Source organism: Zingiber officinale, chromosome 1B, assembly GCF_018446385.1.
Source record: "Zingiber officinale cultivar Zhangliang chromosome 1B, Zo_v1.1, whole genome shotgun sequence".
NCBI lineage: Eukaryota > Viridiplantae > Streptophyta > Magnoliopsida > Zingiberales > Zingiberaceae > Zingiber > Zingiber officinale.
In genome coordinates, this window is record NC_055986.1 from 145,046,541 (window position 1) to 145,118,417 (window position 71,877).

Below are 71,877 nucleotides of genomic sequence, written 5' to 3' on the forward strand. Positions count from 1 at the left end.
ATAAGCACCAGTAAAGAATAATTCCATTCTGAAACCAAACTAACTCAGTAGAGCAGTAAATGACAGGTTTTGATGTTGAAATTTTGATGGTGCGTTTACAGAAACTATAGCCTATGCTACACTTGTTCACACAAGGATCATAGGTTATTTATAACTCAGGACAGCTTTGTGTGGCACTTTTTCGCTCTCAAAAAGGTTCAGCTATTAATGTGGTTGCCACTACATGTGAAGGGTCAATACTAACACTAAGTTGGCATAGCAATGTCATGCTTGAGGATCACAATTGTGTTCTATGCTTTTTCTCATGCGGTAGAAATGGTAAGGCATATATTTAGTAGCAACTCAAGAAAAAACATGGGTTGGAATCTTATTTTAAGAAGGTTTACGTGGAAGGCCCTCCAATTCTTATTTTCTAACTGGTGGTCTTGGTGCACACTGGAGAACGGGAGGGTAGCTAGGGTGTGGAACCTACTAATTCATGGATGGATACATAGAGTGTGACTGGCAAGATGTAAAGTGATCCTCAAGAACTATTCCAGTCAGTGTATGTTGTATTTGCGTTCTGAATAACTACCATTTGGATTTTTAAAAACTGGTAGCTCTCTGAACCTCACTTTACATAACAATTGCAGGATAAATCCCTTAGAAGATTCCTAATTGCAGGATACATCATTAAAAATAAGACAAGGTTAATGTTTCGTGTCACTCATAATTCATTTTGTTCTCTGCCCTCTGATTTATTCTCAAAGTCAGATACAAGCGAATGGCACGTGATAAGGAACCCAAAGAAAACATTTCACTAGTTTCAAAAACAAGTCCGCTTACGGATGTGAGGAAGATGACTCGGACAGCACAAGGAATTCCATGAGCACCACTCAAGGAATATCTGTTAGGTTTGTGATGCCTAAATGGTCACTATTTTTTTTTTAAAATCATTTTCTGATTCCCTTTTTTTTTTACAGTAAGTTGTCTTGATTTATCATTAAAAATGGAAACAGAAATGGGGAAAAAATTTGTTGAGCCTGACTAATTGATAGTGATCCATTAAGAGTGGAGTAAGTAGCTGATAGAATATGTGTAATTTTTTATCCCAGTTTCAGCTTTAAAAATAATTATTTTATTTTATTTTATTTCATTTCATCTTGTTTATTTGGATCGAGTTGAAATAAATATAATAATGTCTTTTTATTATAGATCGAACCAAACTCTGTCCCCTCTCCTTTGTGTTCCCCTTCAAATAAAAAAACACAATATTAGTGAAAAAAAATAGAAATATTAGGACTTAAATTGATAAAAAAAAAATGAAAAAGTATTATCAAGGATAAGCATGTTGCTGTTGCATTCTCTCTTCATTTTGGGTAAAAGGAGGAGAAAAAAAGAAGAGAAGTTGATTTTGAGTTCTAAATCCAAATGTTGTTTTTAGATGCTATAAAGATCTTGATTGGTGCACGCGAAATCTAATCAGAATCCAGCAGGAAGAAGAAGAAGAAGAAGAGGAGGAGGAAGAAGAAGTTCTTCAATCTTCCTCTTCTATTTGTGCAGCTAAATTTTATTAAGTCAACGCCTGAGAGCAGAAAATCTAGTTGCTCTGCACCGCCGGCGGCGATGTCGGTGGCCGGTGGGTTGGAGTGGGTGGTGTGCCTCGGCTGCTCCCGGTGGGCGTGGAAGCGGCTCACCTATATAGGCGCCTACGACAGCGAGTCGTGGCCGCCGGCGACGGCGGCCGAGCTGGAGCCCGCCCCGCGCGCCGTTCGAGCCGTCCTCGCCGTCTACGCGCCCGACGGCGACGTGGCTGACCCCCGCTTCCGCATCGACCCCGCCGGCGTCGTCAAGCGCGTCGCCTACGACGAGATCCCCGACGGCCGGTGCCCGACGTACCTGATCTACGCCGATCGCCAGTACCGGGAGGTGGTCCTCGCCGTCCGCGGCCTCAACCTCTTCCGAGAGACCGACTACCAGGTGCTCCTCGACAACCACCTCGGCCAGCAGATGTTCGACGGCGGCTTCGTCCACCACGGTCTCCTCGACGCCGCCAAATGGCTCCTGAACCGGGAGGCCGACACGCTCCGACAGCTTCTCGCCGAGCTCGGCCCCGACTCCAAGCTCGTGTTCTCCGGCCACTCGCTCGGCTCCGGCATCGCGTCGCTGATGACGGTGATCGCCGTCAACCACCGGGAGCAGTTCGGGGGCATTGCCAGGAGCCAAATCCGATGCTACGCCATCGCCCCCGCCCGGTGCATGTCCCTCAACCTCGCCGTCAAGTACGCCGACGTCATCAACTCCATCATTTTGCAGGTTGCATCTAATAATTCAATGCATTTCGATCTGAATACACACGATAAATCCTTTTTCTTAATATTTTTAAGGATGATTTTCTACCAAGAACACCGACGCCATTGGAATATATCTTTGGATCTATCTTTTGGTGAGTCATCCAGCTAGTGATTTTAGTGTCTGTTTCCTTGAATAGTTAAATCAAAAGGATGGAAATCAACAACCCTAATAAGCAACTGCAGATCAATTAGAGACTAGTCGATTTTAGTGTCTGTTTCCTTTTGAACAGTTTGCCATGCTTCTTAGTTTTGGTGTGCATGAGAGATACATTTGTTCCAGAGAAGAGAAAGCTCAATGATCCAAGGAGGCTTTATGCTCCTGGTCGAATTTACCATATCGTCGAGAGGAAATTTTGCAGGTGCTGCGTGATTACTTTACTTTTAATCATCCTCTGCGACTTCCTTCAATAATATGTTCTTCCTCAAACTTATATGTGATGCAGATGTGGAAGGTATCCTCCTCAGGTCAGGACTGCCATTCCTGTCGATGGAAGATTCGAACACATTGTTCTATCGTGTAGCACCACTGCGGACCACGCGATCGTGTGGATCGAACGGGAATTACAGAAGGCAGTAGATGTGAGGCCTTCGAAAACAAACACTATTTTCGATATGTTTCCGAGAGACTGACTAGTTTAACTTGTGTGGTGAGGGTGTATTTTGCAGTTACTGAAGGATTCGGATCCAACAAGGCCTCCACTGCAACAAGCAATGAGCAGGAAGCTGAGTCTTGAACAAGAGCACAAGCATGCCTTAGAAAGAGCAGTGACCTTGAACATTCCGCACGCCGTGGCCTCGACTGGGGAAGAGTCCAGTGAAGCCACCGGCAGTGGCCGTGAGAGTCACCGAGGCGTGGCTCCAGGCGATGGCTCGAGATCGAGTGGCAGAGCTAAGTGGGATGAGTTGGCAGCAAGCCTATTTGCGAGGAATGAGTCAGGGGGGCTTGTTTTGAAGAATGACTTGGAGGCGGAGAGCTAGGAGGCCTTCTTCCTTTCATCATTTCGGCATTTGTTTGTTCATAATCGTGCATCATTTATTGGGGTTTTGTCGAATGTAAAATGAGAGGGATCATATGGCCCGTCGTTGATAGATTTGTTTGATGAGAAATTTTATAACGTACAGTGTTTCTTGCTCTTTTTATTTGATAGATATGCTTCCATAGTTCCATTTCATAAGACCTACGAAACAATAGCAATAAAGGTATTCAAGTCTTCTATAATAGTTTCAGTCTTCTATAATAAGTCGTATGATCTCATAGAATATTAATTTGATCATTTTTCTTAAAATTTTTAAATTGTAGTAGTGATTAAAAACCATACCAATTGATGTTGATCAATTCAAGTTTATTAGTCTGATTTCTTCTTATTTATTATTGTAAATATGGTTACAGAACAAAGGAATACCGTTGGCCTAAAGATCTTCTCCGAAGGTTTTTTTTTTTAAATATTAATATACTACTGCGGTTCTTTTTTGTGCCAAAAACAAAAAATCCATCTAATTTGATTTTGCTATGAACATTCATTGCATAACATTTGAGCAAATCTACTTTCTTCGATGGAATACGCCAACAGAGTGATAAATATCAGTAATTCAAAGAGCAAAAATCACCATTTTAATTTATTAATCAATAGACAAAATAGTCATCCCACTTGAGATGTAAAATAAAAAAAAAAAGATACATTACGATAACAATTTTCTTCAAATAATGATCTTCGAATTACGTAGTTGATCACTAGTATTCCTACATTGTACTTTTATTTGTATGATAAATGAAGTATTTTTCTTCCCCCCGAGAAGTAAAAATCTTGACTTATAATTTTGCCATCGTCTTGGAAAATTGAGGATCAACACACACAACCACCTGAAACAATGAAAATTCAGCTCAGTACATCAATCACCATTAATACCTTTTAGGAGTATTTCACAGTTTGGAATACCTTGCCAAAGCTTTTGCCAGAATGTAAATGTTCGACTGCATCTGCTACAGAGTCAAGACCGTTGAATCTTTTAGGATCAACAGCAACCTGATATATGTAATTCAGAGTTACATGGGAATAACTTAAAATTTTAAATCTTCAGTTCCTTTAATGGATAAATGAGTTAAAGTCTTCAAGTTTGATGCTCAACTGTTAGCCAAATCCAGTTAACAATTTGACATTGTTGGTCCATGAAGTTTTTTAGTTCAAAATACTATGTAACTTAAGAGAATTATTCTAGCCTACATCCGTGGATTATTTAATCAATCAGCTAAACAAAACTACAGAGATGACTATAGTTGAACTTAAATTTATACTAGTGCATCCTTTTGGCTATGGTAGCTAGTTGAAAAAGACTGGAAAGTATAGCAAGTAGATAAGAGGAGCATAGAAGAATACCACATTTAGATAAATTCATTCAATTATCAACTAAATGAGTATCATATTTAACCGATCAATATTGGTGTGGGAGAAACAGAATTATGCATATGCAAATAATTTGAATTTATCTTGTTGCACTCTCCATTCATTATCATTTGTGGCTCATACATAGTGCGAAACCAAAGGATGTGCAAGTAAGATGGAATGAACCTTAAGCTTTCCTGTAGAGTATAGATCAAAAAGCTTGTCCAGGTGTTCTTGCCACAAGTGAGCATAATGAATCAGAAAAAAACCAGCCTGACACAAAAGAATAGCTCAGAATTTGATGAGGTTTTAGTTGAAGAAAGTAGTACAAGTAAATAAGAAAAACAGATTAACATACTCAGCTCAATCCTTGTTATAGTATGTCTATCATGCTAGCTCATTTTAAGAGCACCATAAAAATTACATTTTTCACAAATATGTATAGACTCTCCTGCCATATCAGTGTATATTCAGCCATGCCAACGGCACAATGATAGGCCTTGAATTGAGCATGTATTAGCAGTAAAGTCAGTGCTTTATCCATTAAATAGCAAAATAGTATGGATGGAATATGTTGGTGTTTTATACATAACAAAAATTATAGATTCATATCTTACATGCTAATAATTATAATTCATTACAATGATAATTGAAATGAAACAAGCAATAGAAAATTTGATCATCAAATACTTTTGATATAAAAATTCATTATTGATTTAAGGAGAAAGAGGCAGCCGATGAGCATGCAACATGAAAAGAAAAATAGATGTGACTTTGACATAAGATGATTTCTAAGTCAACTATTTCCCTCATCATTTTTGGATGTTACAAGTCTTGTTCTTCTTAATAACTATTAAGCTGAGTCCACTTTGAGTCTTGGAAAATCATCGACATTGTTTCTATCTGACAAGACTTTCTTCATCTGAGTCATCATTTGCTTTTGAGATTCCATTGTCAACTACCTTTATACATCATCTTATAATATAAAAGTCATCCTCTGTTTCTTCTTTTATAATGATTTAGTTTAATCAAGATTAATTTAATTACTCAATAAGTTTACAGTTACTTTTAGTGGGTAAGATTTAACTTTTAATGGATTTTTTTTAATATTTAGAATCATATAAAATATAAATCATACTGAATTAAACCAGGGTTCTTTTAAATTCCAGTTTATATGTAAAAAACAGATTCTTTTAAATAGTATGATTGTGACAACAATGTTGATGATGGACATATATATTTGTTATAGCTATAACATCATCAGCTTACAAACTTTTCAGAATCGTAGTTTTTACCAACCAGGATACTAGGAAATTTTGAGTTTTATTAATCGGTGAGATCCACCTATCCATTCATTCATGGTAACTAATTCTGTTCATGAGATAATTAAGTGCACACTTATCAATCAAAGCAAGGAAGTCATAGTTGAAGATAGAAGACAAGTTGAATAAATCAAACTCTACATAATTACATTTACACGTACCACAGTTTGACTTTTGGCAAGTAGTTTCTCACAAAGTCCAGGATACTTCAAAGGTTGCCACCCATTATTCCCTTGGTACTGAAACATATGACGAAGAGAACATCTTAGAAAGAAGTGGATGTAAAATGTAACATAGATGATAATGGCACGTTAATGCATTATCTTATCTTACTATAATTTATTCTGGAAGAAGAACAATAATGGCACGTTTACTAAAGGCAATCCAACAGTTCATACAAGCACAGAAGGAATAAATGAGGTAAGGCAACATCAATATGTGCACTTTTAGATAATCTATTTTGGGGCAAGACGACAGTTTTATACAAAATGTGATAAGAAAACTAAAAGGTTATTATCATACTATATTACAAACTATATCTGCACAACATAATAAGAATGTCTAATTTAGCCATTGTTGAATGTTGGAGCCAAGGTTCGTGGATCATACTGCACACTATTGATGGAACACACCTTGTATCACATGAAGCAACCAAAATTGACACAAAAACAGAGTCAAAGAACAAAGAATAATAAAAAATGCTCCTTATTCTACTAAATGCACAATATTATATTGATTTGTTGATTGTAAACTCATAACTAAACATATCTAAAAAATCTTCCCTCGGTTGCTGACTTCGTGAACACAATAACATTGCTAGCATGAAGAGTTTAAGAATCTTCTCATAAAAATTTTGTTTACAACAGGCCACAAATAGTGGGGAAGCCAGGCTTCCTGTAAGTAAAACAACCCATATAGCATAGGGGTGAACAAGAAGTTTAGAATCCATATAGCATACCGCCAAATAGTGCAGAAGCCAGGCTTCTTGCTGTATTTTTTACTAGTAAATATATAATTCTTTGTAAATACATTGTCCATTAAAACAACCCCATACCTCACAAAAATTCTGATGCATGATAATAAATATAATAATACATAAACTGTGAAATTAAAAATGTTAATAATTTCTTTATCTACTTTATATGGATTTTTGACACTAGTAAAAAGATCATAAGGTAATGAATCTAATGCACCCACTATAAAAATTTTCCTTCTGTCATTGAAGATCAGAAGCATGACCAAGATGCTCCTGTCTAACGTAGCCTGAGAACTCTGTCTGAATGTCATCCTGAAGATGACTGCTCACGCCCTTCGGCCCATTGAATTCATCCATTAGGCTTTCCATATTGAGATCTTCACAAACAAATACCCTTTGTCATGGTTACAACCATGTGCTAACAGTTCCCACTGACATACTTGTCTTTCAGCCAAGTTTCAGGGCTGAATCACAGGCAGAATGGTTTGGGTTGAGACTTGAGAGAAAATGAAATTTGTAACTATTATGATTCATGAACACAAATCTTAGTGTGCATGAAAATTGGAAACAACTTAATGTTTTCATTCAGAGCACCACTTGATAAGTGCTCCTTGCTGCTTGAAATGAATAACCCTAAGCAGAAAACCAAACCTACATTCAACGCTTGGTTCTTCCATCAGATTGTTCTTTGAAATATTAGAGATAAAAAAAATTGACAATTATTTCATCAAAATAATCTCATCTAAACATATCGGAACTGAGAGTACTAAGCTGATATGCAGTGCAAGTTGTGAACACAAGCAAGTTGAAATCAAGTTTAATTCTGTCATGCATGTGATAAAACTGAGAGTGCATACCTGCGAGATCATTCCAATGACAATAAATCTCCCATAAACTGCTAAAGCATTTAGACATATGTTGAACATTTCTCCACCAACAGATTCATAGATTATATCAATGCCTTTAGGGTATTCCTTCTTAAGTACCTGAGATAAGTTTAAGCAAAAATTGTGGAGATAGACCAAAGAATAATCAATCAAACGGTCAAGGTATCTAAATTCTTTAGTTGGGTTGCATCAATTGTCATCAGGTCAGCAATATAACAGAATAATATATTTCTCTCTTTAGCTCCAACTATCCTTGACCAATAACAAAGAGGATGATAGAGAAAACTAGGATAACTATTCAATTGTATAATCATTGTCTTCCATATACATTCAACAAAAGCATAACAATTTTAATCTCTGATATCATACTTCTGTTGAGAAAAATAATGCTTCCTTGAAGTTGAACTAGAGCATGTTGTTCTCAGGTGTTGACAATATGGCAATATGACAATATGGTTTAAGTTAGGTATTTACTAAGTGAATGTAAGCTTTGATTTTTTGCTTTTGGACAACATCATATAATGATATATATGTTTGCTAGGTAAGGAAAGCATTGTTGTAAAGCCTTCAACTAGGAGATGGTTATCCTAAATCGTGTTTTATTGGCTAACTCAATTCTGAGACTTTGCATAGTCTTACAATGGTTGTAAGCCAAGTGAAGTTGGGACCATCCAAGTTTGGGTTGGCTGGGGCATGTCAATCAACTGGTCAGTCAACAAAATGCAGGTTCTAGATGAATAGGGAGTTTCTATTTGAGCAACAATCAAGTGGGTAGAAATCCAATTAACTTGAGGTGAAATCGAGTCAACTGGTGATATAACTATTGGTTTCCAATGGTCACATTTGGCCATCTATTCTACTGGAGAAAGCTGGAATGTATTTGTTAGAGTTATTATATAAACTCTTGAAGAACTTTTGGGCACTAGGTTGCACTTCTAAGATTATTGTGTTTCTTGTATGAGAGAATTTGGATTTAGGCTCACTGTTACTGGACCATCTTTGTATCCTAACCTCTGCTATAAGAGCAGAGACAACTACTAAACATATTTGGACCTAAAAGTTAAATCAGTTGGCGTGTTCCGTATAGAAGACCTAATTTTCTTACTATAAATGATACCTAAGATTCCTTGTAGTATTCATACTTTCCACATAATTAGCTATACCAGTTAATTGGGGCTACAACCAACTACATGGAACTTTTATGCTATTGCATTGGAAAATCCTATAAAAGTAAACAATGCAACATAGAGCAATAATTAGATGAGTTGTATTACAGTATGTTATAATGGTTCATTTTAAAAACAACAACAACAATAATCAAGTCTTATCCCACTAGGTGGGATCGGCTTGGTCCAATTTAAAAAATGGGGAAAAAAATGAACAGAATGTTGTAGACACATACATCCTTTATGTTCTCCTTCTTATAATCAATAACACGATCAGCTCCCAGTGACCTCAATAGCGAAGCTTTCTCTGCACCTCCACATGTTGCAACCACTTTATTGCCAGCCAGTTTTGCCAACTATTAGGAGAAACTATGGTTTAAGAAGTTGCATAATAGATGATATTAAAACACAATGGTAAGATCTGCATGTCAAAATTTGTGCCGAACCATTCTCCTATGAAAATAGTAGAGAAATTGCTAACATCCTACTTATATTATAGGCTACTCATTCTGTGTGTGAAAGACAAAACTCATGCATATGGTTTCACAGGAGTGAGGAAATTCTAAAAGATAAGGACACTAGCACATATTAAATAGACGAAGCAAAGAGAAAGAATAAGATAAGAAACTTCATCGTCATCTATATTGCCAGGCCATGATAGTCACGACAATATGGGGCCGACTTCCATCATTTAAGTCTATAAGGGTATTTCGCTAATATTATTCAAATATCTACAATCACATTTAATTAACAGAGTTTTTCAGTCTCCCTTTAACTCTAATAACCTCGACTCTAATAATTCATCATGCCTAACTATAAAATTTCTTGTGCATCTTTGAAAATATTTTTACCGACAAAACCTAATTGTCCCATCTTATAACATAGGAGCTACACCTAATTGCTCACAGGTAGTAGTAATTATGAGCTAATAATCTCACACATCAATTTTAGCGTTCTCATTTCTAATCTATTAATTGCATTATACATGTTAACTAACTGTTAAACACTGATTTATAGGAGAGGACTGATATTAATAAATCCTCAAGATAGAACACTTGTAAATGCTAATAATGGGATCCACTAAAGATGTACAGGTAATTGCATTAGCAGCATGCTACTAGTGGGTCCACAAGAAGTCAAATTTAGCAGATTTATCCCTTGGTGCTGATACTGGGATTTCTAAAATAAGTTGAGAAACAATAATGTTTTATTGGTTTCAGCGTGTAACAATATTATCATCCCAACTTTACATCTTGAACAAGAACCAACACTAATCTGGGCAGTGCAGTATCATTATGCCACAGTACCAGAAGGGGATTTGTACTACTGAATTGTCACATCAGCCATACAGTCAGTAGCGCCTCAGTAAAGGGCTCAGAACTACTCACTGCCGTGCTGGATACTACGAAAGGATTTCTGGATCATTGGGATAATCCACAAGTATAGATATTAAGCCTCTGTGGCAATGTTCATATAGTTCTTTTCACACAAACTTGGTGATGCTCCAATGTACCAAGGACGGGATATGGTCATAAGTAGGACAAGAATGGACACAGCTTGATAATAGAAAGAAAGATAAAGGAAAGTATATGATTTACTGTCAGCAATCAAACATATGCTCAGAAGACTGACTTAAGCAAATGTACAACAAAGGAGAAATGGCAAAGGACCCTTTCTCTAGGAAAAAGGAAAAGAAAGGACATTTCAATGACAGACCTGAACTGCAAACTGTCCTGTTCCTCCAGCTGCCGCTGTGACTAGCACAGCCTTTCCATATTCCATTTGTCCAGCCTAGAATTGATCCATGTAATGTTAAGAATGAGTTGCAACATGTAACCTAGCAATAAATAAAATTAAGAAAACATTGCATCAAGGCAATGTGTGTGCACTTTTGTGTTCAATTAAATCTTGTAGTAAGGAACGACACCTAATGCATTTGAATAAAAAGGATGTCTATACATGAGCAAGGATCCACACATATTATAATTAAATCATACCTTTTCTAAAGCAATTGAGGCAGTTAAACCTGATGTTAGCATGGCAACAACTTCAGCATCTGGTCTTGGCACAGGAAGTAAATGTTTTGCAGGTATCTACATAAGAAAACATAGTAACTGAGGAAAAATTGCAAGAGGAAATGTTTTTTTAATACAAATGCTAACAGAGCAGCTTCGCCAAAAATAAGGAATGATGAGAACACAAACCACTGAGAATTCAGCATAGCCTCCAAAGGTCATGAATGCCACAGGAGTGCCCACTTTCCGGTGGACTGAATCACCAACAGCAGCAATTATGCCAACTGCCTAGAGATGAAACTTAAGTAAGGAATACCACTCATCTAGTTGCAAAGTGAAGATCCATACTTACAGAAATAAAAAATGAATATGATAAATGCAACTTCTTCAGTGGAACAGAAGGCAGGCTTACTTAGTGTATTGCACTCAATGTCTTCTGCACATTATTAAGCAAAGCAAAGATGCTGATGTAAGAAAAGTCAATACTTCCACATGCATAGATGCTCGGATGGAGAAAGATTACATGAATTGATAGGTCTTCAAAATCCAGAAGAGTTTAATTAAACACCTATAATATTTACAATACATATAATTACTCATATTGGGAGTTCTATGTTCATATTCAAGAAGAAATGGTTAGCTTAGATTTCAGACAGTTAATTCAGTTTTGTGAAACATCAACTGGTAAAAATGGGATATAATCAAACTTAGTTTATTCCCTTCTTTGTTTCCTTTTCCTTTCGCTCCAAGTAAAAAATAAGCATTCTTTGTTCGTTGCACTGTACATAATCTGATTGGTTTGAATGTCTGATAATTACGAAGCCATCCTAGCATTAGTTAGCTTGCTATTCATGCTAAATCAAAACTCTTTCTAGTGACTAAATGAATATGGAAATTCCAGTGTTGGTTGCCAGAAGCATTTGGTACACTACATTCTTATAACTCAACCTGCAAGTCAGTGTGACCAAACACAGAATCTATTTACTTAGTACGAATAGTAAAGATTGTCCTTTAAACAAACAAAAAAAACAAGTAGAATATGTAACATAGAGAAGAGAGAAAGATTCACAAACTCCGAGAGGGCATTACAATATTAAAATATGAAGAAAATTAGGGAATGATATAATAAAATGATGGTTGACAATCTGGATTAGGTAGAAAGCACCAGATCAAACAAGAGTCTCTGAACTTAATTAAAAAAGAATAAATTCACACCTAAAAAAATCAAGAAAATTCTATCCAATTTGGTTTGGTCTACATTCCTGCTGTTTGGTGGATTGCAGATTATGTCAGCATTGCCAATTATTTTTGTTTTATATATTTAAACCACAGAAAGAGGAATGAAATGAAAAATTCAGCATCCAAGATAACAAGGGAAATTTACACCATAATAACCACTCCGCGCACTATAAAAGAAACTTGGGAAAAATGCCTTGAGCACAGCTAATACATCGCAAAGATATATAACAAAACTTAGGCATTAGAATGGACAAGTAATAAAATATAAAAAGGGCAGGAGTTGTAATGTGTACTCTGAAAAGAGAATTGAAAAAGTTGTTTGGAACATCTGTTCCCAACCAACACAGCACATAGTTTCCTAGTAAACAATAGACCACAGACTTAAAACAATAATTTTACAACTTGAACTAAGTAGGAGGTACAGGAAGGCAAAATAACTATTTTTTGAAAAACAGTTTATAGATAACAAATTACTAGATAAATTTACAGTAATTTGGAAAGATAGAGCTAGTTATTTGAAAAGGATATCTTTTTTAGTATAAAAACATTTCCTGCAAAGATCTTAAAGTACGGCATACCTCAAAACCAGCATCAAATGGGAGGCGTGCAGTAGTTTCATTATTGTTTCCTCCAAAATATCGTCCAGAGCTAAAATTCACCTGCAGATTTCCATAAAAATCATATAAATTGGAAATTTGAAATGACACATGAAAGAAGATAGGATGTTAGCAAATATTGAGAATCATACATCACTGGCATTCACCCCAGCAAAAATGATTTTGACAAGAGCATTCTCTGGTTTTATAGGCAACTTCAAATGTGTTTGGACAACTCTAGTAGCAGATCGAAAATTGTGATCAAGAGTATGGACAATTCTACAATCACAAAAGACAATGATTAGACATAAACAGATGCCAAACAACAAATATAACAGAATCAAACAAAAGAACAAGGTTGTCAAGTAATAAAAATATACAACTGTAGCACAGTCATAGATACAGGAGACCAAATAGCTAACACCTGAACAATAAATTTGCTAAGAAGTACTATTGTACTAGTTTGCTAAGATTTACCACACAGCGCAACCAATATAACAGGTAGAGTAAACATCAAAACAGGGGGGCACTTAATTTTAGCTGGCTTATTCATATCAAGTATCAAAACTAGGAAACAGACAGTGCTGATGGCAACAACACCCACAATTGAGATGAAATTGTTTGCCTGCCTTCCTATAAGTTTTGTGCAAAAATAGTATTACAAAATAGTTGTAGGTTCAAATAATAACTAGTTGCCAAGATCAAAATTCAAAATAGTTATAGGTTGTTTTTCCAAGGAGGAAGAGGAAATGTGAGAGAAAGGAAGAGAGTCAAGGAAAGAAGGAAATATCCAAAAATTTTGTCTCCTCCCTTTTCATATTTATCTAATGGATGTGCAACTCTCGTCACAATCAACAAGAGACATGATGAATTAGCAAACGAGATTATATTACCAATAGATGAAACTTTATAAAGAAGAAGAACGGTTATTAAAATCACCATTTGATGTTTTATGTTCTCAATCTACAACAAAGAACAATAGCAATTCCCTTAAGTACTACTAGGTAGAGACAATGTGAGGGATACAAATGTAGTAAGAAAAAAAGTTATAGGAAAGGGGGGAGGAAAGATTTTCTAATTTGTGTTTCCATGGAAGGAAGAAATTAGTAGGGAAGTCTTTACGACCATTTCCTTGGAGAGAGATAGAGAGGAAAATTTAAGTTTCTAAAATTGATTTGATAAGAACATTAAAAAAATCAACAATAAATAGAAATTAAAAAAGACCGTTCTTTTGGCAGGACTTAACTAGCATTTGATGTGAATACTGTTTTTTTTTACCACCAAATCAAGTGGAAGCAATTTTGGTGAGAATTGGAGAAACTCTTCCCCAGCCTTTTCTTCCCTCCCACCATCTCCATCTAAGGAAATGGAGGGACTAGGCGACTGGAGATTTGTTACCCTGCCAGTATTTCAGGATTTCCTTTCTCAGGTGATTTCATCATAGGAAACATGCCCTTAGAGTAGCTTATTAGACTCTAGGTTGAAATATCTTTCATAAAAATTAACAGGTCAATAACAGAAGATCTATATATATATATGGCTTACATTTTCTTAAAATTATCTGGTACAATGATGTCAGAAGTTGTATATTGTGATCTTCGAGATTTGTACTGATTTAATAAGTACTTTCTTTCCTCTGATTTTGATGGCCAATACTCCATGCCTCTACGTTTTGTGATCCATAGACAAGCACCAGCTTTGCTCTCATCTTTAATAAGCTCAAGTGCCCCTAGTTAATTGGAATAGAGAAATCAAACAATTATAGAAGACATCACGAAAATCAGTGAAAGGAACAAGATTCCACTATCATATCCACCAATGAATTATTCCAGTATTCCCTAAACTTCAGTTCTTTCTATATTTTTGAAAAATATCATTGCTTTAAATGAAAGTCTGGACCAATGAATGATTCCTTTTCACGTTAAAATTTTTAAAAGATAAAACCTTGCTAGTTTCAAACTAGAGACTATATAGAAAATACCATTAACAACTTCTTCCATTGACAAAAAGCCACCAACAGAATCAATTACTTTGCGGTTGATCATCATTGCCATCTCACTTTGAACAAACTACACCAAATCAAACAGCAGGACAAGTAAAATATCAGTCACTTTTACTAGATAATGAATGAGAAGTTGATTTAACTCTGTTGATGACAACCTTAGATATTTACATTAATCTCACAAATTCTGTCAGCTTCACAAGGTAAATGCTGTTCAAAGTGATAGCAGCATCTTTTCTTCATTCTTAACAACCTCACACATGAATCTCAACACCCGCACCTAGTTTCAGCTAACAAAATTTTGCATGTTGTTTCTTAGCTGCTCATTATCATAGTATGACCAACTTATTACATTTTTCTTTACTCAATGCATGATTGATAATACAACTCTCTGTATTACTCTCAACATAAATTGCTTGCTTTATCAATCTCTCTCAGTTTAGTAAGATTTAAGATAGCTAAAAACTTTAGTTATAAACCATTCCTGTCCCCCCGTCTTTTACTAATGTCTAAACTTTTCATATTGGTACAAGTTAAAACTATATTTTGCAGATCCAGTCTAAGTCTTGAGTATCCTTTAATTTATTCAGCGAATGTAATCTGCAATTCAAGGTTTTATACATTGCATGATAAGGCTTTCCCAAGTAAACAGACTATGTGCATTTTTTTCTTCATATACTTTATTAGTTTTAGTATTATGGTTCAATCTCTATACCAAACCAAATTAAATTCTCAGAGATGTTTATTTCACCTTGGATTGTCCCTTCAAGTATCCTTTCTGATGTTTTCATAATGTGTCTCATATATTAAACCTATTTTGTTATAACTAGTACTAAAAAAACTTCTCTTGAAATCATTTATAACTATAAAGATCTCAAATTTTTGTTAAATAAGATATCTCAAGCGTTCCAACCTCGATATGGATCAAGGAGTAGAATCTCTTTATATGCCACCCAAAATGAGCAACACTTTTCTGAATCTAGTTGCACAAAACATAAGCGAACTCTTCTTGATTGGTGCTTGTCAACACCAACTTGTACCAACAGTCTGGCACATGGTACACAAATTGGCACATAAGCTTGCCTGTCCAGTTGCAGTACTTGGCAGCAGAATGTTATTTTACTATGAAACAGATAGCTTAATCTGCATAACCTACAATCTATCCCATTTCATTCACCTAAATCTCCCTTTACTTATTTGATTTAATTCTATAGATAAATCATTGATCTGTATACTTGCTAACTATACATAGATATATATAGAGTTTTATGAAAAAGAAGGAAGAGCCTAACCATCTTAACTTAATCTCTGTGGTCAGCAGAACTTTTCTTTTCAACTATTACATGTCGAAACTTACTGAAATAGGCACTTCTTTCTCTTGGCTTTGCAATCTAATAGATAGCATTTCTCTATTCTTCAAATATAATTTTTCATAGGTTTTCTATTTACATATAAGTTCAACTTTTGGGGCCTCACTTTTAGCTAACTAATACTATTTAAGTACTCACCAAGTTTACAACTTTGTAAAAGTTCAGAACCAAAGCATTGGCTACGGGAGATGACGGTGGTATGGTGGTAATGGCAGTGAAAATAAGGCATTGATAAAATAGTAGGAGGTAGAGGATGTTGAGAAATTTATTGCCCAGCTCATGGTAATACAGCAGAAGATGTAAAGAAGGGGAGGGCATACTATGGAAAAGAAAATTGCATATACAGGTGGAGATATATGTAGCCCAAAATTGCTAATACACATTGTTGCTGGAAACAAGAAAATGACAGGATCAATATGTTAAATTATTGGAAGATTGGTGCTGAAAGTGCATACTTAAACAAGGTCACTAGAAACCAAATGTTCATGTTTTCCATATAACATATATATTTTTATTAACCAATCAAATAATACTAACATAAAAAAACTTAATTGAATATCATTCTAAGCTTGACAAGAAGAACCCAGAGAAAAATAAACAAGCTAACTTCGTAATATACCTCAGGGCAAAGCACATTTACTCGAATTCCCTCACGTTTCAGTGGAGCAAGGGCTCTAGTGAAAAGAACCACACCACCTGCACAAATAAAAAGAAAAATATTCTATTGTTCTGAAAAATTTTCTATCCAAGTAAAATTTCCAAACATTTGGGACAAACCAATAAAATATAGAAAACATGGTGTATTTGGTTCAAAGCAAAATTAGCATCAAGAAAACATATTTTAACTTTATTTTCATTTTACTTGATTTATTTTTAATATTTCTAGCAAATTGGTTCAATTGTTCCCATCTTATGAGAACAAGTTATTGTAAAGACTATAAAAGAGACTCACACTATTTCCACCAAGCAATAACTCCTAGCTCCCCTATAAAAGTTGTGGGAGTTCCAACTAAACCTTGGGTGAGATGAACGGCGTGGACCACATCATGCCACGTCTATTGCTCCTTTATTTTGTCTTTTTTCTTATTTTTACAAATGGGCCAACCCAGCCTTCTATGACACTCCTGTGTGGATTGCATCACTCCTCATCTTGTGGAAGTTGTTGTTGGTCCATTGCAGCCCATGTACATTGCAGCATGCACCCCTTCCCTGGCCCCAATAATTTCTCATCATCCATAGCACTCACCAAGAAAATAATGGAGCTCACTTTCCCGCACCAGGTATGGTCAAAAGAACACAGTTAAAGCTGGTCAACACCAGCATCTTCCTCGACTCAAACACTAATGCCAACAATAGGGGGCAGAGAGGGAAGGAAGCAACAAAGCATGGAGGAAGAGGTGGCACAGATGAAGAAGACGAGGATGGGAATACGAGGAAGATGGCTTATATAGAGAAGGCCAAGCTGATGAGGGAGTAAAAGTGAAGGGTATTGAAGTCTGGAGAAGCAGGGAAGTATAGAAAGGAGTGAGATAGGTCGTGGATCCTGCCCCAGCTGCGGGTTGAGCTTTCGAGAAAGCAAGAGGATGGTGACAACTTCTTGCTTAGCTAAAGTTTGATGTTTTGCATCATTGTGGATTATTAGTGGCTGCTTTGTGCTTGCACCGGTTAGAGCTTGCTCAGAAACACTCTATCCCTGCAGTTTGCAACACTTTCTGCACCCATTAGAAGACCCTTGCTCTGCTACATGACCAATATGGAAATTTAGGCTTCATCAACCTTTGTGACAAATTGTCTCCCAACCATCTGAGGTTGGCTAAATGGGTCTTTTCCCTCCATTAAACTCTGTGTAAAGTGATATTACTAACTATATTTGGGCCATTTATTAAGAATAAAGGCAAGAGTCATCAAAAAATATATTTCCTCTGAATGCAACAACTAGAAAAGCCAAACCTTTTGTGCCGGAATATATAGGATCTGCATACATAGGATAAAGACCCGAAGCTGAGCCCATGTTTATTATAACACCAGGCATCTTTCTTGACCTCATTATTTCTATCTGTAATCAATAAATGAAGAGCCAGAAAATTTACTAACACATCAAAGAAGCAATGAGAGTTTCCAATATATAAATTAACAGGCAAATGAGCCAAGCAACAGAACCATTTTAAAATAATGGAGTTTCTACAATCAAAGGTAAAAAAAAAAAAAACAGTCAGATGCATGAAGCTCCCGCCAATGCAAAGGTAGCTATCAAATTTTTATTAATCTTTGCATGCCATGCAATATTATCCTGTCATAATATAAGTTAAAGTAGTGAGATGACAGATAGGGGTTGTGGTCTTTACTCTAAATATCATTTATAGAAAGAGTTGAATTTCTCTCTATTAGCTGTCATATAAGATTACAACAATTGTTCATCTAGCATCCAAAAGGCACCTATAAAACATCCATGGTAACATAGGTAGAACGGGTTCGGTACGGTATACCAAATTTTACATATGATACCATATACCGTACCGAAAATTTTGATATAAAGAAAATTATACCGATACCGTGCCAAAAATTTGGTATATCGTATTTTTGGTATGGTATTAATTTACCAAAAATTTAGAACTAATCGAATCAAAAATTTTCTGAACTAATCAAACCGAATTTTCCAACAGACTGAATCGATAAAATATCGATTAATTCGGTTTTCAACCAAATTAATTCGAATCTAGCACACACCACTATGGTGTTGATTTTGATATTCAAAAGATAATTTATTTGGTATATACCAAAAAATACTGAAAATAGAAAATCTCATAGCGATACTAAAATTTTCGGTATACTGAAGTTTTTGGCATGAACGGTGTATATTGGTATGATACTTGCGGTATATCGAGATTTTTGATATTTTCCCCACCCCTAGTTACATAGGACACAAAAGACAACCATGCATTACAAACATAGCTATTGCTTAGGGTCTTATTATTGTTTCATAAGGTTATGAGAGACATCCATGCATTACCAACATAGCTACTGCTTAGGGTCTTACTGTTGTTTCATAAGGTTATGAGATCTAATGCTGCCTTTAGATTAACTCTAAACCAACAAATATAAGTGTGATTCACTGGAAGCCACTTGGAGTCAATTAAGAACATATTATTGCACTGATGGCACAAAGGATACAACGCCATGGTTGTGAAAGAAAAAAAACTAGATTGAATGTGCTAAGCCTCATAAATGTCTGGTCAAGTAGACTGAGAAAGATGCATCCTTAAGCAAAGGAACAAAAAAAGCTAGGGAAGTACTGAAACAAACAAACACTGAAAAACTGTATAGCCATCAGTTAGACAAGCATAACCACAAGTATTGAAGTCATGGAATGAGCGTCACAAACAATAACAAATACATTTGTACTAAGTTTGAAGTAAGAACAAATTAAGATCAAGTAAATGGTAAGATCTCTGTATTGCATAAAACACTTGTTAACATACAAAAGCCAAGCTTAAAGTAAATCATTGATCCTGGCAGAAATCCCAAAACATAGAGCTGCGTTATACTAAGATATCATGTCGTGTAGCAAAACCTTGCATTTTTGGTCAAGAAGTTGCTATTAAATGAATCGGCATATACTAAAAAGCTTAAAGAATAGAGAAATAGTATTGCAAATTCATTAGACCTAGCATGTGATGGGAACTTTGAAGATTAAGTGATTAACTATACTTTCTCTTGCAAAATCATCCAAACAAAACTAACCCAAACAGATTTTTAAATATAACTCATACAAATTAGAGTAAACAAGTTAAAATAACATACTGCAATGCGGGTGCAGTCAACAACAGCAGTCAAGTTCACATTGATAGTGCGCTTCCATGTACCACTTCCATCTGTTGTATCTTTATGGAATACTAAAGGAGTAGCTATGCCAGCATTGTTGATACAGATATCCAATCCTCCATATACCTCCAAATGCTTCTTGAAAGCAGCAGCTAGGTCATCTAGGCAATGAAATTTTTTTACTCAAAAGTAAAGAAACATTGCACATGAATCAAATCATCTTTTATCATGAAGCCAAAATGCATCTCAAACAAATAACGAGTAAACAAACTTCATTATTAAAAAAATACATATCACGATAACATACTCAAAAACGAGTCAAGATAAAATATTGATTTTCCTTAGAATCATCTAACTAACTGGTGGACAGCATAAGTCTAGAAAGTAAACGTCTTTTACAGATCCAATTAGCATTACGACAGGAGCTCATGGAAAATTATTCTAATCACAAATCAGATATATATAGATATCAGATCTGGTGATGATGAAAATATTATTACTTCCAATAATTGTAAAAGACATAGAAAAAAATATAGCATTTATGGCATATCCAAGATTCCAGTGTCTTCCTGCCTATGGGCAAGGCATCAAATTTTGCTCCCATATAGAGATGTGGTATGGCTGCCCCCTTCTGTCACGCAAGCGGGGCGCGGATGGGGGGCATGGTGTGTGTGTGTGTGTGTGTGTGTGTGTATCTATATATATATATATATATATATATGGGGGTGGTGTTCTGTTGCACACCACCCTATCCGCGGCCCTGTGAGTGACTAAGACACGTTGCCCACGTGGCATCGTTGATCGCAGGCTATATATATATGGGGGTGGTGTTCTGTTGCACACCATCCTATCCACGCCCCTATGAGTGACTAAGACACGTTGCCCACGTGGCATCGTTGATCGCAGGCTACCACATGGGCAGTGTGTCTCTGTCGCGCAGGCAGGCGCTGATAGGGGGTGTGCAACAGAACACCCCCGTATATGTGTGTGTATTATGTTTATAATGTATAGGTCATTTTGAAAAAGATAAAGTTCTAGGGGTCTTTTAAAATGATCTCTATCATAAATAATGATATACCCCCCCTCTCCCCACTTTATTTATTCTAAACTACCCTTCCTATTCTTATGAACTGTAAGTCGTGACTGTTTGCATTACCCCACACTCCTCTTTCGCAATGGCTTTAGCTGCTTGCCCACCAACTCGCTTCCTTCTCATGATAGCTTCTCCACTTGGCAATAGGGCTCAATTCCATATTAGGTATGTTCTTCCTCCTCAGCTTCTTCCCCCTCTATTTTCAATACAATTTCCTTGATTTTCTTTTGAGGAGATAGCAAGTCGGATGACTAGGATTTATGTTTCTTATCCATACCTATGTTGTGTTGTGCCGACATAAATATGAAAGGATAACCAATGAGTTTGAGTGACAAAGCAACAAGAATGCTCCTCCTCCTTCCCCCTCTGCTTCTTTCTCCTATTCTTCTCCTGGTAAATCTCCATCTCTATCATTGGTGCTGGTTGACATATGTCATTCCAGGACTCAACACCAATAAGCACCAGTAAAGAATAATTCCATTCTGAAACCAAACTAACTCAGTAGAGCAGTAAATGACAGGTTTTGATGTTGAAATTTTGATGGTGCGTTTACAGAAACTATAGCCTATGCTACACTTGTTCACACAAGGATCATAGGTTATTTATAACTCAGGACAGCTTTGTGTGGCACTTTTTCGCTCTCAAAAAGGTTCAGCTATTAATGTGGTTGCCACTACATGTGAAGGGTCAATACTAACACTAAGTTGGCATAGCAATGTCATGCTTGAGGATCACAATTGTGTTCTATGCTTTTTCTTATGCGGTAGAAATGGTAAGGCATATATTTAGTAGCAACTCAAGAAAAAACATGGGTTGGAATCTTATTTTAAGAAGGTTTACGTGGAAGGCCCTAACTGGTGGTCTTGGTGCACACTGGAGAACGGGAGGGTAGCTAGGGTGTGGAACCTACTAATTCATGGATGGATACATAGAGTGTGACTGGCAAGATGTAAAGTGATCCTCAAGAACTATTCCAGTCAGTGTATGTTGTATTTGCGTTCTGAATAACTACCATTTGGATTTTTAAAAAATGGTAGCTCTCTGAACCTCACTTTACATAACAATTGCAGGATAAATCCCTTAGAAGATTCCTAATTGCAGGATACATCATTAAAAATAAGACAAGGTTAATGTTTCGTCATCTTACTTTAAGATAGACAGGCCTTAAAATTTAGTTCAAGTGAACCCACTAATTCATGATGGATACATACAGTGTGACTGGCAAGATGTAAAGCGATCCTCACGAACTATTCTAGTCAGTGTATGTTGTGTTATCGTTCTGAATACCTGCAATTTGGATGGTAGCTCTCTGAACCCCGCTTTACATCACTGTTGCAGGATAAATCCCTTAGAAGATGCCTCATTGCAGGATACATCATTAAAAATAAGACAAGGTTAATGTTTCATCATCTTACTTTAAGATAGACTGACCTTAAAATTTAGTTTAAGTGGAATAATAGTCGATTCTATAACTAAACCATCCAGATTATGCTTCAAAAGGAGCACTCATTAATCCAAGGAGGATCATAAGTCACTATGTAAAACCTAGCCCTGACTAAAGATAATTGATCACAAACTACTGATAGGTCCTCAACCAATCAAGGGACCTCATATTCTCTATCCTCTTCTTCCTGAATATAAAAAAAAAGGGCAGCTCGGTGCACGAAGCTCCCGCCATGCGGGGTCTCGGGGAAGAATCCATTGTACGCAGCCTTACCTTCATATTCTCTATTCAGGCTGTTTCTTCCTGAATATAGATGGAAAAAAATTATATGGTTTGCCACCTCTCCCTGCCCTCACTTCTTTCTTTCAAATAATAATATTTTTCACTTTCTGTCTTCCCTTCTCCTTCTCTATTCTGATAAGCACCCAATCACTATAGTAGTTCATTGACCTAAGAACACAAAAACCAAGGAGGAGATGAGGATCACTAACTTGCAGCCAAGGGCCTAGAACTGAATAGTGTCTATCATAATGGATGCCACAAGTTTGTCTCACTTTACAAGGTCATGCCCCTTCCATCTTTACCTCAGTCCCATGTAGGAGTTGGCCCAGATAAATTGCTAGGATCAACCAAATTTTGTTGATTGGGAACCCAACAATGTCTTAATTCACATAAACAACCCCACAATATGTTTGACTAGGAGATAGAACCCACTCCGAGCAAAAGAAATGTTAAACTACAGAAGGGAGTCTCTTGCACACGACTAGTCCTCTGGGATTTTGATAATGTGAGATTTATAACTTTTCACAAAATTAAGCCATAGAATGTGGTGGCAATGCATCAAGTAGCAAATCAAGGAGAGAAGTCAAGCGCTCTCCTCATGCTTATTTTGCAGTCCAACTGTATAGTTTCTTTGATAATTTTATCATAAACAGATGATATTTCCTTGTCTATGTTAGAAGATTAGAAGCCAATCATAATAGTTGCAGAGACTAAAAGGACAGAAATTTTTTAGTTATTATTATCCTTAAGAGAAGCATGGAAAAGGCTTACTTGCATTTGTAACATCACACTTAACAAATATTGCAGATGGGACTTGAAGTTCTGAAGGAAGTTTTGCATTCTCCTTCTCAATCAGAAAAGCCACTTCTTTTCCTTTTTCAGAAAGGTCAGCAACAGTTACAAAGATTCCCTTTTGTGCAAGAGCTAAGCAAAGTGCTTTACCTATATAGGAGCATTAATATAAATATTAGAAAAGGTTTCAATGTCTATTCTAGAGCACAAGAAAACAGAAGGTACAAAACAGATGCTGCTGCCAAGTATATGATACCTCTTTTCAAATTTGGCACTTAAAGTCTTTGTCAGAGTGACATTAAAAATGTATCAGAGAAAAATGTTAATTATGGATTAATTTTTTAACTCGTTATTCAACCACTATTAGAGGGATCAAACAGTAATTCCATTAAGTTTGTTTTATAATGGTACAACAATATAATCAACACATTGTTGTAGTTAGTAAATGAACAACAACAATATCCAAATTTAAGTCTGACTTAATAAGACCCTAATGCATAGAACTAATCATTTTTAGGTCATTATTATTGGTGACAGCTACAATCAATATTCTAAACTTCTCTTCATCAAATAAAGAATATTTCAAGTACAAATAATCTGGAACAAGAAAAAACTAGACATATACAAGAAGGCATCAGTTTATCAGCAAAATGTTGTATGAAATACATGTGGCTTTTAATTTGACATTGTGGTAGGAAAATATTTTAGACACCTTTCCCAAGATATGGATGCACAGAGAAACAAAAGACACTAATAGACCTCACTATCATGATTGTTCAATAAATGTTAAAATTCATAGTGCGCGGGCTTGTTCTCCAATGCATCCCGATATATATGGAAATATGGAAAGAGGCGCCATGTTGAAGAAAGGCACATACTTGTATATGGTCATGTTGAAAGGAAAGTCACACACACACGAAGTGAAAGGCATTAAAAAATGGTAGGCTCATTACAGTTGCTCAGTTGCTCAATCCACATAGTTCTGTTCAGAGATGAGTTGAGGAGATGTTCCCTGGTTGTTCATTTGCAGTCATCAGCCATACCATCCGAGTCTTTGGACAAGACCAGATAATGGACAACCTCTGGATTGGAAACATTGGAGAGGCAAAATGGAGATGTTGAGGATATAGGTAAATACACAATGGGCAAGTTAGATAATTTATTGCTGGGCAACTTCGAGCAGCAACTGCAAGCAGAAAAAATTGCATCTTTAGAGGAATTTCCAATTCCAACAGCGATTGCACAACTCCAACGTCAATCCTCACTTCGATTGAGGTTCCAAACTCAGCTCACAAAAAAAAAGTCCCGTCGATGTCCATCTCTAGAAAATGTTAAGGTCCTATGCAGTAGGTTAGGGTTGGGGCCTTTGGGAAATAAAATTCAGCGAACCCCACAGCCAACCATGTTAGCTAGTATTAACAATGATAAAGTTTCGATCACAGCAGTTACGCAAGAGAGCGAGATGCTCTCGGGGACAGGAAGTACTTTGGGGGACCCTATCAACGTCTAGTTAAAAGGTCGGTTCTTTTAGCAAGTTCATCACAAATTGCTACAAAACTAAGAAGGCCAGTGGCGTATGGGGTTGGCGGTCTTCTCACCCAACGATAGTTTTTTTTTTCCTCTAACAAAACTGTCTCCCAGCGAAGGCGAATGCGAAAAATAAAATATATCAATTACACACATTCAGCCATCATCCAATCTCGCAACTAAGCAAGGAAATTCTATCATAGTTGCAGGGCAAAGGGAAGAAGTTACCAATTCCGGAGGCACCACCGGTGACGATGGCGGACAATCCAGCCTTCAGCTCCATCTTGCGTCGATTCGAGGGTCTAGCGATATCAAAGAATTCCTAGAGCGATGAAAGACTGAGCCGTCAAAGCGGAGGGAAATCGAAGCGCGGATACACGGAGGGTTATTTCGACCACCGTCTTATTTATCGCCGTGAGCAACAAGAAGACCGATCGTCCTCTTTGCCCACTAGCTCACTTAGAACACAATTCTACCTGCACTTTCATTGGCAAAAGGTAAACCAACTTCCAATCAAAAAACAGGTACGCTGGGGAACTCGATAAATAGACAGGAAGAAACCAAATTTTGTTCAGTAGCATTTGGTGTCTCCGTCCATTCAACAATATATATATCTTCTTCTTTTGAAAAAAATAATAATATTATGTCTGTTTTAGAATTTTTTTTAATGGAAGGTCCATTAAGTCTTTAAAATAAAAATAAGTAAAGCAATGATGTTTAAATGATAGATACAAGAAATTAATTTTGACAAAGGAAAATTATAGAAGAGTGTCAATTCAGTAGATCCGATCAAATTCGAATTGAATTAGAATTTTTTAAAAAAAAATCTATTTTGAATTTGACCTAAACCTAAATTTGATTAATTCAATCAATCCGAATAATTTGAAAACTCAATTTAAAAGAATTTTTAATTATTTTTTCTATAATTTTTTATTTTTATCTCGATTTTTTATCATTATTATATTAATATTAATATTAATATTAATAATATAATAAAAATATTTTAATTTTTAAAATACAATTTAATTTAATCTAAAAAAACTTACTAAATTTTAAATTTGAGTTAATCAGAACCCTAATCTGAACTTGACTAAAAAATTTTCAATCTAAAAACTTTTCAATCTGAATTTGACCTAAATCTAAAATACCCAACTTGACTCTGATTTTTTTTTTGGATCATTTTAGAGTGGATTATCAGATTGAGTTTATTTTTACTTAAGACCTCATAGTTCTGTAATTATTTAAAATGAAATCTTTGTTTTTCTAGAAAAGCTGTTGTTAAATCAAAAGTTTTAATATAGTTGTTTATGCTTTTTTCCATTTAAATCAAATCAGGCACACGGATGATGCCAAGGCCGAACCCGAACAAAGGACGCACCCAAGTGCTTCGTTCTTCGTGCTCCACTCGCTCGAAGCCATGGCAGCTATCGGGTGGTACGGCCCTCTCATCGATCTCTCGCGGGTGGTATCGCACGTCGACGATCTCGTTCAGCTTCTCGTATTCGTCCGCGATTCGCAACCCGTCGTCCTACAGGTCCATCGCTTTCTCTTCCATTCTCTCCCATCCTAAATATCAGATTTTTCTTGTCTGCACTAGTAACAGAGTTAATTATTAACTTGATCTGATAGTGATACTCTATTAGGATTGCATACCCTGCCTTAAATTGACGGCGATGCCACTTGATTAACTCGATATTGCAACTAAACTAAATTTCTCCATTCTATTTTTTTTTTTCGGTTTGCCGATTACAATATGCTTAAGGTCCTCTGGTATTGTTTCTGTGCTTTAGAAATCTAACACTTCAAATGGAGGAACGCTGCTGAAGACTAAACTTCAGGTCAGCGATGATACAAGATCAATTTTTTCTGTTTCTCTCTGGCCAAAGCATATGGGATCAGTCATCGCTGCTGGTGATGTAGTACTGTTGCAAAGTGAGATTATTTTTTCCATTAAATTTGTTCTCTCTCTTCTTTGTAATTTTGATCAGATGTGTTGTAGATACTTTTTTTCTTGCAAACTTTGAGTGTCTATTGATCATTTCGAGATGGTTTGCTGAAAATAGTGGGAGGAGTGTTCATCCCACTCCACGATTATTGCTTAGATTACAACCAGGCAACAAAACCTTAATTGAATAGACTCCAACTATGCAAGATTACTTATTGGCTTGTAATCTTTCATTCAACAGTCTAACTTATGTATATAGTATATCTGTAAAATCTTTAGAAGTTCTGAAAGTCAATGCCTCTGATTATTTTGCAATTCATGTAGCTCTAAAGAAATAAATTTAAAGCATCTACGTTGCTAACAGTTGCCAGGATTTAATTATGCATGTTGAGTGTTGTATCGTGAATAGTGAAATAATAGACTGATACTAGGATAGAGCATAGTGAAAATTGTATGACCTACAATACCTATGGCAGCTCGTTTTCACCTGAATGGCTGCCAATTAATTGCTTTCTATCACTATAAAAACAGATATAATCATACATGATTTTGTTACAGTGAGATCATTAAATACTTCTTCAATTCATGTGTTTTCATACGTCAAGTTGGTTGTTTTAGACGCTTAATATATTGATCTACTATTGATTAGTATTCCAACAAATAGAGATTCTCCTCATGAATCCAGATGTGAAGATCGTAAAATATAGAGATGTTTTGGAAGCTACAACCGTACAGGTTTCTTTGCTGCATGTTTTGCTGCATTCTCGAGAGTTAAATGCCTTTGAAGGTACATATCTTTGACCTTATCTCATTTTATTTTTTGAAGTTCTTTCTAAGATCCTTGTATAAACTAGGGATTGCAAAAAATTACAGCGGAAATTGGAAAAGCTGTTCTTTGTGTGACCTTGTGACCAAGTCTCAGTTCATGAAAAGAGTTACTTTTCTTGCAAGGACTAGGATGCATATTATTATTCCTTTGACCTCTTGTTGGCAGAGGCCTTATGTGCTAGGCTTCCTGATGGTCAATAGACTCGCATCATTTGCCAATCATCACTTGCTTCCACTTGATGAACGCAACAGTTATCTATCATTATCATTATGGATCTTGATCATGTCAAATAGAGAACTTTTTTGTCTATTTTCAACTTGGACACTGAAATCCCACCTAAGTCAGCAAAGGCAAGGTAATTCATCTTGGTTTCTTGACTCCTAGAAACCGAATTGCTGTTAGTGTTGGGACACTCCGGAGCTAGGGGGGATGAATAGCTCGTCTCACTCGCTCGCTTGCTTCGTAGATGTTGATTTTGCAGCGGATAAACTCCAAGCAAGCTCCCAATGCTAACAAGAGGATTTACTTAGTATCCACCTCAAAATGAGGTGACTAATCCAAGGATCCGCACACAAGCATACTTTCCACTATCAAAAACACTCCTTCTCGGAACAATCTGGAGGTGGAGAAACCTCGTACAACTCAAACAATAAGATGCAATTCGAAACAAGAAATAAATAGAGGAATACAAATGAAAAATCTCTTCTTGCTTGATCTCTCGTTGATGAAGATGCCTCTGACCAGTTGGAAAATGAAACAACACTTATCTTTTAAGCTCGAAGTCCGGCGAAAAGTAGTGGAGAAGAAATCGTGTAAGCACACTTTTTGGTTTGAACCTCGTCGTCGCCTTATACTCTGTGATCTTTACTCTGTGATCTAGGGCTTCCAATCGATTGGCATGTAAGATCTGAGAAATTCCAGCCGTCCAAAAGTCGCAACCTGTGTAACGGTCATCTCTCAATCGATTTACATGATGTATGTAGGACATGACATAATATTTTTATTTTTCATAACAATTATGAATGCAAATTAATGATGTCATGACATATGATGGACAAACAATTATGACAATTTAGCATAAATAATATAACTAGATTATCTATCTAAGTATTCTTATTCTTAAACCAATTGCTAAACTTAAGAATAGTCCTAATTTGCCCCTTTCCTTTCAAGAAAGTGTCAAAAACCCAACTTAGCATTTCTTTTGCCTTTATCCGTATTGTGCAAATTTAATTAGGTTGATTAAGTCCAAATCTTCAAATTTTGACATATTTTACTCTTCCAACAAAAGTAACCAATTAGACCTTCTCATTTTCAAGGAGTACAACTACCTTGAAAAGTCCTCTAAGTGTCAACTTCTTTAAGGTTATGTTAGCTACCCTTTCAATTAAAGTTGACACTCTCTAGACCCATCTAGGTGTAGAGAACACACTCTTAGGAACCCAAAATTGATTGGTACTCCTTGGATGTTCTAGGTATTCACTGGGGATAACTTCCCTTCATACCTTTCTAATCACCTTCCTAGGCTTCTTAGAAGCCCTTCTAGACTCTTCTAGGTCAACTCTAGGGATAACTTCCCTTATGACCTTCTTAGTAGCCTTCTTACACTTCTTAGAAGCCTTAGTCACGTTGGTCTTTTCAAGGTTAATTTTAGGGATGACCTCCCTTGTAATCTTAACTTGACTCCTAGACTTAGGGTTAGTTCGATAACTATATGGAATTCTATGGTATGGAACCTCATTCTTCTTGGCTTTAGTTTTGTATCTCAAACCTCTATGACCATTGAATGGTTCTTCCTTATCTATTCTTAGGTTTTGTCCATTTTGCCCCCTAAAGATATTCTCCATTCTTTTTAGGGTCTTTTCGAATTTATCAAACCTTGACCTCATGGCTTGATTTTCCATTCTTAAATCCTTAGATGTGGATTTTTCTAGATTTCTTTTGGCATTTCTATTTCTAGGCCTATATCCAAGATCCTTAGAATTATTGTCTAAATTATTATTTACCTTCCTAACCTTAGGTGAGGTAGTCTTAGCATGATATGCCACATGTTTTTCTTTAACCCTTACCATGTCTCCTATTTTCATGATAAATTACATTAAAATGATAAAGATTTGAACTAGCATATTTTTTATCATGACTCAAAGGAATTTGTTCAATAAATAATACCTTGGATTTGCTCTTGAGAGCTCTCCTTGAGCTGAGATTCCTCCTTTATTCTTGGTCGGTTTCTTCCCCTTAGGACATTGACTTCGATAATGTCTTTGATTGTAAGAGAAGCACACAATGTGCTTCTTGCCTTTACGTACCACGGAATCGACCTCCTTTGGCTTCTCCTTAGCCTTGAGTGCCACTTGACCCTTCTTCTTGGTCAACTTAGGACACTTACTTTTGTAGTGTCCTCTTTCCCTACACTAAAAGCATATAATGTGATTTTTATTATTACAATTTGAAATTTTTATACCTTCACATGTAGGGATGACACTTAATCCTCCATTTGATTATGCTTGACTTGTGGAGGTGGCATCATCTTCCTCTCCATTTGACTCGGAAGTAGAAGTCTCTTCTTGCTCTAGTGTCAATAAATGACGCTCCTCCTCAATCCTAGAGGTGGAGGCCTCTTCATTTTCATCCTCATGCACATGAAACAAGGAGTACACTCTTTTGCCTTTGTCTTCGTACTCTCTTGTGGATGACTCTTCTTCACTTATTTCCTCTTCAGATGTTGAGCATCTCTCAACCTCCAAATCTCTTTCTTCTTCTTCTTGATCCAATAAATTGTCCTCTTTGGATTTTTTCTTAATTTGGTGTAGTGGAGGGTTCTTCGTGGATTCTTACCAACTTGCTCCAAAGTTCCTTAGCATCTTGATAATCCCCAAATTTATATATGATGTTGCTTGGCAATAAATTGACCAATAATTTGGTCACTTTGTCGTTAGCCTCGCTTCTTAGCATTTACTCCTTGCTCCAATTACTTTTCTTGAGAATTTTGCCTTTTGAATCTGTTAGAGCTTCAAAGTCTTCCATTAGAGCAAACCATTGCTCTATCTCCATCATGAAGAAGTTTTCGATTCTTGATTTTCAAGAATCGAAGCTTGTAGATGTGAATGGTCAAGACATCCTTGTGTCGAATCCGAGTCCATCTCGGAAATCCATCTTGAAGTTGAGCTCCTTTTTGATGATAGCCTTTAGCTTATTGAAATTAGGGCTTCAACTTCTTCTTCTTCCTTTAGCTCGTTGCCCTTTCCGGCGACGAGTCCGGTGAAGAGTGGCCTAGCTCTGATACCACTTATTGGGACATTCCAGAGCTAGAGAGGTGGTGAATAGCTCGTCTCACTTGCTCGCTTGCTTTATAGATGTTGATTTTGCAACGGATAAACTCTAAGCAAACTCTCAATGCTAACAAGAGGATTTACTTGGTATCCACCTCTAGGTGAGGTGACTAATCCAAAGATCTACACACGAGCACACTCTCCACTATCAAAAACACTCCTTCTCGGAACAATCCGGAGGTGGAGGAGAAATCGCGTAAGCACACTTTTTTATTTGAACCTCACCGTCACCTTTATACTCCATGATCTAGGGCTCCTAATCAATTGTCACGTTAGATCTGAGTAATCCCAGTCATCCAAAAGTCGCAACTTGTGTAATGGTCATCTCCCAATCGATCGACCCATCGATTGGGAGCATCTGGATCGATCAGCTGATCAATCTAGTGTGCTTCTGTGTTCTCACAGAAGACCCCGGAATCGATTGACCAATCGTTTTCAATTTCCTCGCATCATCACGAGAAACACAGCTTCAATCGATCGACTGATCGATTGGGAAGCATACTGTGCTCTTTGCACGAGCGGCCTCCAATCGATCAGCTGATTAATTAGCGTAGCAGCTGATCGATTGGGCTATCCTTGCTCTCGAAACTCTCCTAAACGATCAACTGATCGATTGGACGCTGATTCAATCGATCAGCTGATCGATTGACCAACCCTTATTTGACTAACTAAATTTAGGGGTTCGAATCCCAACATCCGGTCAAGCATGATCTGTTGGAACCCCTCATGCCTAACATCTGGTCAACCTTGACTTCATCACCAAGTGTCCGGTTAATCTTTTGACCTATTTGGACTTTTCTCCTGGTGCCAAAGTGTCCGGTCAACTTTGACCAACTTGGACTTACCGTCTTATGCCAAGTGTCCGGTCCTCTATGACCCACTTGGACTTCCAAATACCAGGTATCCAGTCAACCTTAACCCACCTAGATCCTAGCTTCACTTACTAGGACTTTTGACCTGACTTCACTTGCTAGGATTTCCAACACCTAGCTTCACTCACTAGGATTTTCACATGACTTCACTTACCAGAATTTCCCAACTGGCTAGTTTCACTCATCAGGATTTTCCATCACTTAGCTTCATTTATTAGGATTTTCCATCTGTCCAGCTTCCCTCATTGGGGCTTTCCACACCAGGTGTCCAGTCAACACTGATCCACTTGGATTTTCATCTTCTCCCAACCTTCTCGTTGGACTTGCACTTGTCTAACCTCCAGTTAGAACTTCCCAGTCAAATATTTGGTCAACCTTGACCTATTTGAATCCTAGTCAAACTTTGACCATCAATCTCCATATGGACAAATGCACCTGTAATTTTCATATATTGTCAAAGATCAAAACTCAAACATCATGACTCAAGTTGAGCCAACTCAAGCTTAGTCAAACTGGTCAACTTTGACCAAAATTGCATTAAAAATTGGTATCAGAGCATGTAGATAACTCTTGGAAGATTACTCTCATGTTAAGGGGGAGAATGAAGGAAACTTTCATTTATGCTTTGGCATTAAGAAGAAGTCGAGACTATGGAATTAACCTAACTTAAACGTATTGTCAAACATCAAAAAGGGGGAGATTGCTAATGAAATTTCCCCTAGGTCAAGATTGGCCAGTTTGACTAAGCTTGAGTTGGCTCAAGCTTTAGTCGTGATATTTGAGTTTTGATGTTTAACAATATATGGAGATTACTAGTGCATTTGTCCATATGGAGATTGATGGTCAAAATTTGACCAGGAGTCAAATAGGTCAAGGTTGACCAGATATTTGACTGGGAAGTTCTAACTGGAGGTTAGACAAGGGCAAGTCCAACGGGAAGGTTGGGAGAAGATGAAAATCCAAGTGGATTAGTGTTCACCGGACACTTGGTATGGAAAGCCCCGATGAGTGAAGCCGGACATATGGAAAATCCTAGTAAGTGAAGCTAGGTGATGGAAAGTCTCGATGAGTGAAGCCAGCCAGTTAGGAAATTCTGGTAAGTGAAGTCATGTGAAAATCTCAGTGAGTGAAGCTAGATGTTGGAAATCTTGGTGAGTGAAGCTAGGTCAAAAGTCCTAGTAAGTGAAGTCAGGCAGTGGAAATCCAGGTGGGTTAAGATTGACCGGACACCTGGTGTTTGGAAGTCCAAGTGGGTCAAACGATTGACCAGACACTTGGTGACGAAGTCCTAGCAGGTCAAGGTTAATCAGATGTTAGACATGAGGACAACAGGTCATGCTTGACTGGATGTTGGGATTCGAAACCCTAGACTTGAGTTAGTCAAGTAATCAACTGATCGATTGAACCAGCGCCCAATCGATCAGTTGATCATTTATGAGAGTTTTGCGAGCAAGGATAACCCAATCGATCAGCTGGTCGATTGAAGGCCGCTCACACGAAGAGCACAGTGTTCTCCCTAATTGATCAATCGATCGATTGGGGCTAGGTTTCTCGCGATGACGTGCAGAAACCAAAATCGATTGGTCAACCGATTCCAGGGTCTTCTGTGAGAGCACAGAATCGATCAACCAATCGATTCAGATGCTTCAAATCGATTGAGAGATGATCGTTACACGGGTTGTGATTTTTGGATGGCTAGAATTGCTCAGATCTTACATGGCAATCGATTGGGAGCCCTAGATCGCAGAGTATAAAGGCGATAGTGAGGTTCAAACGAAAAAGTGTGCTTACACGATTTCCTCTCCACTACTGTTCCCCGTACTTCGAGCTTGGAAGATAAGTGTTGTTGCACTTTCCAACTGGTCCAGAGGTATCTTCATCAACAAGAGATCAAGTAAGAAGAGGTTTTCATTTGTATTCCTCTATTTACTTCTTTTTTCGAGTTGTATCTTGTTGTTTGAGTTGTACGAGGTTTCTCCACCTCCAGATTCCGAGAAGGAGTGTTTTTGATAGTGGAGAGTGTGTTCGTGTGTGGATCATTGAATTAGTCACCTCATCTTGAGGAGAATACCAAGTAAATCCTCTTGTTAGCATTACTAGCTTGTTTAGAGTTTATCCGCTACAAATCAACATCTACGAAATAATTCATCTTGGTTTCTTGACTCCTAGAAACCGAATTGCTGTCAGTTCAATCACCAGCTTGATTTGATCTGAAATTATGAATTGATAAATTTTGTTGATTGCTACCTAAATTCTAGTTAGTTGTTGCATATTTATGTAAAGCAGACTAATTGACTATCTCTACCTACCCTTCTTCTTCCATTAATTGGATACAACATAATAGAAAAGAAACATGGGCAAAAATCAAATGTGCGCCCTTTATTTGTGTTTTTGTCAAATGAGCGCCCCATTTTTTATTAAAGTCAAATGAGTGCCCCCTCTGCACCCCTTTTAAAGTGATCTATCCAAAATACCTTCATATTATTTGATCATTCGGTCGTGTATTGTAGAAGCTAACATCTAGCTTCTTCAACGTGTTGAAGCTAGCAACTAGCTTCTACAATACATTATCTAATCATTTGATTGGTTGCTAACTTCTACAATTGTAGAAGCTAGCATCTAACTTCTACAACGTGTAAAAGCTAATACCTAGCTTCTACAAGATGCTAGCTTCTACACAGTGATTTTATATCATTTTAATTTTAAATTTTTAAGTGATAACCTAATTAAAACAATATTTCTACGAGCAAACCAAACAATGGGGACTCCATGACACTCATTACATTTCAAATGAACATAATCTTATCTTGATCGAGCATATAGAAACTAGCATGTAGCTTTTACAACGTGTAGCAACTACTGGCTAACTTCTACCGTGGGTAGGTTCTATAACAGTGCTAAATGCAAGGATATTTCGGGATAAGGGGGAGCTCATTTTTCTAGAGGGCGCTCATTTGACTTTTTTAGAAAAAGGGGTGCCAAACTAATGTTTCTATTAATTTGGGACGCCCTTTTGATTTTTGCCCAAGAAACATAACATGAGCGGAACTAGCAATTCAGATAGGCCATTGGTCATAACATATCTAAAATTATTGGCTCTATTGATACTGTCTTAAATTCATAGCATTCAACTCATTTCTACTCATGATCATCGATGTGGATATTCTCAACTCTTGTTTTTTCATTGCCTCTGTGAAGGGTTTTCTATGTCCATTGATGTCTCCTGTCATGGATCTCATCCACACATTTTTAACAACTGTGTTGTCATCAAAATCATATTCTTTCTTGCATGCATGGATGAAAACCACATGTAGAAATGAATGGTTATAGATGATGAACCCTCTGCAAAGGGTTCTATCCAGGGGCTCTGCGTAGAAGTTTTGTCTGCACTTCTCCTTCACTTCCTATGAAAATTGAACGTGTCTCAGGTTGGTTAAATATTTTTGAACTATGCACATTAGTAGGTATATTTGAATTTGCAATAATTCCAATCAGAACAATACAACTAATCTGTGTTTCTACATTAAGATTATCTTTATCAAAAAATATGTTTCAAAATTTACTGCATTCAAAAGTTTAGAAAAGAAATGCAACCCTAGAATAGACAAGAACAAAAACTTTGTAACTGGCTCTAATACAATTCTATGAATGTCCAAATTTTCTGTAGCTTTATTCTCCATCTAACTATTTGCTTTGTAGGTGTTGAAGAATGGCAGCCAAACATTAAATTGTTGATTGGGAATACAACAAGAGAAAAATTAAGGAGGGTTGTAGATTGGGTTCAACATACTGAGTCAGCATTACAACATGCCCAACATTTAGATTCTTCTCATGTACTCTCCCTATCTTTCGTCAGCCCGTCTCTTCCACGTAGAGAAGTTGACTGCTTTTCTCTAGATAATTTTGCAAATTCCTAACTTTTCTTCCTGTGATGCTTAACTGATAAGTATTTGGTGGTGTATGATGATGACTTAAAAACAAATCATAGAGTAATTGGGAGATGTTCTGCATATGGAAGACCTACAAGAACCTCAAGTGATAGATTATTTGCATATTTCAGAGCAAATCTATGGAGACATTCAAACCATTGAGATCTAAATTACTTTACCAATGTCAGATATTGCTATATCCTGAGGGTATAATCTATGGCAGATAAGATCTATGCAGTGGACTCTAAATAGTTGGGATTCATGACTTGTGTTGCTATTGTTATATGTACTTATACATTATTATCTATATAAAATTTAATTAGGATATCACCATCTAAATCAAACCTGTTTCTTAAAGTTAAAAAATAAACCATTGTACGCCCCCGGGGCAAGGTTGAGTTGACTAGTGCAGGATAAAGTTGCTACAATAGGGGCAACGGTTCGAATCTCGGCAAAGCCGAGGAAAAAGCCCTCCCCTACACTAGTCAACTATAGCTTGTCGATTTATCTCCTCATAGATGATCGTGGGGCCGACTGTATGGAGCCGATGGGGTGGCGGATTCCACCTTTTGCTACAAAAATAAACCATTGTATGGAGACTTGTTTGAGAGAACCACAAGTAGGAATTAAAGTTTTTTTTTTAATGTGCATCTAGTAGACATGCACTGCAGTTCAAAGGTAAACCAAATGCATTATATAAGTCAACTGAACTTAGGCTTTTCTGAAGGTGATGTCTACTGTTTATATTCCTTCTGCAGTAGTCTATACTAGAGATTAGCTACTGAACAGCTTGAGTTTAGATTCAGTGTTCTTAGGGAACTCAACTTTTGAAGCGTCTGGGTTCTGATCTTACTTTCATTATGAGATAGAGGTTGAAGAGAGAAGCAACAAATTGGAAAGCTCACGAAGAAAATGTCACACAGTGCTGTTCATCAATCTCAGAAGTATCAATCATCAGCAACTCGTCTAATGTAATATTTCATGCTTCAGTTCAAGAAATTCTTTTGCCAGCTACCTGGATATTGACTGGAGTTGAAGACATAATTCTTTCTTACAAGAGTTTGATTAAAATGGTTGATAGTAAAACTCTAGAATTTCTTATTGGCACAGGTTGCAGGCTATGTGGCATTCCAATTGCATCCAGGTTTGTAGCAGTATCTAATAGTTTTCTATTTACCTCAGTAAGAATCTTTTTTTCTCTTCGTTTATTTTTGATAAATAGAATTTTCACAATATTTCTTTGCTGGTTTCTTGCAGAAATTCAATGGACGTAAACAGATTTCCTCTTTACTGTCAAAATACTTCTGACTATATTCACAAAGTTTGCAAAATATATAGACCATTCATGGTGAGGAACTTGGCATCTAATATTTTGCTATGTTTCAAATGTTTGAGACAGATCAGTCTATTATCAATTCAGTTAGAATCTATCCGATAGCCAAATTTATAACACTTCATATAGGGCACTCATAGTTGCTCCCAAACACCCATTTCTGGAAAAAAAAAAAAGGAAGATAGTAATTGTTTTTGGTGATAATAGACTTCATAATATTTATTGCTTTTCCAAAGATGTCTTAAAATTCAATGTTTACTTGACGCTCAAAATAAGATATGCTAAACTATAAGGTTCCTCATTTGTTCTTTACATTGAAGCCATTTTTTGAATACAACTCTAGTGTCATTTTTACTCTCCTTGTCTCTTTATCTGTTTATGCAGCTGTATGTGTGGGACAAGACTGGGCGAATCCCTCTCCTTGTGAAGAACAAGCCTGCAGAAACCTTATTCGGTAACATTACAGCGGAAATGGTGTACGAATGCTATCAAGAAGGAAGTTGGAAACACTTGACTTCTGTGAACGCACCTGATCGATGTGATTCACCGTGTGAAAACCATAAAAAGCAAAAAGAAGATTCAACTCAAACCAGAAAGGACATATATGGTATTTGGTTATGTTTGTTAAAACTGCTGCTTCAACATGAGAAGAACAGTCCATTCCAATTTGAGATTAGCGTGGTAGCCGAGAACAATATTGAATCTAGTCGATTTGAACTGGTTTCCGTGAGAATGCCATGCCATAGAGATGAAGCATCCTCCGCTTAGAATCCTAGCTGACTTAATAATTCCTCTCTTAGTTAACATTTATCGGATTTGTAAGGACCAAAAATGGCTTAAAATTGAGAAACTATTGTGTCATGTTCATTCAACAAACCTTTTTTTTCCCTCATTTCTCTTTCCATCTTTTGTTAGAAGAATCTCCATTTCTGTATAATATGAAACACATCCATAACAAAACTACACTAGAGGGTGCATTTCTCAAACAAACCAAAATTTGATTCTCAAGCAAGGCACACCTCCAGTCCTCTGGTGATGAACTACTAGTGAAGTTGGATGCCAAGACAGCCACCGGACTTCTTGAATTTATTTGGTTAGCGTCTGTCCAGGATTAATTGGATTGTAAAATCAAATCATAAATTAATGGCTCATCATTTTTATTTTTTTATCCTTAAAATTTTCCCTAAGATTTTTCCTCTAGATATCATTTTTCTAAACTAAAATACCTGCTCAGATTTAGGTATGATCTGAGCAGATTATACGTATATACCAACAAATTACAAAGAATGAATGAAGAGCACAAGACAAGCCTAGTGCCGTCGCAACGGGCGCTGCTCCTGCTGCGATGCATGGCGCGTCCGGCTGGTCGAAGCGGCCGTGGAAGTCGAGGGGGCGGTGGAGGCCGAAGTCGAGGGGGTGGTGGAGGCCGAAGCTGAGGTGGCAGTGGAGGACGACGCGGTGGAACAGGTGGAGGCGGAGACGAAGGAAGATTTGCCAGCGGAGATGCGGGAGCCGCCCGGGGTTACGTGGTACCTTCTTGCATGCAAGGACCCCGGAACCCCGGGCATCATCGGCTCCTCCAACGCCGTCCGCTTCTTCGACAGGACGATGACAACGCGCTTCATGTCAGGGCGCAGCTTGGGGTCGGATTGGGTACACAGGAGGCCCACCTCCACGCACAACGCCACCTGCTCCTCGTCGGCGGTGGGCTTCAGAACAGGATCCATCAGCTCCACGCTCCGCCCCTGATTGTAAAGCTTCCAGGCCTGAGATAACGTGAGACATCCAACCGATTAATTAGCTAGAAAATTTTTTCAAATTAGGATCGAGCGGAGGTCAGCGAAGCGTACCCATTCGAGGAGGGAGCCGGCGTCGGGGTCGGGGAAAATGAAGGAGTTGCTCTTGCGGCCGGAGATCAGCTCGAGGACGAGAACGCCGAAGCTGAAGACGTCGGCCTTGGTGGAGAGTTGGCCGCGCATGACATACTCGGGGGCCATGTAGCCGTTGGTGCCGGCGACGCGGGTCTTGACGTAGGTTTCTTCCTCCGGGAACAGACGCGCCATTCCGAAGTCGGCGATCTTGGGCGTCCATCCGTCATCGAGCAGGATGTTGCTGGCCTTGATGTCGCGGTGGATGATGGAGATGTGCGCCGAGTCGTGCAGGTACAGGATCCCCCGTGCTACCCCCACCATCACCTGGAATCGCCGGTTCCAGTCCAGCTCCGTCGACTTCCTCCGCCACTGATCTTCCTCCTGTCCGCCTGCTCGATGGCAATTCAGAAAAACATTTACAAATGTATATTTTAGGACTCCAATTTGCCAAATAAAAAATTGCAGGCTGTTCATTGTCAAAATTAAACAAGGTAGGAAAAAAATGAGTCTTTTAATCCATAAAAGAACAAGATATGAGTATGACGACAGACGAAGAAATGAAATCAAATGGATAATAGTGTGTCATTTTCGTGAAGTCGGTGAATTCATGAGGTTCCTCAGTCCCGTCAAATCAGAAGATCAAAATGTCGTACATAGAAAACAAAATGATAATTTTCTTGCATGAATGACTACTGGCGCAACCACCATTTGGTCGAACTTTGAATATACATAAATTATATTCTAGAGAAGTAATTAGGAAAAGTCAGACTCTAATTATAAGAAAACTAATTGATTAGCTAATTTACTATTAGTCATAATTACTTTTGATTAGTCCCACGGAGATATCCGCTTGCATGACTATAAACTGACTTCATGTTTTACCATCGTCCACTTAACTTGTAACTTAAGATGGACTCTGAGGAGATAATCACCTTTTTATTACGCTAATTACTTTTTGACTAAAATTAATTGATAACCACTAGTCGATTCAAATAGGATCCGATCCATTGTGTCAGGGCAGAGTAGATTAGAAAAGGAATAGTTTGTCAAATCTACTAAAACAACTATGCCTTTGATAAATTAAAAAAATACGATGCACTTGAGTATTGAAAATTGTAAATAATTTTGATAACTTGGAAAACAACTTTCTAAAAACCTGCGCTTTATCCTGGCTGAGAAATGCTACTCGAATATCTATAGTGCTCTTCATTGAATTCACCCAACAACACAGTCAATTTTATAGTTTCTGTAGCATCATCAGAAGTAGAATTTTCTATCTACTAAAAAATGGGGGAAAAAAAAATTTAAAATCTGGAGGAAAGAATCAGAGCAATACATGATCGGCAGAGCCACCGCAGAGGGTCAAGAAACGATGTCTCTACTTGAAAATTAAATCTTTTTTATAATTATGGTGATTTATCGAGATTACTTTTCGATTCGCGTGTCGATCAAGAAAAAGGAAAATGCGCGAGCAAGAAAAAGGGAAATGGCGAAGTACTTACGGGAGAAGAGGAGCCTGTCGAGGCTCTCGTTGGGGACGTACTCGTAGACGAGGAGCATGTCGTCGCCGTGGACGCAGTAGCCGTAGAGGTTCACCACGTTCTTGTGCTGCACCCGCGACAACAGCAACGCCTCGTTCTGGAATTCCCTCGCCCCCTGCCGCGATCCCTTTCCCAGCTGCTTCACCGCCACCTCCCGCCCGTCCTCCAGCCGCCCCTGCGTCTAGCACGTCGACCATCAAAACCCTAATCCCCAATTCGTCATCGCTTCAATCATCGATCTCTTCTAATTACTTTACCTTGAAGACGGGTCCGAACCCCCCTTCACCGAGCTTTTGCTTGGGGCTGAAGTTGTGGGTGGCCGCGACCAGTTTTTCGTACCGGAACGCCTTCTCCTCCTTCGCCGCGATCTTCTCCAAATCCTCCTCTTCCTTCGCCTCTGCAACAACCACAGCAACCTTAAGTACAACACAAGCTCAAAATTCCAGATCGACCAGGAGGAGGAAGAGGCGGAGGAGGTGAAGAAGAAACAAACCTTTGTTTCGACCTCTGAAAATGGACTTCATGAGTCTACTAAAGAATTTCTTGTGTCTCACGATCGTGGACGACGACGGCGGATCGACGGGGGGATATCGCCGGCGGTCGGCGTTTCGATTTGAGACCGACATCAATTCGAGAGTTGGTTTCGACGAGGTGATCGAGGAAGATGGGCCACAACGACTAACCCTGGACGAAGTAGGAAGGCGCTGTGCAAGTCTCGCTCAGCAGAAACTAAAGGTCACTTAAACGTCGACCCACTTATTAACTTGGGGGCCCAAGTTTTGACCATTCATTAGGCTGGTAGATCTTGTGCATTGGTGCTGGCAATCCATACTGATCCCAAAGACGAAAACGAGACCCAAGCCACCTGTCCACGTACCAACCAGTGGATAGTCAGACGTGGCAAATAATAAGAGAAGCAATGACATGTGGATGACGTCAGATAAGCTGAGTCAAACGCCAGACCGCGTCTAATGTGAACTGATATGAATCGCGAGCTTCGAATTGAAAACTTCAACCGTGCACAATCGAATGAATTTAATATATCATATAATTTTACTATAAAAAAATAAATTATATTTAAATGTTCTTGCATTACATGCATGTTGATATCAGTTTAGCTTTCGACGTATAATCATCATTTAATTTTAATTAGGCAAAGTCTCTATTTTAAGATTTAGGCAAAGTCTCTATTTTTGAGATAGATACAAGTTGATATCCAAACGCGTATGATTGAGATAGTTAAGATGTCATAGATACGAAGATTGTTTTAATGTATACAATATATATAGTATAATAACTCGGCCTACATGGAATATGTATAATATTTTAAATACAATGAAAACTTTAAAATAATATTTGTTAAAGATCATCGCTTCTACTTGAACCGTGCCTAAAACCTCAACTCGTGGTTGCAAAAAAAAAAAAAAAATAGAACAAATACAGATATTTAGTTAATTAGAAGACCTAGGATTGAATAGAGATCAAGGTAGCATACTCATTCCAGGACGGAGTTGAGATCGGGTTAACGGTTGAGGGATGGAGTTGAGTTGAGATCGGGTTGAGGGGTGAAGGAGTTGATTCTTGGTGCCGGAGATGAGCTTGAGATCGAGGATGGCAAAGCTCAAGGCATCAACCGTCGAGGAGAGTTGATCCCACACAATGTACTCGATAAGCCTTGATGGGTGCTCAATATCATTAATGGCTATTGATACGGATATAACTTAAGGATCGAGGAATTAAAAGGAAAAAGTGGGATATTTTTATCAAATCACTATTTAGTGTATTAAAAGGAGGAGAAGGCACCATCCCCGCTAAGAAGGAGGAGTTTCCTCCCTCCTTTGACGCTCCTCTCCTCAATGACGTCACCGCCATTCCCCTCTTTTTCTTCCTCCTGTCACCAGCTCCACTGAGGGAGCTTCCTCCTAACGCCACTAGCTAGGACGCGCAGGAGAACCGTCACCTCCTTTCTTCTCCACACTGGCGTCGCCGGGGAGCACCGTCGTCGCCCCAGGAGGCCTTCGGCGTCACCTGCATCGGCCTTCGCCTGAGCTCGTCATCAACGTCGACACCAACGGCCTCCTCTTCCCTCTCCCTCTTCCTCTTCCGTTGACAGCCTTCGTCTCCTCCGGACCGCACCGACGCCAGCCAAAGAGGCACTGCCCCCTCCCCTCACACCACCAACCTCATAGGCTGCCACTATGGCCGAACTTACACCCTCATTGTCAGCTACTGCTGTTGTAGGCCCTACTGTGGCCTATCTAATTGCGTTCCACTTTCGTCATGTTCCACTTCTGTGGTGTTCCGACCTTTGCCCTGATCTAACTTGCGTGTCGTGTTTTGCCTTGTGTGCCGATGTCATACCTCGGCCTACGTGCCGTAGTCATATCCCACCATGCGTGCCGATGTCATATCTCGATCTACGTGTCGCTACTAAGTCCCGACCTGCATGTCGTCTTTCGGATCCAGGTCACACTCAACTAGGTGTCGTCAGATCTAGCTCTTTATCCTGCTTAGAGTCATCTACTTTTTCGGGTTATGACAACTCGAGCAGCGTCCCGACCAGCTCATCAATCCACCAAAGGGCATCCCCTAGCCAGGGTACGTCATTGTACTCACTCTACATTTCTTTTATTATTCTACTGTTAGTCTGCTCCTTACATATTCGTTGGATCTGTCTCGAACATCGAGGTACCAAGGACTGAGGCAACTCGTTCGCTGTTGACAGGTAGTATTTATTAGAGAACTTCTGACGACTTGGTTAACATAGAAGGCAGCTCAGCATACCACCCCCCCCCCCCACTCCGGGCCATAGCGATTCAGTCAACATTCTAGTCGCATCACCCCGATAGTTAGTCTAACTCAGCTTTCGGACAGGATCAATTTGGCATCATCTCTGAAAATCTCCTCCACTTGTTCTAGAACGTGAAGATGGATGACGTTAGAAGTATCGCCACCAGTCTTGGATAGGAGTATCGTCATTGGTCTCAGACCAGAGTATCACCACCGGTCTCGGACCAGAGTATCGCCACTGGTCTTGGACCAAAATATCATCACCGATCTTGGACCAGAGTATCGCCACCAGTCTTGAATCGGAGTATCGCCATCGACCTCTTGGTCGACTTTCTAGACTCTCGCCCCAGTGCGAGTTATAAGTGAGCAGGGCTCTCGCGACGATCGAACTTGCGAGTTATAAGCAAGCAGGGCTCTCGCAACCATCGACCTCTCTGTTGGCTTTCCAGACTCTCGCCCCAGTGCGAGTTATAAGCGAGCAGTGCTCTCGCGATCATCGACCTCTCAATCAACTTTCTATATTTTCACCCTAATTCGAGTTATAAGTGAGCAAGGCTCTCAAGACCAATGACCTCTCGGTCGGGCTCTCGTTGTAGGATTGAATGCGTGCGATAGAGGGGCAGGGGTGAATATCGCACTCTTAAAAAAACTTTTCTTTTCGTGTTTTAAAGATAATCAGAATATGCAGCGGAAAGTAAAAGACTCAATTCGATTACTTGGTTCGAAGCCTAGGTCGACTCCTACTCCAAGGTCCGCGATCCTTGACCGTACCGATGGGCAATCCACTAAAACTCTTCTTTCCGAAATCCTCGGAAAGAAGCAGATCATACAAATGCAAATAGAAGATAGTAACAGACTACTATCTTCTTTTAAATCAAATACAAAACAAGCTTTAAATAATTATACCGATAAGAGTAGAAGATGAAGCTCGGTCGGTCGGTCGGTCGGATGGAGTAGCTTGCTTGAAGATTGTAGAAGACTTGTAACACGAGTAGACGCAGAGATGAACTTCGAATCGATTAGATTACTTTTCTTCGTTACTTGTTACGCAACCTCGGACCTCGAGCTCACTTTTATAAGAGTCGTCGATATTTGGTCGACCGATCCTTGCATTCGGTCGACCAAACCAGCTCCCTTCCATCTTCGCTAGATCTGATGCTAATTCGATCTACGACATTTAATGACCATTAAGGGTTCGGTCGACCGATCCTTCTTTTCGGTCGACCGAACATGATCCTTCCCTGTTCGTCAAGATTTGCCGAGATTCGCACTTACTGCGCCTTTAATGTGATGATTGTTCGGTCGACCGATCCATGTGTTCGGTCGACCAATCAGCAAGCTTTCCTTCTTTTCTTCTGCTCGATTTAAACTGTGCTGAGTCATCAGGGTTCGGTCGATCGATCATCTTGTTCGGTCGACCGATCAAGCTTTGATCGGACCCTGCTCTATTTTGGTCTGAACAAATATCTGCTCTGAATTGGTCTTGTTCGGTCGACTGATCATCTGGTTCGGTCAACCAATCAAGTCAAACCTGTAAAATAGTGTTAGATAATAATCTTGTAAAATAAATATTAGCACAGTAATAATAAATGCATGAATAATAATAATAGACGGTTCAATTATCTTGATCTCAACTTGGAAACTTTTTGGGTTTTTTCAGTTGGATCAACGATCTTAGGTTGTTCCTTTCAGGAACATGACCTCACTGTCGCTCCTCCAGTTACTTACCTCAACTTACCTGTCAAACATTGGTCCTCTAGACTTGTTTGGATTTTCTTTGCTAGGTGTCTGATCACCTGATCCACTAAGGCCTTTCCTGCAATACTACATTAGCCAGCAACAATAATAGTAATATAGAATGCTATGGTAAAACTAAACTTATAATCACCAAGATCCGCTGGTCTGGTCGACCGCGCTCGGTCGACTGGAAACCATCCGATCAAGCTTGCTTGGAGTTCACTCTCCAAGACTTCTCGCTACCTAAGGTTATCTCCCCCTAGGATTTTCACCATCTTGCTTCACTTACCAGAACCTAAGGTTACCATCCCTTAGGGTTTTCTCCACCTGGCTTCACTCACCAGGACTCAGTATTCGGCTACCCAAGGATCAGGTCCTCCAGACCTATCGAATCCACCTAGCTTCTAGGATATACCGAGATTTCTCTTGCCTAGCCTGTAACTAGGACTTCCCTTGCCTAACCACAGTTAGGACTAGTCACTCGGTTGACTTCCCACCCTTGCCTAGCCACGACTAGGACTTCCCATGATCAAGCTCAATTAAACATACTTAAACATATTTGTCGGACATTAAAACCTTGGAGGTCGATTGCACCAACACTCATGACCAACGACCTCTCGATCGGGGTCTCAGGACCAACGACCTCTTGGTCGGGCACAACAACTAGTCGACCGGGTTCTCTCCCTGATTAGGTGTTGGTCTCACTTGCCGCTCTATTCGACACTCGTCGCCTAGTCGACATTCATCTCATTCATCACCCGCGCCTCACTCGTCGCTCTGCCCGACACTCATTGTACATGTCTCACTTATCGCTCTGTCCGGCACTCGCCGCTCACATCTCACTCATCGCTCTACACCGCATTTGTCGCCCAATCGACACCTGTTTTTACTTCTTGCTTGGCATTTGCATAATTGCATGATCGCTCTGCTCATCATCGCCCGACCGTCTTCTCGATATCACTCGGTCTCCCTCAACATTCGATCGATTGCTTACTTGGCATAAGCTTGACACGATTTCTTACGTCGCTTAGCTTGACATTCCTTATGTCTCTTAGCTTGGCACACCTTTATTCGATCGATCGCCCCTTAAGCATACGCTCGATCGCCTGCTCGGCTTTTACATTCCCTGTTTGGATTGGCATCCCGCTTGCCACTTGGTTGACAATCGTTTGACTTATTACTCGTTGGACATTGCTTTTGTCGCTCGCTTGACATCATCATTGCTCGTAGGGCGTTGTTCTCGACGCTCGTTCAACATTTGCTCGATTGCCCGTGCGACATTCGCCCTATCGTCCTCTCGACATTCACTCGATCACTTGCTTGGCATCTGTTCGGCATTATTTTTCATCGCTCAGTCAGTACTTGTTTTCCTCATCGCTCGGTTGACACTCATATCATTCGTTGCTCAGTCAGCACTTGTCCCACTCGTCGCTCAAAGGCTCTTCTCCCATTCGCCTTCGATCTCACGGGGACCACGCCTGCTCCGTTCGCGGGATCCACTCTCGCTCAGCACACAAGTTTTGCTCCTGTTCGCCATCGACCTCTTGGTTCAATCCGACATTGTCTCTGTTGCCCGGTCAGCACTTTCTCAGTTGCGCGCTCAACTCTACTTACCCATCCTCTTTAATCCACTCAACATTATCTCTGTCGCCCGCTCGACATTTTTTCAGTCACTAGGTCGACATTTTCGTAGCTGCCCGATCAGTATCATCTAGCCGTTCGCTCGGTCGTTCACCCAACATTCTCTCGGAAACTTGATCAACATTCTCTTGGATGCCCGCTCAGCATTCTTTCGGTCTCTCAGTCGACATCTTTGTAGCCGCCCGATCAGTATCGCCCGACCGTTCACTCGGTCACTCACTTTGTTCCATTCGGCCTATCGCTCAACGTTTCTCTCGGTTGCCCGCTCGACACTGCCCACCCGTCTGCTTGACATCCGCTCAGCAACACTCGGTTGTTCGCTTTGTTCCGTTTGGCCGCACGCTTAGCATTCTCTCGGTGGCCGGTCGGCATTATCTCGGTAGCACGCCCGACATCAACCCAGTTATTTGCTCAGCGTCGCTCGAGTGTCCACTCGATCTCTCGCTTGGCATTCGATTAAGCATTTGCTCGGCACTATTTTTCGTCGCTCGTGTGATACTATTTTAGTCACTTACTCGGCATCACCACAACTACTCGTTCGACATTATACGACGAGCCCAGCGATCTTATTCCGCTCTACGTAAGGCTTGGTCTAATCAGTCGAACTTGCACCTCCTTCGACTAGACATGAAAGAGAGGCTTGTGATACAAATATAACTTAAGAGCCCAAGAGGAATTAAGAGGAAAAGAAGAGGTATTTTTATCAAATCACTATTTAGGGCATTAAGAGAGGGAGAAGACACTGTACATATGGGTGTTCTGGCCCGCCGCCAGAAAGGAGGAGTTTCCTCCCTCCTTTGACGCTCCTCTCCTTACTGACGTCATCGTCGTTCCCCTCCTTTTCTTCCTCTCGTTGCCAGCTCCGCCGAGGGAGCTTCCTCCCGACGCCACTAGCTAGGACGCACAGGAGAACTGTCGCCTCCTTTCTTCTCCATGCCAATGCCACTGGGGAGCACCACCGTCGCCCCAGGAGGCCTTTGGCGTAAGGGTGTAAATGAGCCGAGTCAAGCTCGAGCTTGGGTTGGCTCGAGCTCGAGAAAACTAAAGAGACTCGGCTCGAGCGAGTTTTTGAATCTGAGCTCGAGCGAGTTTTTGAATCTGAGCTCGAGCTCGGCCATTTAATTATGGGTTTGAGCTCGGCTCGAAACAGTGAATTTAACGAAAAAATAAGCTGCGTAGGCTGGGATTCAAACCTTCAATCTTTGCTTACATAATGAAATATGCTAACCACAAACACCTCCTTAACTTATTATTTAGTTTTAAAGTATAAATTATTTTAAATATTAAAATAGCCTGGCTTGAACAGGCTAATGAGCCATCGAGCTAGTATTAAATGGTCTCGAGCTCGACTCGAATATTAAACGAGTTGGCTCGAGCTCGGTCAACTCCAAGCTTGAGTTGAGCTTTGACCAAACTGCTCGCGAGCAGCTCGGCTCATTTGCACCCCTACTTCAGCATCACCTATAGCAGCCTTCGCTTAAGCTTGTCATCGACGCTGACACCAGTAGCCTCCTTTTCCCCTCCCACTTCCTCTTTCGTCGACGGCCTTCCCCTCCTCCGGACGGCACCGACACCAGCCAAAGAGGCACTGCCCCCTCCCCTCACACCACCAGCCTCATAGGCTAGCCGTAGGCCCTGCTGTGGCCTATCTGACTGCGTTCCACTTTCGTCATGCTCCACTTCTGTGGTGTTCCGACCTTTGCCCTGATCTCACTTGCGTATCGTGTTTTGGCCTACGTGCCAATGTCATAGCTCGACCTACATGTGGTAGTCATATCTCGATCTGCGTGCTAATGTCATATCCCGGGCTGCGTGCCGATGTCATATTCCGATCTACATGTCGATGTTAGGTCTTGGCTTGCATGTCGTCTTTCGAATCCAGGTCACGCTCAACTAGGTGCCATCAGATCCATCTTTTCATCCTGCTCAGAGTCATCTACTCTTCCGGGTTACGACAACTCAAGCAGCATCTCAACCAGCTCATCGATCCACCAGAGGGCGCTCCCTAGGTCAGGGTACGTTATCATACTCACTCTACATTTCATTCATTATTCTACTATTAGTCTGTTCCTTACATATTCGTTGGATCTGCCTCGAGCATCGGGATACCGGGGATCAGGATACCCCGATCATTGTTGACAAATAACATTGACCGAAAGACTTCTGATGACTTAATCAATATAGAAAATAACTCAATATATCTTCTCCAGACTATAATAATTCGGTCAACATTCCAAATGTATCTCACTGGCAATCCGTCTTACTCCATTTTTAACAGGATCAGCTATAATGAGAGATAGCATCTAGCTTGGTACAGGTGTACCTATGTAATCCAGTCCTGAACTAACTCATCATTTTGAGCCACTATTTATCTGGGTCTCACTGCTGAATTAAGTCGAGCTGAGTCAAAAACTGTGCTAAACTAAATTTGATCTGCAGACTTATCAGTCTGCCGACTTGTCAGCCTACCGACTTCTTGATGTTCTATCGACTTAGTCCAATTTGTTGACCTAGCCCGACATTTCGAGCTAGTTGGACCTACTGATCTAGTTTGACCTACCGACTTGTCAAGTTGCTGAGTTGTTCTCTTTGAGTCATCCGAACTCATTTAGCCGGACTCAACATACTACAAGCAGGCATGAGCCATGATTTACTCTTCACTTTCCCACGAAATGCTTCTCACTTTCTCATGATGTGTTTTCCATTTTTTTTCATAATGTGATATCTACTTCCCAATATCTCGTAAGGTATTTTCGCCGCTCGCACCTATAAATATCATGTATATATTCCATGAAAAAGGGATGGCTCTCTTTAATTCACTCTATCTTATTATTTGAAGTATCATGATATTTTAAGCATCGGAGAGACCTTACTAAGGTAACTTTCGACGAGTTTTTGACATGTGTCATTCCACATAGAGTCGACCACATTGGAAGCATGAAATCTCTTCATGGATCTTAAAAATTTCATTAGTGATCTCGAATAAAATAGTAGATTTCTATCCAATCAGCTTATATTAAATTTATCAAATTTAATAGATAAGAATAAGTCTAAGAAATTATTCAAAACAAGAAGAAAAATCTTATAAATAATTTTTAAAAAATGTCAAAAATTAAAATATGTTTTTTAAAAGCACCTAAAAAATGTACGAGTATTTTCCAAACGTTCGCATGCCAACATTAAAGTTGTTAAAAGCGATCAGGCACTGCACGTAAAATATTGGACCTCCAAACGCAGCCCACTTGTAATATCGATAATGTCGCATTGTGTCAAAGATACCATGCTACTGATGAAAATAATAGGAAAGGAAATAACTAACATAATATTTTTTATCATCTTATTATTAAAATCAATAAATTTATTTATATAAATTATTCAAAATAATAATAGAAATATTAAATAAGATATACAATCATAATATTATAATTATAGTAATATAATAAACTTAGAGATATTATTTTTCCTATTAGATTCATGTCGATCTTGATTGTGTGTCAAATATAATAAATCTCAATTGATTGAAATCAATTAGAGATTATTTCTATTATTGTCATTACCCCCGACAAACTCAACGGTAGTGCCTGAACGTTGAGTTTGAGTGCTAACTTGGTGAAACGTTGTCTAGATAATGACTTAGTAAATATATCAACAATTTGATCTTTTGTAGAGATATAAGAAATCGAAAACTGTTAAGTCGTCACATACTCACAAATAAAATGAAAATCAATCTCTACATGCTTGCTACGAGCATGAAAAATAGGATTTGTCGCAAGATAAGTTGTTCCAATATTATCACATCATATTTTAGGCGTAGCAGTTGGGAAAATGTGTAATTCTGAAAGAAGATATTGTAGCCAAATAATTTCTGACGTTGCGTTAGCGATAACTTTATATTCAGCTTCAGTACTCGAGCGAAAGACTGTAAGTTACTTCTTTGAAAGCCAGGAAACAAGATTTCGCTCAAGAAATATAGCATATCCACTAGTAGAACATCTATCTTCAGGAGATCCAACCCAATCTGCATCATTATAGGCAATCAACTCTCGTGAAAACTAACGATATAAAAGAAGACCACGTAGAATAGTGTCTTTGAGACATCGAAGAATTCTCTTAACACCTTCACAATGATGTTCAGTAGGAGCATGCATAAATTGACAGACACGATTCACAGCGAAAGTAATATCAGGTTGTGTAATTGTGACATATTGTAGGACACCAATAATACTACAGTAGATCTGGGGTCAGACATCGAAGAGGAGGATGAAAGTGCAGTGAAACCACCCTCAATAATTGGTATGAAGATAAGACGTGCACCATCTATTTTAGCTCGTTGTCGGAGCCCAGTAATGTATTTTCTTTGAGAGAGAAGACAACCTTCAGAATGTGAGAGAAACTCTATGCCAAGAAAAACTCTTGACAGAGAAGATGTAGGAAAGTAGTAATGTCATTTTGATCACTACCAGTTATTAATATATCATCCACATAAATCAGAACAAATATTGAAAATTTCTTATTACATTTGTAGAATAGGGAAGAGTCTATTTTTGAGTCAGAAAATCTTTGAGTATGAAGCCAGGTAGATAGACGATGAAACCATACACGAGGTGCTTGTCGAAGATCATATATAGACTTCTGAAGTTGACAGACATGCGTCGAAAGTTGCAGGTGGATGAATCTAGGAGGTTGCTCCATATAAAAAGTTTAGACTGATGTCAAATTTGTCACATCATTGGTCATACTAGTATTCATTGAAACTCTAGAAGATTTGATTGGTCTTATAGTCGGAGAAGATGTCAAATTTGTCTCAGAGTTGGACATATTGGTATTCAATGCCCTAAAAGATTTGACTCAAATTTTGCTAGTGGTCCTGCAGCATTGAAATAACCAACTATTTCACAAGGAGCGCATGCATCTTCAACTCGACCACCACCTTCTTGGCATTCTACAACCTAGTCATCTCATTCTGGAGTATTCTCACATTCTATCTCTCCTAATATAGTTTCATCGACTCTTGAGAACCCAGGATGGAATCCGGATTCTGGAGCAACTTATCATGTTACACCGGAATATAATATTCTCACAGAAGCTTCACCTTATGATAGACCCGATATGGTACAAATATGTAATGTCTCAAGTTTACAAATTACTCACATTGGAAACACATCTTTTCACTCATGCGGTCGTATTTTTCGTATGCGCAACACTCTTCATGTTTATTCTATTGCTAAAAATTTACTTTCCGTCCATTAGTTTGCTCTTGATAATAATGTGTTCTTTGAATTTCATCCTCATCATTGTCTTATGAAAGATCCCACAATAGGAAATATTTTACTTCGAGGAGATATTAAATACGGTCTTTATCATCTTCAACCCACCTATACTAATGTGTTTGTTGGAGAACGCACTGATAAATTCTCTTGACACACACGTCTTGATCATCTGTCTCTACATGTTGTTCAGAATACCATTAACCAATATGATTTACCAATTCCTTTAGCCTCCTCTTCTCATTTATGTGAAGCTTGCATGAAAATAAAATCTAATAAATTACCTTTTGCGTTTTCTTCTCACACTTCTAGTTTTCCTTTAGAAGTTATTCATGCTGATGTGTGATATTTTGTGTCCTGCTCTTATTTTATCTAATCAAAGTTTTTTATTATATTATTTTTATTGACAATTTTAGTAAGTTTACTTGGAAATATTATTTTTTCTATTTGATTCATGTCAATCTTAATTGTGTACTAAATATAATAAATCTTAATTGATTGAAATCAGATTACTTCTATTATTCTCACTAAAGATACTGCTGCTGCTATTAATGACAAATTGTTGGAAAGAAATTGCTTATGTTGCGTGAGAGTAGTTGATCAAATTGCTGGAAAAAGAAAAGAAGGCTGCTGGCTGGAATAGAGGAGGAATAGAGAAGGAAGACTTACGTGGTGGTTGGATAGAAGAATCGAGGAAGGGATGGGAGATTACGAGAAAAGAAAAAAAATACGAAGAGAAAAATAGTAGCTAGTACTGTTCTACTAAAGAAAAGAGAAAGCAACAGTTAGAAAAAAATAAGTAAGAGAAATTAATTTAAAAAAACGGAGAAATGAAAAACCGTAGAAAAAAAACGTAGATTGGTGGAACATCAGGACTTCGATACTATGATAAAAATAATAGGAGAAAGAATGAAATAATATAAAATTTTTTATCATCTTGTTATTGAAGTCAATAAATTTATTTATATAAATTATTTAAAATAATAATGAAAAGATTAAATAACACATATAATTATAATAAGTATAAATATAATAATATAATAGATTTGAAAATATTATTTTCCTTATTTGATTCATGATCTTAATTATGTGTTAAATATAATAAATCTTAATTATTAAAATAAATTAAAAATTATTTTTATTATTATCATTAGCTACAACGATAATATATCAAATTGATCGAAGAGCTCAAAGATCCCGGGGCAGGCGGTGGCGGCAAGACAAACACGAAGTCAAAGTACTCGGGCGATAGATCGCAACTCGCCTTTCCCGCTTCCAACTTCACCATCACTGACGTCTCCGTATCTTACTCTTCTCCATTTGTCCTTCTGATTTCCTATTTGAATTACTCAAATAAGGTTATGGACACTGCTTCTCGTTTTATCATGTTGCTATAGTGTTAATTTTTTAGGGAATAAAATTCCTCCACAGCCGTTCGTTAAATTTACTCATGTGGGCCAGGTGGTGAAGGGTGCGAGTCATCTTCCACTTGTTGCTATAGTTGTAACAAAAAGTTAATTATCCATCTCCCCACAGCCGGCCTCACAATTATATATGAGAAGATAAATTGAAAAATTACAATTAATCATTAGAGAGAGACTTGGCTGAGATTCAATCTCTCATCCATTGTAATAATATTTAGCCCAACTCAGTTATACCTGGGACTGCTATAGTTAGTATAGCGGTCCATAATCTCCGGTAGTGCTCATGTCAGCCATCATTTAAATCGCCAGATTTGATGCTTACATGTTGCTGTAGTATTCATAGAATAAATTTAAAATTTTCGTTTCGCTGACAAACTTTAAAATCAAAGGTTACAATCGAAGTAGAACTAAGTTAGATATATGAAATAAAATTTTTGCAATAACAGAATAGAAAGTGAGAGAATGCTTAATTTGAATGTGATACGAGATGTTACGAGCGGATTCAGTAAAAATGACAGTCAAAATTAAGATGAGGTGAGTCAAAGTTAAAGGGAGGTGATAGCCAACGTGTCACTCTCAGCAGAATTTCGCTCCTCACCCAGTGGTAAGATCTTTAGTACGAGGACGACTGACCCTAAAGCCGATTGGACCCAAGGGACCCAGTGTTTTATTCTTGTGTTAAGACACCCATTATAGATCCGATCAGCCAATAGCGGATCGGCTCAAAGGGATGGTCCGCCACAAAGTTGGTCGGTCATACGTCAAATCGGATTGAGAGGACACATCTTCCCATTCTCAGTATCTTTCAGCATAAGGACGCTCGGTCCTAATGTTAGTGCGGATAGCACTAATGGTCTAACTTAGGTTTTGATGAATGATAAAGTAGCTTAAGTTAGTTTCATTGTGATCTAACGCTTTGACCAAGTGTGCAAGAGAAGTCCAGCTAGGTCGATGGGCCGACCAAATAGTTGGCATGAAGTCCAGACAGATCGACAGGCTGACCGGATGTCTAGCACGAAGCCTAGCAGGGTCGACGGGCTGACCGAATAGCTGGCACAAAGTCCAGACGGGTCGAAGGGCTAACCGAACGTCTGACACGAAGTCCAGACGGGTCGAAAGGCTGACCGGACGTCTGACAAGTAAGTTAAGGTAAGTCACTAGTGGGGAGTGGCTGTGAGGACGCGTTCCCGGGAAGAGAACTTAGGCGCCGATCCAACTTAGAACCATTTTGGAACTCTAAGTTGAGATCTTGACTAGATTCCGGTCTCGATGGGACGAAATCTAATTAATACTCTGTTTGATTATTATAACTGCGTTAACACTTTGTTTTGCAGGGTAATATAATTTGTATTATGCTTCGAACTAACGTTTTCTTACAGGGAGTTAAAGTTACTGGAAAATGGAGTCCGAGCGTCCGGAAGGGATTCGAGCACCCGGAGTGCAAATTTTATCTCCTCACCGCGTCGCCACGTGGAGCTCTATGGTTGGCTGGGCTACGTCACACTTCAGGCGCCCGGAAGGGACCTGGAAGCCCAGAGCCTCCTATATAAGGAGGGTGAGCCCTGGAGCAAAGAACAATTCACTACAACGTCTTCCAACGCTTACTCTGTCGTGTCGTGCTCCTGTGACGCTAAAGCTTCTCCGACAACACGTTGTTTCTTATTTTTCTTAATTATTGTCAGTACTTCATTTCTTTAGCATTCCTGTTCTTTCACTTTGTAATAACTTTTTCGAATTGCTAGTGGATTGTCCAATGAAAGCACTCGACAAGTACGAACCTTGGAGTATGAGTCGATGAAGGCTGTGAACCAAGTAAAACGGTTCGTGTTAGCGTTGTATTTTTGTTTTTCCGCTACGTACTCATCTTTCGATCGATATTCACCCCCCCCTCTATCGACTTTCACGATCCAACAAGTGGTATCAGAGCAGGTACCGCTCTGATTTGGTGCAACCACCAATCATACAAAGGGGTGAAATTCTTTTTCATTTTTCAGTTTTACGTTTTAATCCAAACTGGTATCGTTACCTTTTTGAAAATTTTCTCGTAGCAATTAATCTGAATTGGTGCAATACTAATTCAGTCTTAAATATTTTTTTAAAATACCGTACTACTAATCGAAGACCAAGTCTTGGGATTTCTTTTTTTTGTGTGTGTGTGTGTGCAAGGTAAAAATGTCTCAAGTCGAAGGCTTCAGCATAGTTCGCCCTCCTCTATTCAACCGGGACAACTTCTCCTACTGGAAGAAGCGAATGGAGGTCTACTTGAAGACCGACTTCGACCAATAGTTCAGCGTCACCAGAGGCTACAAGGTGTTGGTCGACAATTCCGGAAATCCACTGGACCCGAAATAGTGGACTTCGGATATGAAAAAGAAATCCTCGGCAGACTTTAAAGCTCTCAACACATTACAATGCGGGTTGACGAGGGAAGTACAGAACCGAGTAGGACCGCATCAAAATGTGAAGGAATTATGGGAAAAGTTGGTTGAACTACACGAAGAAACGAGTGACTCCAAGGTAACTAAGCGTGATCTCCTTCTAAATAAATTATTTAATATTAAAATACAGGAAGGAGAAACGACAAGTCAACTTCATGCGAGGATCAAAGACATCCTCAACGAACTTTACGCGATAGGCCACCAAATGGACAATCGGGACTTAATCAGGTACGTCTTAAACGCCTTTCCTCGAAATATATTGTGGGCAGCCGTGGATGCCTACAGAATTTCGAAGAATCTCTCTAAATTGAAATTAGATGAGTTATTTTACGAACTAGAGTTACACGAGCAGACTAACACTAGAACCAAGAAAGGTATCGCTTTGTTTGCAGGTTCCTCCAATAAAATGACAAAGACCAAGTCTGAACCTGAAGATGAGTCCGACCAAGATTCCTAAAACGAAGATTACCTGGTGAACCTGGTAAGGAAGATGTTCACCAGAAGGAAAAAGAACTTCAGCAAAAAGGACATGCAGAAGATCAACTCCCCAACTGAACCAAGGAACGTGACTTGCTTCGGGTGTAATAAGAAAGGTCACTACAAGAACGAGTGCCCAAGATTGAAGAGTGACAAGTCAAAGATATCCAAGAAGAAGGCTCTCAAAGCAATCTAGGATGACTCATCCTCAGAAGAATCAGCGGTTAACTTTCGAACAAACGGAGACGGAGACACCGACTCCGACGTCAACATCGTTGGTGACGCCAACGCCGATAAATCCTCCGACCTTGCTGCTTGCCTCAATCCCATCATCCTTTGCTCCTCCTCCACTCGCCGTTAAGGAGCCATCCCGAATTTGGAACAACTATTAAGAACTCGAGATTCTCCAAAAATAGTTGGATTTCATTTCGCACGATACCACCTCGACCTGTTACAGGTATCCCTACTCCAACTTCTACAAAGAGATGAAGAAGCAGCATGCATTTACTTTCATAGAGAATCAGGTCCTTGAAAAATTTAAGCACTTTAAGAAGAAATACAAGCATTGTGTAGATTAGATAAATTCTAGGGGCGAAGGTTTTTTTTTCAAGAACTATCATGAACAGGCTTTATACGATATATCGCATAAGATTTTGAATAGTACCTTAAGAGTTGTAGCTTCCAATTAGAACTGTGATGATCCAGAGAAAAATACCCTAGAACAATCTGGAGCTATAAAATTTGATGAGGTTGCCACCATTTCCCTCTCAAAAGAATGCATATACTTTGAGAAGTCCGTCATCAATTTCACAGGACAGTCAATTAATGTCAACTTGAAAAAACATATGGTACTGGAGTTTGAGTTTTTTCTTAAAAAACTTTGCAATTTTGAGAGAACTGCGAGGTGGGTAAATATTAAAAGCATATGAGTAACTCCCTTTATATTTTTTAAATTTCCAATTTGCAAATTTACACTCCCTTTATATATTATTTAAAATTTGAATTTAGCCGGTAAACTATATTCCCCTAAACCCGTGCCCCCCTAAACCCTAAGCCCTGATTTGCTGAATGGATTAATTTAGTCAATAATTATCGACTGAAATTATCATTTAGTCGAGAATCTCAGACTGAATTAAATTCAGTCGGTATTTTCAAACAAAATTAAAATTAGTCAGTAATTATTGATTGAATTATATTTAATCGGGGATTCCGTTATTATTTGCATAATTTTTTGTAGTGATGATAATTAACGCAACCAATTTTCATCGAGTAACAAACCGATCATAGCTTGTTGAGCAAGTTTGTGTGCTGACCTAAGAACGAATTAAGTCCCAGCTCCTTTGTAAGTTTCAGACAAAGGAAATAGATTGTATTTTGTACATTTACGATGATTCAGCTCGAAAATGACGACAAACCCAGGATTGTGCTGTGACGACAACGAACAAACTGAGACTGAGACACCGACTCCGACGTCGATGTCATTGGCGACGCCAACGTCGACGAATCCTCCGACGTTGCTGCTTGCCTCAATCCCATCATCCTTTACTCCGCCTCCACTCGCCGTCAAGGAGCCATCCCGAATTTGGATCAACTATCAAGAACTCAAGATTCTCCAAAAATACTTGGATTTAATTTCGTACGACACCACCTCGACCTGTTACAGGTATCCCTACTCCAACTTCTACAAAGAGATGAAGAAGCAGCTTGAATTTTCTTTCACAGAGAATCAGGTCCTTGAAAATTTAAGCGCTTTAAGAAGAAATACAAGCATTGTGTAGATCAGATAAATTCTAGGGGCGAAGGTTTTTTTTCAAGAACTATCATGAACGGGCTTTATACGATATATCGCATAAGATTTTGAGCAGTACCTTAAGAGTTGTAGCTTTCAAGAACTGTGATGATCCAGAGAAAAATACCCTAGAACAATTAGGAGCTAAAAAATTTGATGAGGTAGCCATCATTTCCATCTCTAAAGAACACATATACTTTGAGACACAAGACAGTCAATTAATGTCAACTTGAAAAAACATATGAACCTGGAGTTTGAGTTTTTTCTAAAAAAAACTTAGCAATTCTGAGAGAACTGTGAGGTGGGTAAATATTAAAAGCATATGAGTAGCTCCCTTTATATTTTTAAATCTCCAATCTGTAAATTTGCACTCCCTTCATATATTATTTAAAATTTGAATTACGTTGGTAAACTATATTCACCCAAACCCACGCCCCCCCCCCCCCTCCCCTAATCTCGTAAACCCTAAGCCCTGATTTGCCAACTGGATTAAATTTAGTCGATAATTACCGATTGGAATTATCATTCAGTTGGAAATCTCAGACTGAATTAAATTCAGTCAGTATTTTCTAACTGAATTAAAATTAGTCGGTAATTATTGATTGAATTATATTTAATTGGGGATTCCATTATTATTTGCAGGATTTTTATAGTGATGATAGTTGATGCTATCGATTTTCAGCGAGTAACAAATCACTGATAGCTTGTTGAGCAAATTTGTGTGATGACCTAAGAACGAATCAAGTCCCAGCTTCTTTGTAAGTTTCAAGCAAGGGAAATAGATTGTATTTTGTACATTTACGACGATTCAGCTCGAAACCAGTTTGAAATACGAACAAAATACAATTAACATGTTGTACACTACATGCTCGAGTTAAAAGGTTCTCAAAGAATTTAAATGTACTCAAAGAATTAGACCAATTAAATGAAATGTAAGCACACCTAAACCTAATCGCCTCTTTTCCCTCCTTAGTATAGAATAGTGTTCGAAAATGGCGACAAACCTAGAAGTGTGCTGCGACGACAACGAACAAACGAAGACGGAGACACCGACTCCGACGTCGACATCGTTGGCGACACCAACGCCAACCAATCCTCCGACCTTGCTGCTTGCCTCAATCCCATCATCCTTTGCTCCGCCTCCACTCGCCATTTAGGAGCCCTCCCGAATTTGGATCAACTATCAAGAACTCGAAATTCTCCAAAAATAGTTGGATTTCATTTCGTACGATACCACCTCGACCTGTTACAGGTATCCCTTTTCCAACTTCTACAAAGAGATGATGAAGTAGCTTGACTTTCCTTTCACAGGGAATCAGGTCCTTGAAAAATTTAAGCGCTTTAAGAATAAATACAAGCATTGTGTAGATTAAATACATTCAAGGGGCGAAGGTTTTTTTCAAGAACTATCATGAACAGACTTTATATGATATATCACATAAGATTTTGAGAAGTACCTTAAGAGTTGTAGCTTCCAAGAACTGTGAAGATACAGAGAAAAATACCCTAGAACAATTTGGAACTAAAAAACTTGATGAGGTTGCCACCATTTCCATCTCTAAATAACGCATATACTTTGAGAAGCCCGTCATCAATTTCACAAGACAGTCAATTAATGTCAACTTGAAAAAACATATGATCCTGGAGTTTGAGTTTTTTCTGAAAAAAAACTCAGCAATTCTGAGAGAATTGCGAGGTGGGTAAATATTAAAAGCATATGAGTAGCTCCCTTTATATATTTTAAATTTCCATTCTGCAAATTTGCACTCCCTTTATATATTATTTAAAATTTGAATTCCGTAGGTAAACTATATTCCCCCAAACCCGTGCCCCCCTAAACCCATAAACCCTATGTCCTAATTTGCCGACTGAATTAAATTTAGTCGATAATTACCGACTATAATTATCATTAAGTCAGAAATCTCAGGCTGAATTAAACTCAGTCGGTATTTTCTAATTGAATTAAAATCAGTCTGTAATTATTGATTGGATTATATTTAATCGGGGATTCCGTTATTATTTCCATGATTTTTTGTAGTGATGATAGTTGACGCTACCAATTTTCATCGAGTAACAAATCGCTGATAGCTTGTTGAGCAAGTTTGTTTGCTGACCTAAGAACGAATCAAGTCCCAGCTTCTCTATAAGTTTCAGGCAAGGGAGAGGGATTGTATTTTGTACATTTACGACGATTCAGCTCGAAACTAGTTAGGAATACGTACAAAATACAATTAACATATTGTACACTACATGCTCGAGTTAAAAGGTTCTCAAAGAATTTGAATGTACTCAAAGAATTAGTCCTATTAAATGAATTGTAAGCGTGGCTAAACCTAATCACCTCTTTTCCTTCCTTCGAATAGAATAGTGTTCGCAAATGGTGACAAACCTGGGAGTGTGCTGCGACGACAACGAATAAATGGAAACGGAGACACCGACTCCGACGTCGACGTCGTTGGCGACGCCAATGCCCACGAATCCTCCGACCTTGCTGCTTGCCTCAATCCCATCATCCTTTGCTCCTCCTCCACTTGTCGTTAAGGAGCCATCCCGAATTTGGATCAACTATCAAGAACTCGAGATTCTCCAAAAATAGTTGGATTTCATTTCGCACGATACCACCTCGACCTATTACAGGTATCCCTACTCCAACTTCTACAAACAGATGAAGAAGCAGCCTGACTTTCCTTTAACAGAGAATCAGGTCCTTGAAAAATTTAAGCACTTTAAGAAGAAATACAAGCATTGTGTAGATCAGATAAATTCTAGGGGCGAAGGTTTTTTTTCAAGAACTATCATGAACAAGCTTTATACGATATATCGAATAAGATTTTGAGCAGTACCTTATGCGTTGTAGCTTCCAAGAACTGTAATGATCCAGAGAAAAATACCCAAGAACAATCTGGAGCTAAAAAACTTGATGAAGTTGCCACCATTTCCATCTCTAAAGTACGCATATATTTTGAGAAGTCCGTCATCAATTTCACAGGACAGTCAATTAATGTCAACTTGAAAAAACATATGTTCTTGGAGTTTGTCTTTTTTCTAAAAAAACTTAGCAATTCTGAGAGAACTGCGCGGTGTGTAAATATTAAATGCATAGGAGTAGCTCCCTTTATATTTTTTAAATTTCCTATCTGCAAATTTGCACTCTCTTTATATATTATTTAAAATTTGAATTTCGTCGGTAAAATATATTCCCCCAAACTCGTGCCCCTCTAAACCCGTAAACCCTAAGCCTTGATTTGCCGACTGAATTAAATTTAGTCGATAATTACTGACTGAAATTATCATTCAGTTAGAAATCTCAGACTGAATTAAACTCAGTCGGTATTTTCTAACTGAATTAAAATCAGTTGGTAATTATTGATTAAATTATATTTAATCGGGGATTCCGTTATATTTTTCTATGATTTTTTGTAGTGATGATAGTTGACGCTACCAATTTTCATCGAGTAACAAATCGCTGATAGCTTGTTGAGCAAGTTTGTGTGCTGACCTAAGAATGAATCAAGTCCTAGCTTCTCTGTAAGTTTCAGGCAAGGGAAATAGATTGTATTTTGTACATTTACGATGATTCAGCTCGAAACTAGTTAGGAATACGTACAAAATACAATTAACATATTGTACACAACATGCTCGAGTTAAAAGGTTCTCAAAGAATTTGAATGTACTCAAAGAATTAGGCCTATTAAATTAAATGTAAGCACGCCTAAACCTAATCGCCTCTTTTCCCTCCGTCAAATAGAATAGTGTTTGAAAATGGCGACAAACCTAGGAGTGTGCTGCGACGACAACGAACAAATGGAGACGAAGACACCGATTCCGACGTCGACTTCGTTGGCGATGCCAACGCCGACGAATCCTCCGACCTTGCTGTAGAACCGTTGCGGCCGGCTAGGAGGGGATTGTTGGATAGTCCTGTAAAATAAAAACTAAAACAACCTTCCTCGAACTCTTTAAGCTAACACTTGCATAAATAAAGTAAAACAGTAAATTACGAACATAAGGAAAGAGGCACAAGAGGTTTACTTGGTTACAACAGATGTGGTTGTTAATCCAAGGAAATTGAAGCACTAAAAACTCCTTCAGGCGGAGAAGCCTCTTACAACGTTGAAGCGCAGAAAACAAAAGCTTAAATACAACTCTAAAGCACATAAGCTTTGGAAATGAATTACTGGAGTTCGTTGAAAAGCTTCTGGACCAAGGCTATATTTATAGCCTTGGTCGGGGCGCCTGGAAGGGTTCCGGGTGCCCTGGGGGGGATAAACTTTATCCCCCAACATTCAGATCGAGTCAAAGCTCGATCCTGGTCAAAAGTCTGGTCCAGGGGCCCGGAGCCATTCCGGGCGCCCCGGGCTGTTCCGTGCGCCTGAAATGGTTCCGGGCGCCCGGAGCACCAAAGCCAACAACGGTTGACTTTTCTCCGTCGGGACCTTTGCTCCGGTTCAGTCCGCCTCGGTCTAGGTCTTCTATTCCGAATCTGCTCACTTGGGTGATCTCCGCCATCCGGAAAGGGCTCACCCGAACTCAACTTCCGGTCTTCACGAGTGGGCTTCCCTCCGACTTCTCGTTCCTTGGAATCGCCGCGTGTTTCCTTCTCGTCCACCAGCGTACTCATCCGCAGTTTTCGTCTCTCGGACGCACCGCGTGCCATCCTTCTCACTAGCTGCGTCTCTTGCTCCCCGAGCAATCTTCCGCTCTGGCTTTCGTCCCTCGGAACCACCGCACGTTTCCTTCTCGTCTGCCGGTGTACTCTTCCGCAGCACCTCGTCCCTCGGACTGCCGCCCTTCTCGCTAGCTGCGTCTTTCGCTCGACTACATGTGTTCCTAAGCTCCTGCCCACTTAGACACAAGGTTAGAAACACACAGAACCTAACTTAACTTGTTGATCACACCAAAACAACCTTGGGGTTCCAATAATCTCCCCGTTTTTGATGTGATCAACCCAAGTTAAGCTAGGGTCAAAAATAGACATAGAATAAAACAATTTATTGCAATAATATGCAACAAGATAGAAAAAATTAAATTCCCAATAAAATTTTAATTTTCAATTTCTACATCCCCCTAGACTTATACTCTTTCTTCTCCCCCTTTGATCACATAAAAAATTGGGGTGTCAAGAAAAAATCTAAAGGTTAAAGACTTAGAAAATTTTATCTTTAAAAAACTTTAGAATATTTTTCTAAATCATAAATATCAAAGAACATTTCTATCAAGGAGCCATCCCGAATTTGGATCAACTATCAAGAACTCGAGATTCTCCAAAAATAGTTGGATTTCATTTCACACGATACCACCTCGACCTATTACAGGTATCCCTACTCCAACTTCTACAAAGAGATGAAGAAGCAGCTTCACTTTCCTTTAACAGAGAATCAGGTCCTTGAAAAATTTAAGCACTTTAAGAAGAAATACAAGCATTGTGTAGATTAGATAAATTCTAGGGGCGAAGGTTTTTTTTCAAGAACTATCATAAACAGGCTTTATATGATATATCGCATAAGATTTTGAGCAGTACCTTAAGAGTTGTAGCTTCCGAGAACTGTGGTGATCCAGAGAAAAATACCCTAGAACAATCTGGAGCTAAAAAACTTAATGAGGTTGTCATCATTTCCATCTCTAAAAAACGCATATACTTTGAGAAGCCCGTCATCAATTTCATAGGACAGTCAATTAATGTCAACTTGAAAAAATATATAATCCTGGAGTTTGAGTTTTTTCTAAAAAAACTCAGCAATTCTGAGAGAACTGCGAGGTGGATAAATATTAAAAGCATATGAGTAGCTCCCTTTATATTTTTAAAATTTCCAATCTGCAAATTTGCACTCCCTTTATATATTATTTAAAATTTGAATTACGTCGACAAACTATATTCCCCCAAACCCGTGCCCCCCTAAACCCGTAAACCCTAAGCCCTAATTTGCCGATTGAATTAAATTTAGTCGATAATTATCGATTGGAATTATCATTCAGTCGAGAATCTCAGAATGAATTAAATTCAATCGATATTTTCTAAATAAATTAAAATCAGTCGGTAATTATTGATTGAATTATATTTAATCGGGGATTCCACTATTATTTGCAGGATTTATTATAGTGATGATAGTTGATGCTACCGATTTTCATCGAGTAACAAATTGCTGATAGCTTGTTGAGCAAGTTTATGTGCTGAGCTAAGAACGAATCAAGTCTCAGCTTCTCTGTAAGTTTCAGGCAAGGGAAATAGATTGTATTTTGTACATTTATGACGATTCAGCTCGAAACTAGTTAGGAATACGTATAAAATACTATTAACATATTGTACACAACATGCTTGAGTTAAAAGGTTCTCAAAGAATTTGAATGTACTCAAAGAATTAGGCCTATTAAATGAAATGTAAGCACGCCTAAACCTAATCGCCTCTTTTCCCTCCTTCGAATGGAATAGTATTCGAAAATGGCGACAAACCTAGGAGTGTGTTGTGACGACAACGAACAAACGGAGACGGAGACACCGACTCCGACGTTGACATCGTTGGTGATGCCAACGTCAACGAATCCTCCGACCTTGCTGCTTGCCTCAATCCCATCATCCTTTGCTCCGCCTCCACTCGCCATTAAGGAGTCATCCCGATTTTGGAACAACTATCAAGAACTCGAGATTCTCCAAAAATACTTGGATTTCATTTCGTATGATACCACCTCAACCTGTTACAGGAATCCCTACTCCAACTTCTACAAAGAGATGAAGAAGCAGCTTGACTTTCCTTTCATAGAGAATCAGGTCCTTGAAAAATTTAAGCACTTTAAGAAGAAATACAACCATTATGTAGATCAGATAAATTCTAGGGGCAAAGGTTTTTTTTCAAGAACTATCATGAAAAGGCTTTATATGATATATCACATAAGATTTTGAGCAGTACCTTAAGAGTTGTAGCTTCCAAGACCTGTGATGATCCAGAGAAAAATACCCTAGAACAATCTGGAGCTAAAAAACTTCATGAGGTTGCCATCATTTCCATCTCTAAAGAATGCATATACTTTGAGAAGCCCGTCATCAATTTCACAAGACAAACAATTAATGTCAACTTGAAAAAACATATGATCCTAGAGTTTGAGTTTTTTCTAAAAAAACTCAACAATTCTGAGAGAACTGCGAGGTGGGTAAATATTAAAAGCATATGAGTAGCTCCCTTTATATTTTTTTAATTTCCTATCTACAAATTTGCACTCCCTTTATATATTATTTAAAATTTAAATTACGTCGGTAAACTATATTCCCACAAACCCGAGCCCCCCTAAACCCGTAAACCCTAAGCCCTGATTTGCCGACTGAATTAAATTTAGTCGATAATTACCGACTGGAATTATCATTCGGTCGAGAATCTCAGACTGAATTAAATTCAATCGATATTTTCTAACTGGATTAAAATCAGTCGATAATTATTGATTGAATTATATTTAATCAGGGATTCCACTATTATTTGCATGATTTTTTGTAGTGATGATAGTTGATGCTACCGATTTCCATCGAGTAAGAAATCGTTGATAGCTTGTTGAGCAAGTTTGTGTGCTGACTTAAGAACGAATCAAGTCCCAGCTTCTCTGTAAGTTTCAGTCAAGGGAAATAGATTGTATTTTGTATATTTACGATGATTCAGCTTGAAACTAGTTAGGAATACATACAAAATACAATTAACATGTTGTACACTACATGCTCGAGTTAAAAGGTTCTCAAAGAATTTGAATGTTCTCAAAGAATTTGAATGTACTCAAAGAATTAGGCCTATTAAATGAAATGTAAGCATGTCTAAACCTAATCGCCTCTTTTCCCTCCTTCGAATGGAATACTGTTCGAAAATGGCTACAAACCTAGGAGTGTGCTGCGACGACAATGAATAAACAGAGACGGAGACACCTACTCCGATGTCGACGTTGTTGGCGATGCCAACGTCAACGAATCCTCCGACCTTGCTGCTTGCCTCAATCCCATCATCCTTTGCTCCGCCTCCACTCACCGTTAAGGAGCCATCCCGATTTTGGATCAACTATCAAGAACTCGAGATTCTCCAAAAATACTTGGATTTCATTTCGTACGACACCATCTCGACCTATTACAGGTATCCCTACTCCAACTTCTACAAAGTGATGAAGAAGCAGCCTGACTTTCCTTTCATAGAGAATCAGGTCCTTGAAAAATTTAAGCACTTTAAGAAGAAATACAAGCATTATGTAGATCAGATAAATTCTAGGGGTGAAGGTTTTTTTTCAAGAACTATCATGAACAGGCTTTATACGATATATCCTATAAGATTTTGAGTTGTACCTTAAGAGTTGTAGCTTCCAAGAACTGTGATGATCCAGAGAAAAATACCCTAGAACAATCTGGAGCTAAAAAACTTGATGAGGTTGTCACCATTTCTATCTCTAAAGAACGCATATACTTTGAGAAGTCCGTCAACAATTTCACAGGACAGTCAGTTAATGTTATCTTTAAAAAACATATGATCGTGGAGTTTGAGTTTTTTCTAAAAAAATTTAGCAATTCTGAGAGAAATACGAAGTGGATAAATATTAAATGCATATGAGTAGCACCCTTTATATTTTTTTAAATTTCCTATCTGCAAATTTACACTCCCTTTATATATTATTTAAAATTTAAATTTCGTCGGTAAACTATATTTCCCCAAATCTGTTCCCCCCTAAACCCGTAAACCCTAAGCCTTAATTTTCCGACTGAATTAAATTTAGTCAATAATTACCGACTGGAATTATCATTCAGTCGGGAATCTCAAACTGAATTAAATTCAGTCGGTATTTTCTAACTGAATTAAAATTAGTCGGTAATTATTAATTGAATTATATTTAATCGGTGGTTCTGTTATTATTTGTATGATTTTTTGTAGTGATGATAGTTGACGCTACTGATTTTCATCGAGTAACAAATTGCTGATAGCTTGTTGAGCAAGTTTGTGTGCTGACCTAAGAACGAATCAAGTCCCAACTTCTCTAGAAGTTTCAGTCAAGGGAAATAGATTGTATTTTGTACATTTACGACGATTCAGCTCGAAACCAGTTAGAAATACGTACAAAATACAATTAACATGTTGTACACTACATGCTCAAGTTAAAAGGTTCTCAAAGAATTTGAATGTACTTAAAGAATTAGGCCTATTAAATGAAATGTAAGCACGCCTAAACCTAATCTCCTCTTTTCCCTCCTTCGAATGGAATAGTGTTCGAAAATGGTGACAAACCTAGGAGTGTTCTGTGACGACAATGAATAAACAGAGACGGAGACACCTACTCCGATGTCGACATTGTTGGCGATGCCAACGTCAACAAATCCTCCTACCTTGCTGCTTTCCTCAATCCCATCATCCTTTGCTCCGCCTCCACTCGTCGTTAAGGAGCCATCCAGATTTTGGATCAACTATCAAGAACTCGAGATTCTCCAAAAATACTTGGATTTCATTTCGTACGATACCATCTCTACCTATTACAGGTATCCCTACTCCAACTTCTACAAAGTGATGAAGAAGCAGCCTGACTTTCCTTTCATAGAGAATCAGGTCCTTGAAAAATTTAAGCACTTTAAAAAGAAATACAAGCATTATGTAGATCAGATAAATTCTAGGGGTGAAGGTTTTTTTTCAAGAACTATCATGAACAGGCTTTATATGATATGTCCTATAAGATTTTGAGCTGTACCTTAAGAGTTGTATCTTCCAAGAACTGTGATGATCCAGAGAAAAATACCCTAGAACAATCTGGCGCTAAAAAACTTGATGAGGTTGCCACCATTTCTATCTCTAAAGAACGCAAATACTTTGAGAAGCCCGTCAACAATTTCACAGGACAGCCAGTTAATGTCATCTTGAAAAAACATATGATCGTGGAGTTTGAGTTTTTTCTAAAAAAACTCAGCAATTCTGAGAGAAATGCGAAGTGGGTAAATATTAAATGCATATGAGTAGCTCCCTTTATATTTTTTTAAATTTCCTATCTACAAATTTGCACTCCCTTTATATTTTATTTAAAATTTAAATTTCGTCGATAAACTATATTTCCCCAAATCCGTTCCCCCCTAAACCCGTAAACCCTAAGCCTTAATTTGCCGACTGAATTAAATTTAGTCAATAATTATCGACTGGAATTATCATTCAGACGGGAATCTCAAACTGAATTAAATTCAGTCGGTATTTTCTAACTAAATTAAAATTAGTCGGTAATTATTAATTGAATTATATTTAATCGGTGATTTCGTTATTATTTGCATGATTTTTGTAGTGATGATAGTTGACGCTACTGATTTTCATCAAGTAACAAATTGCTGATAGCTTGTTGAGCAAGTTTGTGTGCTGACCTAAGAACGAATCAAGTCCCAACTTCTCTAGAAGTTTCAGTCAAGGGGAATAGATTGTATTTTATACATTTACGACGATTCAGCTCGAAACCAGTTAGGAATATGTACAAAATACAATTAACATGTTGTACACTACATGCTCGAGTTAAAAGGTTCTCAAAGAATTTGAATGTACTCAAAGAATTAGGCCTATTAAATGAAATGTAAGCACGCCTAAACCTAATCGCCTCTTTTCCCTCCTTCGAATAGAATAGTGTTCGAAAATGGCGACAAACCTAGGATTGTGCTACGACTACAATGAACAAGCAGAGACGGAGACACCGACTTCGACTTCGACGTCGTTGGTGATGCCAACTCGACGAATCCTCCTACCTTGCTACTTGCCTCAATCCCTTCATCCTTTGCTCCGCCTCCACTCATTGTAAAGGAGTCATCCTGAATTTGGATCAACTATCAAGAACTCGAGATTTTCCAAAAATACTTGAATTTTATTTCGCACGATATCACCTTGACCTGTTACAGGTATCCCTACTCTAACTTCTACAAAGAGATGAAGAAGCAGCCTGACTTTCCTTTCACAGAGAATCAAGTCCTTGAAAAATTTAAGCACTTTAAGAAGAAATACAATCATTGTGTAGATCAGATAAATTCTAGGGGCGAAGTTTTTTTTTCAAGAACTATCATGAATAGGCTTTATACGATATATCACATAAGATTTTGAGCAGTACCTTAAGAGTTGTAGCTTCCAAGAACTATGATGATCCAGAGAAAAATACCCAAGAACAATCTGGAGCTAAAAAACTTGATGAGCTTGCCACCATTTCCATCTCTAAAGAATGCATATACTTGGAGAAGCCCATCAGCAATTTCATGGGACAGTCAATTAATGTCAACTTGAAAAAACATATGATCCTGGAGTTTGAGTTTTTTCTAAAAAAACTCAGCAATTCTGAGAGAACTACAAGGTAGGTAAATATTAAAAGCATATGAGTAGCTCCCTTTATATTTTTTAAATTTCCTATCTGCAAATTTTCACTCCCTTTATATATTATTTAAAATTTCATAGCAATGACTCCAAATAGTGTCACCGCCTTTAGAATTCACCTTTATTTACATGTAGATATTTGTGATCTCAGGTTTGGATGACTCAGTGGACTGCTGAAAGAGTTGCCAGGGATATACATGCATATGCATAATACTCGTATGCCTTCATATGTTCTTTAGCTACCTTCCCTCACATTATTTTTTTCATACACTTTATATAGTTCTTTACACAAAATTTGTTGTTAGCCTTCATATGTTCTTGCATTTTCATTATCTTACGGTGATTATTAAACCAAGATATCTTCCCACTGCAAAGTAATGAAAATGCAACAGACTCTATCATGTAATGTGGGCATACTAATTTACCACTCGTGCTCCATCCTGACAACATTGAGTATGTTAGAAAATCACTCATCGTCCATGATAAAGCAGCATGCAATGTAAAATTTGCTTTTACTTGTAACATCATATGTCACCGACCCTACATTCCATAATTCATTCAGCTCGGCATTCAGAGGTTGCAAGAAAACATGTATCTTATCTTTGAGATTGGTTAGACCAGGAATAAGCATGAAAATGAACATAAATTCATCTTTCATGTACATCCATCGAGGTAAATTGTATGATGTTAATATAACTGGCCAAGATGAATATTGTTGTCCCGACTGACCAAATGGTTGAAATCTATCTACAGAAAGTCCCAATCTCACATTACGTGGTTTCATTGCAAAGGAAGGAAATACAGTATCAAGATGTTTCCATGTAAGGAATTACAGGGATGACACATTATACCTCCTTCGTGCTCATGTTCATGCACATGATGCCACATCATGTGGCAAGCTATAGCGGCAGATGCATATAAGCGTTGAAGTCTAGCAGTTAATGGAAAATAATACATTACTTTCCAAGCAATATTTTTCTTCTTCTTCCCTGGTATGCGAGTACGATGCTTAAAACGAGAGAGAGTACATATTTTGCATTCATTCAAATCGTTGTCTTCATTCGAAAATATCATACAATTGTTTATACAACAATTAATTTTCTCTACAAGTAAGCATAAACCTCTGATCAATTTCTTTATTTCATTGAAGCCACCAGTGTTGGTTCCTTTGGAGGCCGGCAAGAGGGGAGGGGTGAATTGCCCTACAAAAATTAAATAGTCTTTCTCGGATTTTCAACTAATTAACAAACACTTGCAATCATAAAAAGAAGAGACTAATTAAAGAAATCAGACACAGAGGGTTTACTTGATTTGCAATCAGAGGATTACTAATCCAAGGAAAAGACGGCGCACTATCTGATGATCTCCTCTGAACGGAGTAGCCTCTTACAGCGTTGATAGCACAAACAGAAAAGTAAAGCACAGAGAAATTGATTACAAGTTAATTTAATAATCTGTGCAAATCAGTGCTATATTTATAGCACTGATCGGGGTGCCCTGAAGGGTCCGGGCGCCCTAGGGGGGATAAAATTTTATCCCCCAACGTTCAGATTGAGTCAAAACTTGATCTGGTCAAAATCCACTTCCGGGTGCCCGGACCACTTAAGTCAACCCAGTTGAGTTTTTATGGTTCGGTTCCACTACTCCGGTTCAGCTCGTCTCGGTCCGGGTCTTCTGTTCCGGCTCCGTTAGCTTGGGTGATCTCAGTCATCCGGAATAGAACTCACCCGAACCTAAGTTCCGGCCTTCTCCTCGAGCAGCCTTCCTTCATGGTTTCTCGTCCCTCGAACGTCGCTTACGTTTTTCTCTTCCGCCGGTGTACTCTTCCGTGGTCACCTCGTCCCTCGGACGCACCGAGCCCGTCGGCTCTCTCCCGTGCTGTCCTTCTCGCTAGCCGCGTCTTCCGCTCGACTTCTTGTGTTCCTAAGCTCCTGTACATTTAGATACAAGGGTTAGACAAAACAGGACCTAACTTAACTTATTTGATCACATCAAAACACCTTGGGGTTCCAACAACCAGTCATTATGTTATTAGTAGGGAGCAACTCTGACATCAATTGACATATGATATCGTAACATCTT

General features: G+C 38.6%; 4 protein-coding genes across 8 annotated transcripts; 2 read left to right on the top strand and 2 right to left on the bottom strand.

Annotated features, from left to right (window-relative positions):
- The first annotated feature begins 1,299 nt into the window (after positions 1–1,299).
- LOC121983352 lies at positions 1,300–3,448 on the top strand. 2 transcript variants are annotated; one of them, XM_042536293.1, is made up of 5 exons: positions 1,300–2,295; positions 2,367–2,425; positions 2,543–2,692; positions 2,777–2,912; positions 3,000–3,448. In XM_042536293.1, the coding sequence occupies exons 1-5, from the start codon at positions 1,606–1,608 to the stop codon at positions 3,309–3,311; spliced, it is 1,347 nt and encodes a 448-aa protein (XP_042392227.1). In that variant the 5' UTR covers positions 1,300–1,605; the 3' UTR covers positions 3,312–3,448. The 2 variants fall into 2 exon arrangements, with proteins under 2 accessions (XP_042392227.1, XP_042392233.1); XM_042536299.1 differs by having other exon boundaries at positions 1,301–2,295; positions 2,564–2,692.
- A 471-nt stretch (positions 3,449–3,919) lies between these two features.
- On the bottom strand, positions 3,920–25,734 carry LOC121983389 (prostaglandin reductase-3). Its single transcript, XM_042536327.1, has 18 exons — positions 25,476–25,734; positions 23,700–23,870; positions 20,089–20,270; positions 18,238–18,343; positions 16,907–16,983; positions 14,897–14,984; positions 14,461–14,644; positions 13,068–13,194; positions 12,898–12,978; positions 11,270–11,368; positions 11,063–11,158; positions 10,782–10,856; positions 9,302–9,421; positions 7,870–7,998; positions 6,198–6,275; positions 4,901–4,987; positions 4,271–4,357; positions 3,920–4,194 (listed from the first exon to the last, which is right to left on the bottom strand). Exons 1-18 carry the CDS (start codon positions 25,528–25,530, stop codon positions 4,144–4,146), a joined length of 1,893 nt encoding a protein of 630 aa, XP_042392261.1. The 5' UTR covers positions 25,531–25,734; the 3' UTR covers positions 3,920–4,143.
- An 835-nt stretch (positions 25,735–26,569) lies between these two features.
- LOC121983422 lies at positions 26,570–38,782 on the top strand. Of its 3 annotated transcripts, none has more exons than XM_042536341.1 (7): positions 26,570–26,781; positions 27,038–27,179; positions 27,842–27,979; positions 35,925–36,058; positions 37,024–37,298; positions 37,412–37,502; positions 37,872–38,782. In XM_042536341.1, the coding sequence occupies exons 1-7, from the start codon at positions 26,665–26,667 to the stop codon at positions 38,253–38,255; spliced, it is 1,281 nt and encodes a 426-aa protein (XP_042392275.1). In that variant the 5' UTR covers positions 26,570–26,664; the 3' UTR covers positions 38,256–38,782. The 3 variants fall into 3 exon arrangements, with proteins under 3 accessions (XP_042392275.1, XP_042392276.1, XP_042392277.1); XM_042536342.1 differs by having other exon boundaries at positions 27,857–27,979; XM_042536343.1 differs by having other exon boundaries at positions 27,878–27,979.
- LOC121983398 (cold-responsive protein kinase 1-like) lies at positions 38,701–41,630 on the bottom strand. 2 transcript variants are annotated; one of them, XM_042536337.1, is made up of 5 exons: positions 41,393–41,630; positions 41,157–41,296; positions 40,861–41,080; positions 39,338–39,747; positions 38,701–39,253 (listed from the first exon to the last, which is right to left on the bottom strand). In XM_042536337.1, exons 1-5 carry the CDS (start codon positions 41,523–41,525, stop codon positions 38,798–38,800), a joined length of 1,359 nt encoding a protein of 452 aa, XP_042392271.1. In that variant the 5' UTR covers positions 41,526–41,630; the 3' UTR covers positions 38,701–38,797. The 2 variants fall into 2 exon arrangements, with proteins under 2 accessions (XP_042392271.1, XP_042392274.1); XM_042536340.1 differs by having other exon boundaries at positions 40,861–41,074; positions 41,393–41,629.
- Positions 41,631–71,877: the final 30,247 nt, after the last annotated feature.

What these genes read in the sequence shown, in the direction of transcription:
- LOC121983352 (XM_042536293.1), top strand. Translation starts at nt 1,606, where the DNA reads ATGTCGGTGGCCGGTGGGTTGGAGTGGGTGGTGTGCCTCGGCTGCTCC. An exon ending in TCAACTCCATCATTTTGCAG is followed by an intron (nt 2,296 to 2,366) that starts GTTGCATCTAAT and finishes AATATTTTTAAG; the next exon opens with GATGATTTTCTACCAAGAAC. An exon ending in ATCTTTGGATCTATCTTTTG is followed by an intron (nt 2,426 to 2,542) that starts GTGAGTCATCCA and finishes AGTCGATTTTAG; the next exon opens with TGTCTGTTTCCTTTTGAACA.
- LOC121983422 (XM_042536341.1), top strand. Translation starts at nt 26,665, where the DNA reads ATGGCAGCTATCGGGTGGTACGGCCCTCTCATCGATCTCTCGCGGGTG. An exon ending in AACATTTAGATTCTTCTCAT is followed by an intron (nt 36,059 to 37,023) that starts GTACTCTCCCTA and finishes ATTATGAGATAG; the next exon opens with AGGTTGAAGAGAGAAGCAAC. An exon ending in AAATATATAGACCATTCATG is followed by an intron (nt 37,503 to 37,871) that starts GTGAGGAACTTG and finishes CTGTTTATGCAG; the next exon opens with CTGTATGTGTGGGACAAGAC.
- LOC121983398 (XM_042536337.1), bottom strand. Translation starts at nt 41,525, where the DNA reads ATGTCGGTCTCAAATCGAAACGCCGACCGCCGGCGATATCCCCCCGTC. An exon ending in TTTCAGAGGTCGAAACAAAG is followed by an intron (nt 41,297 to 41,392) that starts GTTTGTTTCTTC and finishes TGGTTGTTGCAG; the next exon opens with AGGCGAAGGAAGAGGAGGAT. An exon ending in CGACAGGCTCCTCTTCTCCC is followed by an intron (nt 39,748 to 40,860) that starts GTAAGTACTTCG and finishes GCCATCGAGCAG; the next exon opens with GCGGACAGGAGGAAGATCAG.
- LOC121983389 (XM_042536327.1), bottom strand. Translation starts at nt 25,530, where the DNA reads ATGGAGCTGAAGGCTGGATTGTCCGCCATCGTCACCGGTGGTGCCTCC. An exon ending in CCTCAATTGCTTTAGAAAAG is followed by an intron (nt 10,857 to 11,062) that starts GTATGATTTAAT and finishes GATCAATTCTAG; the next exon opens with GCTGGACAAATGGAATATGG. An exon ending in ACTCTACAGGAAAGCTTAAG is followed by an intron (nt 4,358 to 4,900) that starts GTTCATTCCATC and finishes TACATATATCAG; the next exon opens with GTTGCTGTTGATCCTAAAAG.